Raw genomic sequence first — 60,948 nt, forward strand, 5'->3', positions numbered from 1 at the left:
TACTTAAACTTGTAAATGGAGTCCCTTATTTCAGAGATTTCTTAATTAAAGCTGAATCAAATACTTATGAAAGCAATAAATCCTCAAAAGCACGTAAAACAGAACGCTGTTGAGAGCTCTGCATTGACAGTTTAAATGAGATCTAAAATTATATTCTGTCCGTAGAATCTTTTAAGCGAATAACATCAGATTTTAAGACAAAGTTAACCATGGTTTCTCGATAATGTAAAGAAATAAGTAGTAAAATCATTAATTAAGTAATATATTTATCAGATTAAATTGTAACAAAATTGTTCCATATAATATATCTGAAGGAAAAATTATACTAACCTACCCTGTTCGTATTATATTATAGGTCAGTTATGAAGAGTTTAGTTTGCAAAGTGTTTACGTAAAAACACAAATTTCTTAGCAACACAAAAATATGTAATTACAAATTTGAACATTAATAACTTTGGCGTAAAAGTTTACAGTTTCTGAAGTTGCCTTGTTATGTCACTGTATAACTGACGGCTCTTTATAACACACTTTAAATCTTTTGATCAAATTCATTTCATCCGTTTAAAATAGTTTCTATTTTAAATTTAGTGGAGCTTCGGTGAAAAAGCACTAGTGCGAAAGTCATACAAACGTCTTATAGCAACCCACAATATTAAATATGATATCTCAAAATCCCAGACGGATAATTCCACTTACTAAGCCAACTTAGATAAAATAAAACACATTATTATTTTGATAGTAATGAAATAAGCGAACATTTCAACATTATTCTTATATCTACCGCAGCTTCAGTCTATCAGTCAGTCTCTCTGACTATCTGCCTTTCCGCACAATATCTCGAGAATGAACAGCACTACACTTGAAATGTTATAAGGACTTGTATTAAAAGACCATCGAGTTCGATGATGCCGCATATCACTTCAAGAGTTTAACTAAACGTTACCAAATATTTACTGTGGGTAACCATCATAGCAACGCTGGAAAGTCATACAGTAAACTAATTTGTACAGAGACTGAGTATATCCATATTAGGTTAAAACCTGTAATATTTCTATATTCATCTCGATATTTTCTTTAGGGTCCTTTGATACTCGTATATAGAGTGGAGAGGGTTAGATGATAATTCATGATGTTTTATCGTAATAGAGTTGAGATATAAACTTGCAATCGTGTTAATTTAGACTAGGGCTTCTGGCAAAGCGATTATTCTGTCGCCTTGTTTTCAATTTCTCAAAATTTATATTCTATAAACGAATTAAGCTATAAGCTTTAAATGTTCATGTAACTCTATATATATATTTACGAATTGTCATATTTGAGAACGGTCATGTCTCTCTATGGAATTCGACTCATCTTTTCAATAGCCTGACTCTTCACAGGATATTTCAGGAACACTCTTATTTATATACTCTAATCATGAAACTTCATTTCTACACATACAAATATGAGTTTAATGAAGTATGTGAATGTCGTTTCATGGACTTTCCTAACATATATTTAAGTAAAACACAGAGTAAAATAGCAGATTTTCTTTTTTGCCTGCATGGGCGCTATATAAATATGGATTTTTCTCAGATTGTTATTTTTGAAGAATATCTCTAGAATAAAATGGGTTATATGCAAGTAATTTTGCATGCAACACCAGCGAAGCCTTTTATACGATAGTTAGTATTGTTTACACCTACAATGCATGTATTATACATTTCATAATCCATAGGTCTACAAATATGTGATTTAGAAAGTCACAATGTTGTTTTTGAATCTTCTTAAATACTTTGGTCATCGTTTCCGTGTATTTTTAATTCGTCATCTATTCATAAACGCACAATATTATAACATACACATGTGTAATTGTAATATGTATATATTCTAATTTCTACAAACAATATGTTTTAACAAGCTATTACCTTTTTTACTGAAATAACATATTTATTGATCTCAAGTCAAGTATAAATCAACTTAATTAATGGTTAATCCAGCTGCAACCATGATTGTCACCGTTCAGAGAACGTTAATCTTTCGCTTTACCTCCATAAGTAACAGGAAAAGTGAAGAGACAAACCATGAAGGTTGGCAGGAAAGTTGGGACGAGTTTACCGAAAGTCGTTGGATCTTTCATCACATTAGAGTCCTGAATTCCTTAATGAACCGCAGCCGGGGAGAGATTAACTTCTACCTGTGTTAGTTCCTGACGGGGCACGGCTACTTTAGGAAGTACCTCCACCGGATGGGAAGGTCAGTTCCTCTCGGTGGGCGTACTGCCTGGAGGACGATGATGACATTCATCATTCGTTCTTCGAGTTCGGGCGTTTCACTGAACTTAAGAGAAAGCTGTCTCCACTATAGGTGATGTCCGAACAGAAACCAAGGTTTGGATAATGCTGTGAAGCGAGGACACATTGAAGGTCTTTTCTGCGTAAGTCTTCGTTGTCCTTTTCGTGAAACGAGAAGGCAGTTGCTTGACTGCCCCTAAGCTCTCGGAAAAATAGCACGGCTCTTTTAGGGTACAACACAAGTGGCCAAGTATGAAGTAATCCTGAAAAATGTTCCCAGCCCGGTTCCGGCGCCCCGTAGAGGGTTTAGTGGGTATCCCTTGTGATGAACGGGGCGAGTCCCAAATTCTGCCATAAATGCATTCCTCTTTCGTAAAAAAAGAAAAAGGTGAGCTAATACGCACCTCAATGGATTATCCAAGCGCAATCAATTACTCATTTTAATGACTTACCGGAACTTTCCCATACATACAGAATTACGAGGTTGTGTAAATTTACGAACCAATAAATATTAGAGTACACGTTTTATATTATCCTATACACATTGCCTTTGTAGATACGATAAATTATGGAAATAATAATGATTAAATGCATTATTTTATGATTATTTATTAATTAAAGTGGTATTGTATATAAGTTAGAGCATTTAATTTTAAGAATTTTAAGAAGAGTATATGAAAAAAGGTAAAACTTTATTTCATTTTGCAGTTAATGTCTTTGGCAGGCTATACATATATGAAAACTAATTATTGTTTTCCCAACTATTCATGTGCGCTTAACTATATGAAAATGGTAACATTTTCCATTTTCAAAAAAGCCAAGTACATTCATTATTGATATTACGTCACTGATCCTCTTTACAAGACGTATCAAAATTAATTCATATTTAAAACTTCGTAAAATCTCTTAACATTTTATTGACACATACTTAACCTATTCTTATAATGTAATCAAAGATACGAAAGATATGTATCAACGAATTTTTCAGCATTCCTATCTTAATTTTTAAATGTGTTTTTGTTAAAACAGGATTAGTAACGTCATAATGCGTCTATATAAGCTGTCATAGAATTTAATTAAAAAGATAAACCAGAGAGACTGTTCTTCGTTATTGTACGGCAAACCATTAACACGTGGAGTAGCTCTATTCATCCCGGTTGTTTTCGTTTTATCTCTTTATAAGAGAATGTACAAATGTACGATATAAACCAGATATAGAAACTATACTTATACTTAATTGTGCTTGATTAATTGAATTCCTAATTGCAATTAAAAACGATAGTATGATGATTGAATTATTGTTTATACAGGAAACGAAAAGTTCGAAATTCTGTTTAAAATCATTTATAATAACTTAAAATAGTAACTTACTTAATAAGTTAAGTAGCTGTATAAAGTGTATACATAGTAGGATTTTTTTTAATATCATATTATTATGAATTCGATCCAAATTTATACCATTTCACCCTTGCAATTTAATTTTGTTACATAATTCAGTAAATTTTAAAATTTAAAAATCTTACCGGTACTGTGTAGGTTATGCAATATGACTACCTCATTATAGTCAATTTCAATAGCTGACCGGCTTTTAAAAGTTGAGAACATGAATTAAAAACAATTTCCCCTCCAGGTATTGTCAATTAGGTTTGGATTATTAATATGGGTTCAAATATTATTGTTATATAGTAAAATATGTACATTGTTTTGTTTCTGAGTAATTCTTAATGAAAGATGAAATTAAAGAATTATATCAATAAACAAATCATGTATAAAGCATATAACCTTTTGTTTAATTATTGTTTATACGGTGAAATAATTTCAAAGATATTAAAAGAAATAATAATTTTAAAATATTAACATATCTTAAAACATGGCGAGTCAGAAAATATTTTTCAAGGATATTTTAAGTATTTAACTTGAAGCCATGTTTTAAAAACATTCTTCAATATTAGTTAATCCTATACTAAAATTCCATCACTAATACTCTAATAGTTCACTATATTTAAGAATATAATATGACAGGAGGATAAGGGCACATTTCATAAATGTTGTTATTTCCATAACATTTTTAGTACAACTCGCTTCTTTATATAGTTTCATATTTTGCTATTTTTTATATTTTACTATGAATATTAAAACCAGAGTGTTTTACTCTCGGGAATAAGTCGACAGAATTTATTATTTTCCCCCTATATGTACCAAATTTGTTGTAATATGTACCAAACATATTTAAAAAAAAAAAAAAAAAAAAAAAAAAAAAAAAAGTATGCATAGTTGTAAAACCAATCACTAAGTCATATGTTACTTATGTTCACTATTTGAAGTCTGGATAGTTTAGTAGTAGAGTACCGCCTTAAAAACGCTGAAGTTCTGAGTTCAAATCCCAGGCCTGGAGCGTCTTTCACATTAAAGAAAATCTTTGTCTTTAAATCATCCATTCACTCATAAGTTCAACCTCAGTTGTTCCACATTACAAATATAAACAACCCATATTATTCCCTAAAATGTCTTTCTGTTATATTCTAATAACTAAACCAGGTATGTGTACTCGACACCAATAGCAACTTAACTGGCTTCACTAACGTTGCATGCAAAATTTTAATCTATAAGGCTCAATACATTCTTTAGATTTCGTACAGTCTGACAGACAGACATACAATAATACAGAAATGTAATGTTCACACCCTGTTAGCGGACAAAATAGGAATTATTTCATCATTCTGAGTTATAGACATCAATGCCACTCACAAAAGCTCCATGATTTTACATATACCAACATAGAGTTCATTCTTTTCTTTGTAAAAATAAAGTTTGATGCAAAATTAAAAGTAGATGGATGAAACTTTTCTCAATACATCTTTCCACATAATTCATTCATATTTTTGTTTAGTAGGTGGAGTTTTATAGCAGTGTTCCCATACGAAGTGAGGTTACTACAATTTAAGGACGCGCTGAAGTCAAATATTGTCAGCAAATTTTATTATTGACTGTATAGCTGAATTTTAATTGTAAATTACAGTATCTTTCTACTCTATGAATAAAGATTTACTTAATGATCAAATAGGTTGATGTTGATCAAAATATAAATAAAAAACATTGAAGAAACATGAACTCTTAATTTTCCCACTTTAGCTTATCTAATACAACCGTTAAATCAAAAGTGGTATATATTTATAGGAAATATGTGTCAAATATTTTCGATTTCCAAAATTTCAACTAATCATTTTCCATTTAAAAAAAACCTAAAAATGTTTTACAAGTTTGTTTAAAGTGGTAATGTTGAGATATCTATTTTATATATTCATTACATTCTATAAACTGTAAAGATTTCCGAAGTAATTATTTTACGCTTTATTTATATAGGACGAATGTGATTATTTAGTTAAAAAATTTTTGTTTAAAACTTCTTTTTCATTACATTTTTATAAATCTTTAAAGGTTCCTAACATTTGTAAAAGATTCTCACAACTTTAAAATGTTATAAATTTTGTTATTGTTTTAAAACTATTACTTTTAGCTTAATAGGTATATTTTAGTACATCGTTTATATATTTTGTGATGGGTCGAGTTTTTGATTCTAAAATACATAATAATCGGCACAACTTCATTTGATAGTGGTTTTATTAGAACTAAGGTACAATAAATTATCATGTACCGAGATTGCTTTAGTTTTATCCCTTAATAATTTTACTTATTTCCTTTGAATTTATAGGAATTATGCTACATAAAATAATCTGTAGCAATTATTTTAACGAGTACTTATGATTATTTGGTATCACTAAAAGTACCTACCTATATCTGGATGAATTTAAAGTGTTTATTTGCCTTCTTAGCTAAAATACTCAGTTCAGACACGGTGATACCATCATAAAACATTATTTTATTTTGAACCTTATCAACTTTACTTACAGCTTTATTGTAGAATTTACTATTATTGTGTAGCTTTTAAGATTCATTTCCTATGTTTAAACTGCATAGTATTTTAAAACCAGAATAAAAAAACTTATAATTTTAAATATTTTTAAAGTTTTCTTGTATTTTTTAATTCTGTTTATATTTTAAAGTGGTTTTAATTCTAGCTAAAGCTAATTTCATACCTGGAAAATAATAGTTTTCCATTACTACAAATATTGCTAAGCTGGTAATAAACGGTAGCATTTATTAACCCCAACACTGTGTGAAGTTTTTCAAATAATATAGCTTAGTATAAACTATTGTTTTCAAAATAGAATAACTGTAAAAAACAGGAATTTTTGGACATTTACCATCGTTTAGTGATACAAGAAATCAGTAACGTGACTTTAAGATCTGCACTCTGATCTCTTTTTCAGGTTAACTAACCGTACACAAAACCACAATATAGGATGAAAACAATCAACTCATATACATGAGTTTTGACACGCATCAAGATTTAAATTAACTTCTAACGCTCCATAACCTACCATCCTTCTCGTGCCTATAAATAGTTCTCGTGATTCACCTTGCACGAGTTGCCTAAAAAGCTTTTAAAAATTCTATACCACTGGCAGTTTAATCTAATTCTTTTATAAACCATTCTAGGGGTTTCATAGAGCAGTTACAATCCCTGACATTGACTGAAACTAACAAGCGTCAAACAAGAGTAAGATAAAGTTTATATTATATACGATATATGTTTATTTTAAATTTAATATTTTCAATATTTGCTCTTATGGAGTAATCATACCAAAGTTTATAAGAACCGCAACCGAGACCATTAGTCGTAAAAGTATTTTTAAGTTGCAGCTTTTAATACAGAACTATAGCATATTATTGCTATAATACATTTTAATAATCTCCAATATTAATATGGAATAATGAAGAACTTACTATAATTTTTATTTTATTGTTAGTTCTATAGCTATTCTGATAGTATTGATGATTTTAATACTCTCCTTTTGAAATGTATAATAAGTTATAATTATTATCTTTATTAAATTCTTCATTTCATGACAAAATTTAATCCGTTTTGTCTTTAATACATTCATAGTGTGTAATAAATGACGATATTTGACTGTACTGAACGTGTTGAAAAAAAAAAAACACGTAATAGTACTCGTGAATAAAACGAGAAAGTCTTTATGGAGTTAGTGAATAAATGACGTCGACTAAGCTTCTTGAAAGCGGATTAGTTGTTGAGTTGCTGAGCGTAATAGAGAGACATCACTGCTACTATCCTTACTGGATATTACACAATGGTGATTCCTTATGGATGGATAATTTACAATACACCACGCACACTTTCTGTTCAAAACAGTTAAATTAATAAATCAATAGTTATCTAACAATACCATACACACTTTTTATTTTATTTTGTAACGTTTTGCTTAAAATATAAGCCTGTATCCGAGGATGGACGAATTTTGTCGTGTTCGTTAAGTCCAGTGACGACTTACCGTTTCGGTTCTGACAATGAACAGTTTACCTGTGTTTTTGAGAGTGTTACATTATATAATTTAATTATTTTCTCAAATAACTGTGATTACAAAATTTTAGTATACTACAATAAACCCTATCTCTCTACTCTATTATGTCCATTAATTTTTTATATGCCTAATTGCATAATTCAAACTAATCTCTGATCATTGTATTTTAAATGCTCCCCAATATTGTGATTTATTAAAACCTTTTCATTTTGTTACGTAACAAAATTATAATATAATATATTATAATTTATGATATATTTCAAAATTTTATGATATTTTTAATACAACAGCACACCTGTGTACTAAAAGACTAACACAGGTATGCTATATAAATATATTTTTATTTTTATTAACATCCTTTGATTTCAAAGTTACAGATAAAATCTGTACGTAAAGTGTAGTACTTGCGACTAGACAATTAATATAGTGAGAAACCAAAACCCTAGCAGAAAGCTATGTTATCTGCTGAAAACGCAACACGTTTTAACACAAGTGAAAACAACCGTGAAATAACCAAATAACTTTATTAAATCAATGAAAGTCTGGTATTAATCCCACTAATGGTGACCATGTTTAAGCCGTGTCCAATCTGTCAGATTGCTTTGAGGTCTAGAATGTGCTTGACGCTGTCACAGATTAAAAGGAGACTTGTAACACCACGAGTAGAGTATATCCACCAGTCGTCTCATCCCACACAACACTTACTTTCATTACTTAACTTTTAATTGCAGAGATTGCGAGATTATATATGTAGTATAATAGTAATGATTAAGTCTTAAAATGATCTACGAGCTTTTGATTAAATACAGGATTATGAATAGTACGAAATAGTTTTTCAGTAAAACTGTAAAGTATTATTCTAAAAATAAACATTGATCTTTAAAGCATCTTAAATCTATAGACTTGAACAAGAATTTAGACATTCAAAAGTATTTTAGCACAAAAAACCAGTTTAATAAAAACCCCTTATAATGAATAAAAATAAAATTCTATTGGAGACTAGCTGTTGCACTCATGGCTTTTCACTCAATTTTAATCATCAATGTTACCGTAATATATCATAGAAATTTACTTTGCGTCTAATGTATTGGCCGTGGCATGTTTCAGTTAGGTTTATTACAACGATGAATAAAAAAACTTATATTTATATAAAAAAAGTCTCGGAAACCTACTTTTTAATGCGTCCAATTCGGGTTTATGTGATTGAATAAATCACCAAATATTTTACATATTTTCATTGGCACTACTAAGTTTCCCTGTGCCAGTAAAAAAATAATAAAATAGAGTTAATTTATTCACCAATCATATTAATAATTTATTCACATAAATTTGGCTCCGCTTAGTTAGAACTTAGACGAACTTAGAATATAATATATATTATATTTTAGGACTGAGAAATTTGCTAACTTTAAGTACCATCGTATTGCTCTGGAATAAAGAAGAAATACTTACTAAGATCATGCAAAATTTGAAAAATAATTCTTTCATAGTATTCAGTGTACATTAATCAAAAATAATGACAAGGAGGCCAACCAGTTTCAAGTAATTTACTGTTTTTATGTTTCCCTAACGCAATCTAAAATAATATTAAGTAATATTAAGATAGTAATTTTGCCTTAAATATTTTCATTAAATCATTGGTCCAGCACTGTGTACATTGTTTACAATTCAATGGAAACAAAAGATTGTCCCTTTTGACAAACTTTTGTTAAATATTTCAAAAGCACTTTCTGAAATTTAAATGTTAACTAAGGATATTCAACACTTTCATTGTTTTTTTCCAAAGTATTCTGTGAAATGCTTTGATATTTATCTTCATATAACAACCCTCGAACTATGCAGACAAACAGAGATATACGAAAATTTTTAGTACTTTATTCTACTTCTTCGAGAGATAGGCTTTGCTATTTCTCATATAATTAAATGCACTATAACTAAAATTGTAAATTAATATCTACAATATAAAAGCTTGATTAAATAGTACTTATAAAATACATGATTTCTTTCAAATCTATACTAACCTAATAGTTTAAAATTTATATTGGTTTTATGATTTTCTCAGATAGTTTACTCATATTTATAAACAATATTATTAATACATGAAACCATATCTTACGGCTTTTACGCCTGAAAAGAGGACAGATTAAAATCCCAGAACGTCATATTTCATAAAGCAACGATGTAAAGAATAAAGTCTAATTTAACTTTTAAAGATAGATGGGAGTAATCATTATGTGTACATTATTTACACTCTGAACAGATGAATATTTAAAAACTAAAATTACTAGTTTATTGTTGTTGATATTATGGTAAATAAACTCGTTTTGATGTAAGAAAATATACAGAATGTGTGTACTAACTAGTCATATAATTATTAAGTATTTAGTTTCTTTGTACATATATATATATATATATATATATATATATATATATATATATATATATATATATATATATAAATCTATATATAAATATATATAGATCTGATATTCCCGACATACTGAATGGCAGACTCCGCTACAACAGCACCGCCGCCAGCCGCTCCCACACCGAAGAAGGCGAAGGCCGCGGCCGCCAGCAAGAAGCCCCGCGTCAAGCCTGCTCACCCTCCGACGTCGGACATGGTGAACGCGGCCATCAAGAACCTGAAAGAGCGCGGCGGTTCGTCGCTGTAGGCCATCAAAAAGTACATCGCGGCCAACTACAAGGTTGACGCCGAGAAGCTGGCCCCTTTCATCAGGAAGTACCTCAAGTCGGCCGTAGCGTCCGGCGCTCTCACCCAGCCGAAAGGCAAGGGCGCCACCGGCTCGTTCAAACTGTCGGTGAAATCCTCCGGAGAAGGAGCCAAGTCCGCCGGCAGCGAGACGGTCAAGAAGGCCGCCAAGAAAGCACCGGCCAAGCCGAAAGGCGGCGAGAAGAAGCCGAAGGCGGCCAAAAAGCCTGCCGCAGCCAAGAAACCGGCCGCCGCCGCGACCAAGAAGGCCGCTAAGCCCAAGACTCCCAGCAAGGCTAAGAAGGTCGCCAAACCGCCGACCAAAAAGCTCAAGTCACCCAAACCGAAGAAAGTAGCCGTGAAGAATATATTATATAACCCGGCATGTGAGAGATCCGGGTTCGACTCCCGGCGGAGCAAGTACTTTTTGTGATTCAATGTTTATTAAAATTAAATAAGGCTATTGCCATTTGTACAATTTAACGTAAATAAAAGTCGTTTGACAGGTGTTTCTTCTTCCGATCATATGTTAGTTTGCTTATTTAAACGCATATGTGACAGATATGGCCAAAATACAAAATAATTGCATCGGAAAAAGTAAGCGCTCTCTGTGGTGTAATCGTAGCACATTCACCCGGCAAGTGAGAGATCCGGATTCGACTCCCGGCGGAGCAAGTACTTTTTGTGATTCAATGTTTATTGAAATTATATATATATATATATATATATATATATATATATATACACTTATTTATGTGTATAGTGAATTCGCTTTTTAAATTGATCCTCTATATATAGTAACATACTTTTGGGGGAGTTCGATAACTTTCTATGCACAAAAAAATATTTATTTATTGATTTAAAATTATATATATAGCTAGCGAGTTCAGTTGTTAATAATTTAACTATACAATGATTAGTTATTAGTCAGGAGATAACAATATAAATTAATAATTTATTGTGTATTATGTTGCGTATAACCTTTCCTTACACTTTTATTATCGTTCGTAGCTGGCTTTCGATTAAATGTCTATGTTATTGTTGTTTATGGAAATAATATTATTTTTTTAAATGTATGATCAATTCCTTCGTTAAAAATTCCTTTAGACTACAATATTGCAATGTTTAAACTTTATGCCATTATTGAATTAAAATATCTTTTGCCAAGGAGCTCAAACATGTGGTAAACTAAACAATACAGGAATTGTCTAAATTACATTTCTGTTAAAGTGAAAAATTAAATCATTAGGTTTAATTTAGTAACTTATAGACATTTACTATCTTTTCAGAGTAGCTTTTTAATGCGGTGTTGTAATTTTGCGAGCTCTATATTCAACTAAGCATAAAGAAAATTATAGTTGTAATTTGTTTTTAGAGTTTGTTAACAAAGTTATTTTAACATATCTTAGTAACTTTATGTTATAACTGACTCTAGGTTTGGTTCTTGGAATTAGGAGACCAACCAGACTCTTTCCAAAAGTCCTATTTTAGGATTTTAAGATGATTCATAAATTGGCATGTCTCAAAACATATCCAGTTCAGTGAAGGTAAATATCTCAGAGGCCGATTAATGTTGTTAATGATCAACTTATTGGATAACTATCTTATCATATAAAGGTGCGTTAAACATAATCTCTTCACATTAAATCTCTATTCACTTTGAAACATCTACTTAACAGCAAAACATAGTTTGAAATTATTTCAGATGTCCAACACTGAGCACATTGAGTGCAATGTTTGAATAGAGTTATTTCGTCTATTATGACAACACTGTAGCAGGAAGCAGTCCAATTAAAAATATTGAAGGCACTTCACTCACTCATAAGTGGAATACTCAATATAAATGTGCTAATAAGTGAATATTCCAATATTTGAAAAGCATGTAGGGGCAAAAGCTTTTTATGAAGTGAAGGGTTCCCAATACACAGACGCTGCTCATGACACCTGCAACACTGAAGTAATTTTAAACAATGTGAGTAGTAAAAATGAATAGGGGGGGTGACAACATTCAAAACAATTCAACTTGAAGGTTTGACAGTCCAGTCTAGTGAACCGATGTTTAGATTCCACATGTGATCTGATATAAAGATACTCTATAACATGTTGCGTATAACTAAAACTCGATGACATGTAACTTGTAATTATCTTTCACAACAACTTTCAGGTTTTATAAAGAGTAAAAATCATATGTTTTCTCGGTTAAGTATCAACCTTAACATTTGTCTGGTCCATGTTTTCAACACGACATCAATTGGATTAAATGAGTCATCAAGGTACAAGATACTCCAGTTATGGTAAGATTTTCACATGTTCTATTCATAAGTGAGATTAGGTATTGTCCCTTACATTGTGCACTGCAGGTTGAACTATGAGTCAAAGAGCTTGACAGATCTTTTTACGCTCGATATCACTAGAAGGAACTGACCTATTATTACGTTAGTAAACATTTTTAAACTGGTCTTACGGTTTACCACTATGGTAACAAGAAAACTTACTGAAGAACAATATTATTCAAAATTAATATGATAAAATTAAATTCTAAAATATAATATGGTAACATACATATTCTAATTAAATTATCTATGTCCATGAAATTGTACATGAAAAATAAGTAAACATTGGTGTTGAGTCTCTAGTATTTAGTCCGAACCAATTCTCAGTGTTTTCGCCATTTTATAGTTTATGTAAGAGATACCATACGATAATTGAATGGTAACAGTGTAAGGTAACATGGTAATAGTATAAGAGATTTTTATATATACCTGCAGGCTATATATTCTTGCTGAAGGCAACCAAGAAACACAAAAAGGATATACAATAAGGCAGTAAACTGATTGAAACTACAATGGTTTCAATACAAAAAAGCACACACCTTATTTAGTTTTTACAATTTAAATGAAAATATTCATTTTAATGAAATCAATACCGAAGAAAGCAAGACGTCCTCTAAACTTGGAATCCATTCACCATAAACAATGTATAATGTTCTACGCTTGATAATTTAATGAAAGAAAAGCGATATATTTTATTTTATCAAATAAATTTCACCTACTTATCACAACTTCTTAAGAACTATTAGAGGTTCACAAGATGTGATCGAAATAGACTCGTTAATCCCAGGCAGAGATAACGAGGTGGAAGATGATGAAGTGGTGTAGGAACAGGTTTGAAGGGCTGAAAGAAGTTTCAGAAGAGAAAAAGACTGTAAAACCTTGTATAAAGGAGTTTACTCAACATTTTGATATAACCTAATAAAATGTGTTCGGATTAAATTTGCAGTAATATTATATTTAGTGTTTTTTAACAAACTGAAAATATATTTATGATAACAGCGTTGTCAGTCAAGTACTTGAAAGAAAACTTCATAAAAAGAGAAATATTGTTTATTTCAAATTATCGTTATTCTAATAAATAGTTTCAATATATTCTTGACTGAAAAATTTAACAAATAAAAATAAATAATTATGACAGAATTTTTATTGTCTCAAAAAAAAAATTATCGTTCCGCTAATACTTTAGTGGACTGACTCAGATTAAGAAAAAGCACACGAGAGTAAATTACAATGGTTATAAATATGTGTTGACATATTTTCTAGATTGTGGCATCATGGTAAACTCAACGTTGATATCTGAAGTAAAATTTACTAAATCCAGAGTTACTCATACACATTCAAAGCCTAAGAAATTGCATCTGAAGCCACAGGTAACTGATATTCGCGCATAAATGAGAAGCTAGAATGACAGAAAGTAAGTTAAAGTCGCATAGTTGTAAATAAAGATAAGCAGAGATGTAGACACAACAAGGTGAGAGGGCGCAAGCAATAGTTTTTGAACTCCCATTTTTGATATAGCGGGAATTATCAGTTGTTGTCCACTGAAGAAGTCACCTTGATAGGTGATTTGTTATTAAAATAGAAGCAAAAATGTAGATGGTTAATAATTATAGTTATAAAAACCCTTGTGTCAAGAAAAGTAAATTTCGTAATAAGTCCTTACTAACAGGAAAGCTGTACATGTATGTAGAACAACAACCCTTAGAAAAGTAATTCTCTTAGTGGTCTGAGTACAGTTTGTATAAGAGAAATTTTAACAAACACCATCTATTCCTGGTGAAGAAGTCTGCTGCCAGAATCCGCTAAGCTCCGGCTTATGAGTTCTCTTGTTCTATCTGTATTTTATTACTGCTATCCTGCATACGGCAACAGTATCTTTAGAGGAGACATAGATCGGATTCAAATACTGTAAAACTCTGCAGTTCGATTCATTTTCAATTTGAGGCGCTTTGATCATGTGTGAGATGCTGTCAGTTTATCCCCCATGGAAAATGTATGCAGGATCCTGACATGTGGCATGATCCACAAGGTGCTTGCGCTGGGTGAGCCGTGGTACCTGATCGAGAAGCTCCAATTTCGGGAGGAGGTCTCTCAACGCAGTGTCCGCCATGGTGACCTGCTTCACTTTCCCAGAGTCAAGCATGAGTTTGGGAGGAGGAGCTTTTCTTACTTTGGCCCAAAGTTGTACAATGACCTCCCCCAGAACCTTTAACTGACTTCTGTTACTGTTTTTAAAAGTAAATTAAGAAAAATGATTGTACAGTAATTTATTTGTCTTGTTTGGGTGTTTTCTTTAGTCTATAGGTTTTAGTTTTTATTTTTATTTCCCAATATTGTAAATAGTGTAAGATATGACAAGAGTTGTTCTGTAAAGCAGTTGTTATACTGAGAAACGCTTGCAATAAAGGCATTTTTATTTATTTATTTATTCCAGTGAACGGCATTTCGTTGCAAGCCTGCCGATGTTTTCTGTTCTGCGAATTGTGTTTGATTACGGAATGCCCATTGTTTTCACTGATATACCAACAGAACCATCATGCACGCTAAGATACATCTCGGCATACAAGTGTGTCTGTTTATTCTCTTCATCAAATTCTCAGATGAAGTTTTATCTGTAACTGATGAAGTGACAATTAATACCCAGAATCACATGGTTATAAAGTTAAGTTTTGAGTTTATTATGGCTAGAAAAGAAGAGATATTCCTTTGTAATTGACGCTTTGAAAGTTTAATTGTGTAATTTGGATCGAAGTCATCGTTGAAAGCTTAGAACATAATGCATGAGGCCAGTAATTTAATCTATCAGTAATGGTAAGTGTAATATTATAATATTAGTCTTATCCCAAAGTACATATTTAGCCAAATGGTTTTGGCTGTCATGGTCCAGCAGCTTTGAGAAAATAATACTTATGGGTTGGAAATTGCGTCTCCAGCTCTACATGGAATGTTATAAACACGTGTTCACGTCCACCTAGTTTCTCTCGAGTTAGACGTCTACAAAAAAAGCTATATACAATTTAATTCACTAACGAGTTAACAAATTAAACATGTAACACTATCTTTATAAAAATAATATTAGATAATTAGTACTTTCCATCAATAATTAGTACTTTTCTTTACATAGTACCAAAATCAATAATTTACCCATTAAAACGATAACAAACTAACTTATTTTTTACATCATTCTACAATATGATAAATAATTAAAATATATGTATATAAAAATGCATTTGCATGAAATAAACTAAAAATCCTTGAAGACAGCAATTACCAAATGAGCTGGTAAATTTAAGTCGATATATTCGAAAGCAAACAAATTACAATTATCCCTATTAAACATAGCTTACTGAATTAATTGGCACATAATGTTGGACACAAATTCCAAGTGTAACCTACTGACAATTGGAGTGGAATATTCAAGACAAGGGAGTGAATGTAAATACACAGCCTGAGTAATGGATTACTCTCCCACGGGTTATCAATCTCTGGCATGCTTCGCGATAAATATCCCTTGCCAACTGGGAAACAATTGCTACGATATTGATTTATATGTTTGTAAATGTTCACTCCTTTTGTTATTTAATCTTTTGTATTTTATATATTTACTTCTTACTATGAATGGTGAAAATTGTGTGTAATATATTACATGTCCAACATTTTCATATTTGCTCTATAATAGTTACGTAAACGTACAACTAAATAGTACAGTTTAGGACATAATTGGAAATAGAATTATGAGCAATCCACATGCCACAGCATTGCTAAAGATTATTATCTATTATTATGTATTGTATATTGTTAAGGATTGAATGATTACCATTATAATCATTCAAACACGGGAAACACCAAGAAGGTATTTCAAGGTTTCCTTTTACCAAAATTAAATTACAAAATTTTATAATCTAAAGTGAAAGGATAGCTGTTTAGTATTTCAATAGACTGTATAGCAATAAGTTATAAATACGTGTTGGGTGAGTAGGGTGTAAATTGTATTCTTGAAAGTTGTAACGCTGTAACAGAACGAGAAACTATATATTTCTACTTCATTTTAATGGGAAATGGCAAAAATACGTACCTTTTAACTTTTAAATACGTGACGGAAAATACATTTTCATAAAATTAAACGGTAAAATTTATGTATATGCCTTATTATACATATTTAACAACAGAAGCTTCCTACTTCGTCAGTGTAATTAAACATTTGTTACAGTTAAGTATACAAACTAAATGTACAGTTGTTTATATGGGAAATATCGTACCTGTATGAACGTAAAATATCTTAAAATTGAATAGTGAGCTACAGATTTGAAACTTTCGTGGTTTCATTTGTTAACAGGCAAGATTCTAAATATTTTTTATAGATGCTTCATTATTTACAGAGACAAGATCGAACTGAATGATTCGATATAACGATCAATATATTTAGAGGATAATTAAAATTTAATTCTCATAATATTTGTTGGAAAATGAGTAAAAATAAGCATTGCATATTTAAAATAAATGTTTAGCGCACTTAATGTAAGACTCGTTGTATAGCTGTAAATGGAATGCAATATTATAAGCAGACAATAAAATCTAGATTTTACTGAGGAACCAACGGAAGATACTTAAACATAAATGAAACGAATATCCTTTGATGGTATCCTGGTTAGAGGAGTGATATGCCAAGATGATACATGCACGATTACCGAATTCTAGTTTGTTTATGTTTACACGAATTATATAAAGTGCCATACATAACTTTATAAATACCTCAATTCGTTTCCGAGATAAAAATACATTTTGCTGCAGGTACTACTGTATCAGTTCTGTAACAGTTGAAGTTCGTGCAGTTGTTAGATAACGAGGTGACACTCGAGGCTCCCTGTATTGTGTCTCTATTGTAACAACAATACAAGGTGAAGTATGGACATATCCCCCAATTTGAGACGCTTCGGTTTTTCCACAAAGGGAATGAAACATTGTAATGGGGAGCAACTATATATCTTGATGCTTTACAGTGTTAAAATACATAGGTAAGTTGACAAAATAATAACCCGTAGTACTTTGCAGTATAGGAAAGTTTAGTGTGATAGGATAAGTTAGGTCATTAAACTGAGAGTTTATTTAGTAAGTGGAGGCAAAAAAGACTAAGATGAATTTTTTGAAACTATAAATATAGGTGATTTAGAATTCAGGTGCATCAATAAATGACTGACTTACACTACATCTAAATGTTTATCATGCACATCATATCAGACATTGAGTGAGAGTAGTAAACCTGCATAAAGCGGTCTTTAAACAATATTCACAAATAATTCGTAGTTAGGTAGAGGACAATTTAAATAGCAAAAATATTAAACTACAATACTTATTGCAAAATTTTTTTTTGCCTTTCACAAGTTTTTCTTTCATTTTCACTTTACAAATTAGTATTCACCAGAGTATTCCCAAAATTCCAAGTAGCATCTATTTCTTAAAGAAAAAAAAAAACTAGTAATAACTGTCTTGGCAAGCTACAATAATGGAAATATCAATTCAATTTGTATCCGATTGGTGTTTTATTTGAACAGATACACAATAATAAACAAAATACGCTCTAAATTAAAGTTATATTCGTATCTAGGTAACAACGAACTTGAATGGGGGGCAATAACTATAACAATCGCCCTTATATGACCACCTACGCTCGAAAGCGCAAAATAGTTCTTCGCCTATTGTTATTAAAACCATGAAACTGTATAGTTTTCATTATTCAAGCAACTACCAACAAAGCTTTGCAGTTTGGTTCCACGACTATCTTTATATGAACTGCACATTTCTAAATCAACGTGTGTGAAGAGTGCTTAAGGGGTTTTAATACTATCGTACAGGTATATTTCCAATTTATGAATGTAATAGTCATTGAATTCGAGCGGCGAAGAATGATCATAACAGTTCCTTATTGAGACTATGAAAGGCTCGTCATATTATGATATTCATAACGTTTTGCAGATATATTACTTATTGTTTCGGTAATTAGGTCTCTTTACATTTTAGTCATATAGAAGCATAAAGACGAGTGGTATGTTTTATTCCCCATTACATGAAAATATAATACTATAAAGTCATCTAAATTTTTTGGAGATTGTTTGCTTAGTTTGTCTTTTTTTACGAGATATGACTATGTTTAGCGTTATAAAAGTAGCGATAAGTTAGAAATGTTGCATTCCTATTCTGTTTCCATATTATTTATTTTCAATTTGTTTATGACAGACCGTAGTAATATAGTATTTATAAGACCCGATTCAACGTCTTAAATTTGTTTTTTAACCTTATTTATTCAAGCAGATTTTCTTCCATCATAAAAAAGAGTACGTGACTTTCTTTTTGACAAATTTAAGTGCTGTGATTGAAAACGGACATACTGAATTATATTTTATCAACGAACTGTTAGCATCTCTCACTACACAGACAGATTTAAAAAGGAGATTTTGTGTAGGACTTTTCTTGCATGGTTAGGTAAATGAACCGAGATAAGCTATTTATGTGGGACGTAAATTTATGGAACATTTCTGAGATCCTACTAAATTTGTCTGCTTTAAAGTTTTACAGAAAGATATTTCCTAACATAATATATCACAAACCAGCAAAGATGTACAAAATGAATAAGTAAAATGTTATGAGAAAGAGCACAAGGTATTTTGGTCTTACACGTTACTATTCTGTTAAGCCTTTTACATTAAATAATTAATTGTAAAAACTGGTCACTGAGCAGTGTAAGCTTTCCGAATTTTTACCTTAATGTACATCTTTCCCCTTTATTTTTATTTAAAAGGTCATCGTATAGGCCAGTTTCCAATGAGGACGGACAGAGTATAGCTAAAAGGGATATCAGATTTGAAATAAAGATCACTTAATGTGGCAAACATAAATTCTTTGTATAACGTATAAGGCCAGTGGTAGTATGTTTGGGTTAATACTTAACATTTTCTTATTTTCCCTTTAGATTTTGTAAGACTACGTAAAAAGCTTAAAGACTATAATATTTACTTTTCAAAAACATTCCGTGATATTTATCATGGAGATTAGACAAACAGTTTATGTCTTTAAAAAGGTCCGTACATTAAAATTTCATCGTAAGGTCACCAATTATGTCAGTAGAAGATCTTGATATATATTTAAAGTGGGCATGCCCGTAACACCATATTACTTCAGGAAATCCGTTGGTAAATGGCGGATATAAGTTATTACTAATATTATATATAAGGATATGGTCTTTAGGAAGTTATTACGGGAATATTATGTGAGTTTAAGTCAGTTAATATTTAAAATAGTTAATGAAAAAGTATTGTAAATATATCAAGCTTACTGTCACACCTTTGTGTTGATATTTAAATATTGCGCTAAAAAATACAAATCTGAATATTATTAATTACCAATCAGTCTAGAAAAAAAACATTGTATTATTTGTATATGGATAAAGTATATTGATTGTATTATTTATTAGTATATTTATTGACAGAGTGTAAGTTTAAGGGCAACTGAAAAAACCTAAACGTTTTATAAAAACAATGAAAACATTAAATAGTGATTGTTACTGGCACATTTTGCATTAGATGGAAACGTAGATGTGTCCTAATTCGATTAAAGAATGAAGGGTCTCTGATGTGCTGGCATTTTTAGGAGATCTGAAATATTGAAGAAGTTGTAATTAGTTTGGATGTAAAGAGAGAACGCAGGACCGCGAAATATTACACCTGTAATGCCGATGTCGCTATCTCTTGGAAAATAATGTTGTAGAAATTTATCAGATATCTCAACATTGTATTGCCATCTTATTATTCTTTAATATTTGACTTTCAGTAGTGTAAATTATTAGCTTTTAACTATAAATACTATAAAGAGCTAAAAATTTGTTATATTTTAAGTAGTTTATTTCATAGTTTATGTAGTAATTTTTAGTACAGAGTAGTATTTCACTGCCCATAGGATATATAAAAAGTACTTAACATTACATAGCTTAAGAATCAAATTTAATGGTAATAGAACATGATTATTTAGCACAGTAATGAAGTTAAGGATATTCCATATATAGATATCTGCAAAATCTCTGTTACACTAGTCGAAGGTACCTGTATTTCTTGGTATGATAATGACACAAGAATAATTCAGAACCCTAACTTTTAAAGATATTAAGCGTTAGTTACACTGTTATTGTAGTTATAATATGTTTCGTTAAGACCAAATTTAGCCAGGATGGATCTTAATTAAGTAAATATAAAATAAATTTAATAATATTAATACGACTAATTAAAAAACATTCATTTAATCCTTTTTATGTACAATGATACTGCAGGACTTTAATAATTATTTGAAAGCGTCTTAAAAGGCAGATTGTATCAAACACAACACGCCTACATTATGAATTGGAGAAGCATTTATTACACAAAGAAATGAGTTCCGTCTTTCATTTCAGTTATTCTTTTACAATTATTGACAGAAAGATCGGAAATCAAGGAAATGGTTGTAATGAAACGCTTCAGCAATATCTGAGATGAACAAGATTATTCGATAATTTGCAAGATATTGGATTTTTATCATCTCTATCTAAAACCGGTTTGTCAGGTATATATTTTGTTATGTTGTATATTATGTACAAAACAGACTGCTGAGGTTTTTTAAATATATATTTTTATTCTTTTCTTTGTAAAAATAAAGATAATAAACCTTTGCCGTAAAAAATACAATCTTAGGTGCTCTTAAACGTTTAAAAAAGCCTTGCTATATTTTTTACACAATATGTATTAAAACAAAATGTGATTTACATGGTTTAATTATATAAATTTCCCCACAAATAGGTGTAGAATTATGTGGGATTTTTACATTGAAAGTATGGCTGTCAATTATATCTCCGTTGGGTAAATTGCGATGTGCTTTTTGTGTTTCAGATAACATAAAAAATGGCTTTAACAATATGTGTTACCTCTCAGTAAGTGAAAAAGCAGCTTAACAGGGCAGCTTACCAAACTTAACTTGCAATGAAGTATTTTGTGTTGTTTCAACCAATTTTTTTCTGGTTTGAATCCATAAAATATTGATTTATCTTATAAATCATTCTAAATATACTATATAAATGAAACTAAGTTGGCTTTTAATAAAAAAAGTTGTTTATCAGACTGCCTATAATATTGTTCTCTCACAAAATCACTATTAATTATTATTGTCTTCCTATTCACACATGAGTCTATTTTAACACTGGCACAGTCAATAATGTCCATTGATTATTAAACAAATTTCAGCTGTTCAGTGTATTACCACTAATTTTGTCACTTAAAAAATTCACTTCTAAGGTTAAACTCAAATAGTTGCGTCATTACAGCTCTTATAAAAAGAAATTGGAGCTTCTAGAAAATTAAAATTCCATAACCTACTAGACAAGAGGAGTAGGGTCACATAGAAAAAGAGGAGTAGGGTCACATTGTCCACCCACCGCTCATATAAGGGGGTGTGGATGGGGCAGTTCAACAGACCTGACCCAACCCACTGCGCGCTCTCTCTATAACGGAACTATTAATCTATTATCCCTTTTGTTATTTTTAGAGACCCCCTAATGCTCAAATCAACTTGTATCGGAGGTTAACCGTTTATCTGGTATGTGTTCAGCCACATTCACACTTAGTCAGCCAACACTTTAAGAAATTAGTTCTAGTTATAAAATTAGGGGACATTTAAAATTAATAGATATAGCAGTGTAGACAGACAGATCTTATTATATTACACTAAAATTCTTCAATCACAATTATTTGAAAAAATATTAAATTATATAAATAACACTCTCAAACACAGGCGAACTGTTCAGCGTTCAGAACTGAAAGAGTAAGTCGTCACTGGACATAACGAATTCGACATAATGTGTGTACATCGGAATACAGCCATATTTTAAGTAAAACTAAACAAAAGTAAAAAGTTTTTATTGTATTTTTATATAACTAATTTTTTTACTACTTGAACTGTTTGAACAGAACGTGTACGTGGTGTATTGTAATGTATCCATCCATACGGAATCACCATTGTGTGATACCCAGTAAGGATAGTAGCAGTGGTGTCTCTCTATTACGCTCAGCAAACTAAACAACTAATCCGCTTTCAAGAAGCTTAGTCGACGTCATTTATTCACTAACTCCATAAAAGACTTTCTCATTTTATTCAAGAATACTATTATGTGTTTTTTTCCAATGCGTTCAGTGCAGTCACATATTGTCATTAAAGACAAAAACCGTTAAAATTTTGTCAATAAATGAAAATTTTTTGTCCATTAATAATAAAAATATTATTATTCATTTGAAAAGCAACATATTAACATCATTAATAGTATCTTCTATGCTGTATAACTAACCTTAAAATAAAATCATTATTAGTAAGTTCTACAATAACTTTCAGTTTTCAATATTCTATAATAATATTCTATATTGTTTAAAATGTATAAAACTAATTACATAATATAGTTCATTATTTTATTGCTAGATAATATTCAAAAAGCTAAGATGTAGAATTACATTTACGACTAATGGCCTCGGTTGCGTTTCTGTAAAATTTTAGATATTATTACTTCATAATGGCATTTAGTGTGAAAATTAAATATCTACATCGTTATTAGACTTTTCTAAGTGATACATTCATTTCGAGAGCTGATATATTAACTTGATCTGGTCTTCATTTGACGCTTATCGGTTTCAGTCAACTTCAGGGATTGTAACTGACCGATTAAATCCCTAAACTGGCTTGTGAAAGAATCAAATATCCATACCAATGGTATAGACTATCTAAGATGTCTTTAAACAATACTGTGCAATATAAGTCACGAGAACTATTTTTAGGCCCGAGAGGGATGCTAGGTTTTGGAGTTTTAAGTACATATATATATATATTCTTTAAATTTGTATAAGTGGCAATAGCATAATTTAATTTTAATAAATAACGAATCGCAAAAATACTTGCTCCGTCGGGACTTAAATATATATATATATATATATATATATATACATAAATGTTTAATTTATATATATATTTGTCTATATATATATATATATATATATATTATATATATTATATATCAATGTTTTGGAACTATTTATTCCCGTTATCAATATTGAGCAATGAATCTTCCTTTATTTTCCTGCCTTTTAAAATACTGGTGACCAAGGTGGTTCCGAACGTTACTGTGTTGATTAATCCTAAGTAGTTTATTTTTTTTCTTTAATAATTTGTATATGCCTTAAGAAAAAGTATGACACAATAGAATAGGCAAGTGTTAAGATAAAAAATTTAGGCTAGTAGGACAGTAGGATTTACATTCCTTTTAGCACGACGTGTCTATTATTTAAATATATCCTCTTTTTTAGGTGGGAACGTAATTAATGTAGTCCTCTACAATACTTTGCTTTTATTTATCTTATTTCTTCTCTCTTGTCTGTGTGCTAATTATATTCCCACCTAACAAAGAGGATGAATTTCAATTGTTGAAACGTTATTTTCTACACTTTTTAACACATAGTAATGGAAACTTTCCAATATCATATTATCCTTTCACGATTTCTATCGTCAAAGATAACATTAAACAAAAATGTATGCTGATGATTCTTTAACTCATTCCTGATTGAAATAATACTGGGCAACGTGGACTGGTTTCTAAAGTTAATTTTATTCTAAATATAATAGTTTGGGAATACATTCTATGCAGCGTAATTCATTGAACAGAGCATATACGTATTTATTTAAGGACAGATAACAATTAAGAAGGCAACATCTTGGCAGACGTAAATGATGACAGGTTTACTTCATTTTAAGTTTTGAATAAAAGTGTCCAATCGTAATTTATCGTAATAATGTAGAAACATTTCCTTAGGTAAAAAAATAAGGGTATAAATAAATAATGATTCGGGCATTGTTTTTCCTAAAGTCTTGGTGAGTATAATTTATAATTATTGTTTAAATTGCTTTTAAAAATCTGTAATTTATCAATATGATAAAAAATCCTCAGTAAAACGTCGATAAAAATCATGGTAATAATGATCTGATCTATTTTGTAACTTATGTTTTTTTTACTTAATAGATCTATGTTAAAGGATACCAAGAGCTAGAAACCCTATAATAACCCTTAAGCTTAGAACATATAAATACAGGTGTGAATTGAAATTAAAACCCTTACATCTGTTATATCACATATGACATTTGTGATAAGTTTTATAGTAGCTTCCGTTTATTTGAAAGCTACTGATCAACTCAAAGTTTAACACTTGAAACTAGACTTGTAAAATAATACAATTTAACCAAAAACAACCATGCCCTGGTTTAAAAGTTATACCATTTGTTGAAAATTGTTGTAGGTTCATAATTTGGAGAGAACTGAGTGTTCTAAACCGTAAAATAAACACATAACGTGATGAAATCAAAGAACTTCTTGTATTAATCCCACTAATGGTGACCATATTTAAACCATCTCCAATCTGCCAGATTGCTTAGAGGTTTGCAATGTGCCTGATGTTTTGCAAGATTAACGGAAGGCTTTTGACATGCAATTAGTGCGTATACAGGACTCGTATCATCCCACCCAACACTGTCCTTTAATAACTTAACTTTTACGTTCAGAGCTTTCATGTATAAAAAAAGCAAAAACCCAGTGGTATGGTGTTATATTCCTTAAAGAATATGACATTTTTATTACGCCTTCTAGTTTACAACGGCTTAGTCTATAATAAGACCTGTTTTCAGTCGGTATTAAAATATGCAATTAGGTTTTAGTTCAGTTAAATTGTAAAGATAAATTCTGGCACTAATCATAGAAATTTTTTGAACTTTTATAAACACTCACTTCATGAAGTTTTTTATTCTATAAGAACTTGGCACCAATTTTATATAGAGATCCGTAGCCAATTTAGTTTATCACTCATAATATAATTTTACAGAGCCCTTTTTTATTTTTCAAACTTAGATTTACATATAACTTCAGTTAGCATAATTAAGTTAAGGAAGTTTAAAGACATACTGTCATATCCGGATTTTGGCATGCTGCAGCATTTATGGCTCGAGTGAATTATATTTTCGACACCACAAGTGAGTTTACCTTGTTGCTCTGATTAAACAAATTTTCAATGGGCCAGGAAGTGTCAAAAAGTCTTTGGTTGAAAGTGGTGTCCCTCCAGCCCTTGAAATGTTGTTCCAGTCTTGGATATTTCTAGTGAAATAGTAGTCGACTGGTTTTGAGTCGATAAAAAATATATACATACATAATTATATACGTTTTCTTCTATCAAAAAGTATCTACATCCAGCAGTTTAAATTAACTTGGGGGTTTTATGTATTTACATATTAGTTTGGTCGAGCAAGAAAATGAATACACAAGTCGATCTCAACAACATACTTTGGTGAAAACATGTCAGATTTTTATTGTTTTTATCTACTTTAGGTCTAAAATATTTGTAGTGCTATTATAGTGTTTGGCTCAAGCCGATGAAAACATATACATACATTTGTTAAACTGAGAAACTACTATATTCAAAAAGGATCAATTCACCACGGAAATATCCTTCGAAAGTTCAATATTTAAACTTTAGGCTTTGTATTATATACATTTCAATATTATTCTCACTGTAGCCCGGGAGAGAATAGCTCATAGTTTCTTTTTCTCTGTTTAGATATTACTGGTACAATTTGGATTAAAATTTATGAGGTAGGTTTTATTTGCTATCGGGGTTACGCTATTAGTCCCGCATTGTGTACTTAATTATAACATTTAAATAAAAAAGTTTTTCTCCCTCTATGACAAACATGAGCTGAAAATGTTCAGTCAACCTTTTATATCTCTTAGTAAGATTATTTTAATCAGCTTAGGTTAACAATCGCTCAAGTAGCTGGAAAAATTTCATTTCTGCCTGTATGTCTTTCCACCCAATACCTATAGAACTAGCTAAGCTATAGACGTAGCATTTGAAATTTAAATTATAAGAAATATAGAGTTTGGTTAAGTTTTATGCAATTCTATTTAATTTAGCTGAGTGTTAGTGAACATTGTTACATTTTTCTTATGATAACTTGAAAATTTACCTAATAACTAAATTTTGAAAAACAAACTGAAAACAATATAATGACATAACACTCGTAGCCTCATGAAATAACATAAAGCCTTGAAGTTTTGAATGAAACCTCAACGAAATTTGGTGTGGTGTAATGGTAGGTGGCAATTAGACAGAACAAAATGTCAGAAATTCCCTCATCTTAATATGTAACAGTATATATAAGGGATAACTGTATAAAGTATTGATAAGTGATTGGTATACAGTGTGTGTTCAAAATCCTATGCACATTTAAGAGATCTTGTAAGCAGTAAGATATACAGCAAAGATTAAGTGGACAAAGTTTTGTTTTCTAATTACAACACCAAAAAAATCTAAGTGGCTAAATAAATTATTGGTTGCGCCGTTCACTCGCTGAACTCAAAAACGTGAAATCTGGATGAAAAGTTTTCTAGTTTCTAAATATTATATTTGGAAATTTTATAAGACCTTCAAATAGTACGGTAGGGTTCAAATCCTGTTACTACGCACACCTTTTTCTATATTTATCTTTCTCGTATCTCTTATAATTTCCACGATCCGTTCAGTGAGCATAAATAGAGCATACACTTTATACTCGTATAAGGATTTTTTTTAAGTAAGAAGGTATTTGGGAGTGCCAAGCATGATAAGATATGATAACTAGTTTATTTTTTTAACAAAAGAACAGTGTACATCGATGCCGCCGTAGCTAACGCTTAGACTTAAAAGAGAAAAAGAAGTTATTTGTTAACTCCATTCAGGATTAATTGTTTCTAGTCATCAATATATTAAACAGCTAATTATCTAAACCGGTCTTACTACAGCTGATATATTTCTATAAAGAACTGCAAAAAAGTTTATTATTATATACATTTTGTATAGTTTTTCCTTTAGTGTTGTATTAGTGCCTGCTAAGTTATTGATTTAATTTCCAACATTATTACTATTTATATCCATATATAAGTAAGTACGTGGTAAATTAAAAAAAGGGCTGTATAAAATGTGTGTTTGTGGTGTTTAAAATTATATTTTCTGTCTTGTTTCATAAAAGAAAAGTTCTACATTACATTACTGGTTCTACGTTAGAGAACCGTTTTCAACCATTTATAGATTGGTATATACAAATTTAGTTTTTTTTAGAGAGCGTATGTGAAGTTTTCTGGCTTCCACAACTCTCATACACTTCAATTATGGAACTTTAAAGATATATCAATGTAGGGTTTAAATAGTCATTAATAAATTTAAACTCATGAAAAACACACTCCGTGTAAATCTACGTGGAACTCGTAACCCTTTGACAATTATTTTCAAAGTCAAGGTCAAAATAAACAGTGACAGGCTGTTTACTACAAAGTATTACTCACATGACACATCGCGTGTAAATGTGAAGCTAGTATGACAGGAAGTAAGTTAAAGTGGCGTTGTAAACAGAGATCGGAAGTGCTGTAGACACAACGGGCGCGAGAGGGTGCAAGCAACAGTTGTTGCGCTCCCAGTATTGATTTACAGCAGGAATCTAGGCGCAACAGTTGTTCACTGCTTTATTACTTTACGCCACCTTAAAAAGCAATTGCTTATAAAATCATTATTAAATCTTTTCATAGTTAAATATAGTTATAAAAAGCCCTTACAGTCGAGACTTTTTCAGTGCATGCTTACAGGAAAACTCTAATATTATTGATTGTATGAAATAATCCAATACGATATTGTAAAACTAGAAATCCATCAAAATAATTCGTGACAAATGGTCAGAGAAGTGATAATTATAGAGTAGTTTAACAAACATCGCAATAAATGCTCTCGTTGAAGTTCACAATATATCGCACCTGTTCTGAGAATCATGTAAGGTTACGGGATGCAAACAATTCTCAATATAATACCAACATACAAGCGTATGCAGGCGTTTCTGTTTCTTCTACTAATCAAAATCAAAGGCTTCCAGAAACCTATATCATTCAATAAATATATTAATGCATTTTTGTGTACAATGTACTAAAAGATTGGAGGATACTAAAAAAGTCTTGAGATGTCTGTTACTAAATATGTCGTTAAATCGAGGTAAGGATAGTCAGAAGCAGACAAATAAAATTAAGCTTTTTAAGCGTAGCTTTTTGAACTAATTTGGAAGGGAACGTTAAACAAAATTCTGAAGTGTAACCCATTGACAACTGGAGCGGAACATTCAAAACAAGGGAGTGAATGTAAATACACTGCTTGAGTAATGAGTAATGAGTAATGATTACTCTCCCTAGGGCTACCAATCAATGCCAGACTCCACAAAAAATATTCCATGCCAACTGGGAAACAATAACAAAAACATTGATTTGTATATTTGTAACAGTTTACGCTTTTTGTAACCTAATTGTTTGTACATTTTTTTACTACTAAAGGTGAGAATTGTGCATAATATATTGAACTTTCTATTATTCTCTACTCGCAATCAAGTCGGTCGATAACCTCTAACACAATAGAATCGATATGATATCAAAGGTATTCAAACTCTTTTTGCAATATGCAATAGAAAGCGTTGATCTTATTATGCAAAGAACATACCATTTAAAATAAGTAATAAATTTCAAACTCGTGATAGTTGGGAAGGATAAAAAGATATAGATGAAATATAAAGCGATGTAAAATAGCTGCAATCATAATATTATAACGTTTTCAGCATTGTAAAGGAATTTAAAGAATATTTCTGGTTGTTTTTAAATTTTTAGGATAAAAATATGGGTATGGCCAATTACACCCTAGCTAATTACGTATATTCTAATTATAACTTACACTACTTTTTAAATCGTAATAAACATATTTTATGGAGTAGTCCACTTTTCAGTGAATTTTCTACGATGACTAATACGTATACTGTAGTTTAAAAAAGATTTCTTTTTAATGTAATCAAAGGCTCTCTCTAAGGTGTATGGCATATATTTATTGAGCCTATATAAACATATTCCATCTGAAAATATTATTAGAAGAAATTGTGAACTACGTTTTAGATTTTTACATATTTTAATGTCTACGCAAGCGAGATAAATGGGTATAAATATAAATGTATATATATATATATATATATATATATATATATATAAAATACATAAATGTATTTATATATAATTATATGTACTTGCCTAACTATTGAGGGTACGTATATGACCTCCTAAATACTTTTACGATCAGGGAAATAGGTGTCTACCTCCACAGCGTGTTGTAGTCCTGTTTCCTTACGTTCCAAACAACCACTTTCTTCTAAGATCCTGTTCCTCAATTCTTCCGAATCCGTGGTTTTCTTTTATACACCCTATCTTTAAGATAACCCCAGAAAAAGAAATCCTGAGGAGTTAAGTCGGGGGAAGGAGCGGGCCATTCAATGGCACCTCTCCTTCCGATCCATCTTTGAGGAAACATAACATTTAAGTAATCCCTTACAATATTCCTGTAGTGCGCGGGTGCTCCGTCTTGTTGAAACCAGATTTGAGCCAAGTTTTCACCAACAATATTTCGAAGAGCTGGTATTATACGGTTTCTGAGCATGTCAATGTAGGAAACTCCGTCTAAAGTTCCCCATAAAAAAAGGCCCCACAATTCTTCCACGTAATATGCCGGCCCAGACATTCAACTTTTGTGGGTGTTGCGTGTGACTTTCTATCATCCAGTGCTTATTACTATCAGTCCAGTAACGACAGTTGTGTATGTTTACATTGCCATTTAACATGAATGTAGCCTCGTCTGAAAATACAATGTCATTTAGAAGGATTTTATTTGTATCTAACTTGGTCATCATAATTTCACAAAACTCAAGACGCCTGTCAAAATCGTCTTCGTTTAGATCTTGATGCAATGTAAATTTGTATGGCTTGAAACCATTTTTATGAAAAACGTTTTGAACAGAGCTTTTGGACATATCATGATTGCCTGCAACCGATCTGAGCGTTTCATGAGGATTCTCAATGAATGACTGAAAAACTTCCACACTAGAATCCTGATCGGTTGCACTTGGTGGACGACCACTTCTAGGAAGATCAGAGACAGTTCCATGAGTTACAAAACGGTCTATTGTACTCGTAACTGTTGATTTTGATATTAGGTTTCGGTTTGGAAATTAGTCATTGGTGTTGAACTTCACTGTGAGACCGTGTTAATTCCCCCCAACCACGCATCATTAATATGGTAACTCTCTCACGTTCACTAAGTGCCATAACAAAGAAAAGATAAAACTAAGTTGAAACAAATTAAGAGTAAAAAACTGTTATGGTCTGTCTTTACTAACGAGTAGAATGCCACTAATAACATCTAACTAAAGCAAGAATGGTTACTGCCTGCGGGAATACCCCTCAGAAATAATTAAAATTATTATTCTGCAACAACAATTAATTATTAAACACAGTGTAATTATTTTACAGCTGTTCTAGGCTAGAATAATATTAGCAAGAACAGTGCTGCCACCAGCCACAAATTTTAGGTCATTTGAGAAATAACACATCTCCAGGAGATGAGGTGTTTCTCAAAAGAATGAATATTTTAACATCTGCTATCACTATGGTTACGTAGTGGAGATGTGGTGTTTACTTAGTACTGGATTCGCCTTGCCTTCAACTACACTTTGGCATGCCTAACTCATTATTAGTAAAAAATGGACATGAGGTGTTTCTCAAATAACTGATTCAATTGTAAACGGTTTTGGGTTAGTAAAGTTAAAATCAAAAAGCTCATCAGTGTATTTTTTTACATTAACCTAAGTTGCAAACTCTAGCCATCTTTGAACGGCTGTCATTTTTGACTCGGTTATCCGTTTGAGGTCAGGTTTGTGGCTCTGTACTCTACTAATACCTTTGATTTGATATGCATATCAACCTATGCTTACATTTAAGATTTTCTTCTGACTCCTAGCGGGCCGCCCCCCTGAGGAAGTAGCGGATCACTGAATATGTGATAAAATAGATTTTTATGTCCAGTAACTTTGTGTTAGGTTTTGTAGCTCTATGTTAAATATTTTGAAAAATATTTAACCGACCCGGACTTTTTGGACACCTATATATATATAAGTTTATTAGTTAGTGCATTTACTAAATTTCATATTATAGCCAAATAAAAATAAAGACTTTTTAAACTTATTAAAAACAAGTTTTTGGCATTGGTATTGGTTATCTTTTAAATATTCGATTTTATGACAATATAATTATAGTTCTCTACGAATATTAACATTGATTACAACGTTGGGTTTCTAAATATAATAGCTTTGGTTATTTCCCATTTTAAAGTAGTAAGTCTGTACCTTAAATAATTTTGTCTCTATTTATGTCCCCAGTGGTAAAATATATGGTTAGGAAATGAATTTTACTACAAAGTATCTTTATTAAAGAAATGTACTATATAGTTTTAATTTAGCAACGTTCTAGATCATTAGATAAAGTGATAATAGAAAATAAACCCCAATAATTAAGTAAAGGTTGAGCAAACTATTTTAGTATTTTATAATACCTTGTTTCCTACTGTAGTAGCAAATTCCTGTTCTTTTAATGTACAATTTAACTCTGATAAGTAATAATTTATAAATGTCTTTATAGTATCCATGGCAAAGAGTGATTATCACCTGTATCAGGTTTTGTTCCCTGTAAACATATGAGATGACAAAAATAATGGAATATGTTATCATTTTAATTTTTAACATATGGATGAGTAAACAATCCTTCAACCTATTTCATACATGTGCTTAGCATATAAGTGAAAATGTTATTGTTTAATATAGTCGATTTGTATCGGTATCATGTAAATTTACAGTTTTCACAGAGATTAGTGATTGGAACCGGTCATTTCAGCTTACTAGTGTTGTGTTAGGTGTCGCGAGAGGTAGTTCTAGATGGGATCGAAGGATTGCGCTATTTACAACTGTTTCAAGAAGACTTGTATGTTTTAATAACCTAACATCGTTGTCAGTATCAGTTTAACACGAGGAATTTATATGAAGCGGTGGTATAAACTAAATTGTAAAACTACACAATAATCTTTGCCATACATTTGCCCCAAAATGGAGGTAATCCATTGTTATTTATTATAACTTTTCAGCACAAAAAACTAATAAACTTCTTTAAATGAAAATAGCAATAGGAATTTGTGTAAGTTTACAAATATTTAAACTTAATGCCAAACACTTCAAATATAATGCGTTTATTGAATTAGCAATAAAACTTTAACGTTTAAATTTTAACCATTAACGAAAAAATTACAGAGGATTGCTTTAGGAGATAGATGTTATTACACCTCCTCCGCTTACGGTGGTGCAATTGATTTTTGGGTTTATAAAATACATTTGTATGTTAGACTTTAATTCTTATCACTCCTAGTGAAATTGCAGACATTTAAAGTATAAAATTCAGGAGATTTTGTTATCGGGCTCAAATAAAACACGGCTGAAGAAAATGTTATGTAATAAAGTACGTACACGAATGATAACTCCATGAAGTAAATTTTTTCATTTACAAGAAAGTGTATTTCGTTAAGGAGAATATTAAACATCCTTATTATGCCTTAATTATACATAATTAAAAAATAATTTCTTTAAATCATAACTCATGTAGATATTCTTGGAATTTCTTATTTTTTTCTTATGCAATTTTTATTTGGGCAAGGTTACAACATTGCTTAGCTTTTCCATTCGAAGATGGGGACAAACGGAAATACAAACGGAAATCCGGAACTTATAATAATTAATTTATAAATCCACGATGAGTGATAAAAAAATTATGAGTCAAGGCCATTCGAAGATGGGGACAAAGGGAAATCCGAAAAAACGTTGTAACCAACGGCTTTAAAATGAGGCATGAGCGTGGTAATCACGGTCCTTACTTAATTGTAGTATAATGTAAATTTGCAATAATAATATGTGAGAGACTGTTATTCTGCGTAATAGACAAAGATTCTTTAGGTTAGATAAATATATGAACCTAAAGTGTTACATTTAAATTTGGGGAATGGGAGGTTTCACAAATGATAGGCTTGCCCCTGTGTCACAAACCCTAGGAACGGCCCTGAAAGAAGTTAAAATGGCTTCCAAAACTAAAATTGATTGCACTCTCTTACAAGTCCTTTTTCTTAAATAATTATTTAGATGTCTCAAAAGTTCACTTTATCAAAATTGTTTCCTGTTAACTATTAGGTTAACGGTTAATGTCTATTTAATGAATATTACATTAAATCATCATGAATTTTTGTTGAAACATTTATGATAAATAATTAGGCACTTGTATTTATTAACGAGAGTGTTTAAGATATGTAAAATATAACAAAGTTTGTGTACATTGTTGTAAGATTGTAAATCCTAATTAAGTGGAAAGACTACGGTTTAACCTACATAGTGTGGGAACTCGGATTCCCTTTCTGGGAAGCCGTGTTGATCACTAGAGGCCTCAAGTGGCTGGTATGTAAACAGTAGCTAACCGGTTTGGCAATTGCGGGCATGTTGCCTTGAAATATCCACACAAGGCTGGGTAGACATGTACTTCTACTTCCCGCCCCCGTACCAGACATTTTATAGAAAAGATTAACATTTAAACTTGATGTTTTTCACTGCCTTTTAATTAAGACCTGCACAGTTTGTAAATTTGTATACTAAATGAATTCACGATATAGTTTATGCATATATTGTACCTTAGTGGCATCGTGTCAAGTTAAAATTATTAGGACACAAAAAATTGTATAAATGAATAATCAGAAAGTAGATATAATTTTGAATTCGGCAACAAAAATCGTAGCTACACTATTCAAATTTAATTAAAAGATCGGGGATTTCCATCCATTAATTAAAAGACGGAATAAATGTTTTTTCTAAATCCCGTACGAGCAGTATGAGGGAAATGGGTATGTTGAATTCAAATTGTAAAAGATATATTTGAACCTCGAACACAAGACAAGGTAGGAGTACTCTACACCAAAGGCTCGCGTAATAGGCTTCATCAAGGTTACATGCACATTTTAAGATCTACATTTCATTTCATTCTTGAGATGTCCTACATACAGACAGAGATGTAGAAGAGATATTTAACCCCCCCCCCCCACAGATGAGACATTGGTGAGCTTCCTGAGTGAGGATTCAACGACCGTCAGCAAAATTACACGTAGTGACATACACCGTCATAAAACTAATTGTTTTTTTATGTAGAAATGTACTTTCTCACAATGCTACAGGTGAAATATTCCCAAGATATTCTACAAATAATTAGGCTACAAGTGTAACATGTTAAGAAGTCATATGATTACAGTTATGTTTTATACTGGCCATCTTGAATTAATTCCCTCCTCATAATACAATTGACACAATTATAGACAACTACAATTATTGAAAAGTGTAAATTCCCTTAACCTGGCTGTCGTTGTCAAAATGAGCAGAGGTAATACTCTATTTAGATTCAACTTTATGTTTCTATGTCAAAGACTATATTTCCAGTGTGGTAAAGGTAATTCTGTTGTTCTAAAAAATGTTATTTTGTACCTGGAATTTCTCTTTTCATAAAATTTCACTATTATTTTATTAGTTAATGATGAACAATAAAGTACAAGATTTTTTTTATTGTTTTTTACAATAGTATAATGAATACATACAATGATAAATAATTGGACCAACCCTCCGCTACCCCTCAGCCATGTGTTATTTACAAGACCAAGACTACTCCTTGACGTACAATTTTGAAGTACCCAACTGCGGAGAGTATGTAATCAATAGTAAGTAACATTAATTGACAACAAGGATTTAGGGCTCCTCGTACCCAGTGAGCAAGCCTGAAGATCGGTTACTCTACGTAGAATTTCCTTACCGCTGATATCCAATTGCGTTGGTTTCAGCAGTACGTAAGACACAGGATTTCGTGTTCACGAAGAATTTCTTTACCGCTGTTGTCCGATTGCTTTGGTTTCAGCAGTACGTAAGACAGAGGATTTACTTTCCCCGAAGAATTTCCCTACCGCTGTTGTCCATTTGCGTTGGTTTCAGCAGTACGTAAGACAGATGATTTCTTTTCCACGAAGAATTTCCTTACCGCTGTTGTTTAATTGCGTTGGTTTCAGCAGTAAGACTAAAGATTTGTTATCTTGAGGAGATTTTCATTGAATATGGGTGCCACTTGTTGAATGAATTCACTGATGCATCCCTTTATAACCATGGTAACAAACAATCACTTTTAGTCATCTTGAACCAGAGGTGGCATCGTCTTCTTGGTTCATTGATCAGCTTCTAATAGCATTTCTTGAATTGACATTACTTATGGAGAGCGATTCAAAATAAATTGGTACAGCTTGGATTGTGAGTTTGTTTAAATCGGACCTAAATTTCATAGCATGTTTGTGCTCCAATTTGGAATTTAGAATGAATTTTAAATATTTATTACCATGGAAACAATTTTCCTTGATTGTTTGTATTTATGTTTAAATTTAAATTTAGAATTTATTCAGCTGCCTATTCAGGTGAGTGCTCAGAATATACTGGAGTAGAGGCAACTTCTAAAGGAGCTCAACAAAAACATTGAGTGTCATTAGCAATAATTATACCATCGCGTCGTTATGAATGTCTTTCTTTTGGTGGGTGGATATTTATCAAATATGCTATCGCCTTTTGTTCAATGTAACCTTCATGCGACCGTTATCAAGAATACGAATAGTGTATTCGTTTGACTGGGTGTCAATAGTGAGAATGTCTTATCAAATATAAGCATACAATGAAAATAACAATAACAAGAAACATTCGTAACAAACTGTGATTAACTGTAAAATAAAATAAGACGAAAGGACAATAATGACGTAGCCAGCGAGGGCATCCAAGGGGTCCGGACCCACTAAATTTTTAATTCTTTCAATTAATATTTAGTAAGCGATTATTATTTTTTAAATAGTTCAATATTACTGACGTGTACTCTGAAAGATCATTCTCAACAAAAAAGATAAAAAAATCACTAATTTTTTAAGGAACAAAATGGGGACTTACTCTGTCCTCTATGGGAATATATCAGTTGTCTGGATCCTCCCAAAGTGTTTCTTGGCTATATTCTTAAAGGACGAGTTCTTTTATTATAGTTAAGCTCCAAAATACTTAATTGAATAAAACAAAATTATAGAGTGTTATACGACAACTTAATCAGATCTAGAAGTTCCCAACTGAACTGATTTTAATCATATTAACAATTAATTATTATTGATACTATTGTATTACATTGCCTACTACTGTGCTTATAATTTACTAGCCACACACACGCGCGCGCGCGCATGATAAATGACGTAATAATATATGAAACCGCTATAACATTTTTATACTTTTTAGCGGTTTTTTGCCTAATTAAAACCATTACTTGTAAATTAATAAACGTTTACAATATGATAGGCAAAAACTAAGACAGAATGTAATGTACATGAGTGATCCGTATGCATGAAACTATCAATGTTGTTAGTCAAACAAGTATATACATTTGTAACTGAAATTCAAGTTACTTGAAATTGTAATTTTTAAGATAATTTGAAATCGGTTGTATTGGTTGTACTTGAATCAAAATGTAAATTTGTAAATCGTATGCATGTTTTATATGTAAACAGACAACAGCGTTAAACCCCATGTAGAAAGTCTTCCCCAGAAGGAAATTTACATGAATAATAATTTTATTACATATATTATAGCCTAATACGGGTAAAAGTATAGACATATTATTTCACCAGCAGTTACCAGAGGCTTCACACGCAATTTCTTAACCTTTGCAAGTGTATGAGCTCTGCTGGTTCGAATGAATTACATTCGATGTTGAGTTTGTCTTGTTGCCACAATTAATAAAATGTGTATATTTATGTCCTGATATCTACGTATCTTATATAATAAAGTAGCCGACCACCACCCATAATTGTACAGTTCCAACAAAGAATAATAAAAGATATGTGGTTAAAGAAATTCAAGGAAACACGAAACCTGAGTGCCAAGCAAATTAACTCCGCATATCCAGACCAACGAGTATACATCAGTGACCACCTTTCTCCGGAAAACAAGCAATTTCTAACAAAGCTAAAGGCAAAATGCAGTGAAGTGGGCTACAAGTTCGCATGGACCAGAGATGGTAAATTCTTTGTGAGAAAGGATGAAGGGGACAAATGTAAAAAAATTGATACTGTTGAGGACATTGAGAAGTTAAAATAAACTACTAGGCCTGTCAATTTACAATTTTCATGTAAGTTTATTTTATGTTATGAAAAGATATTTTCTGTTTTAAATAACTAGATCCCTAGAATAACATTTTCTAAATAATATAAATGACATCAGAGAATTTGCAAGTAAGCCTTGATTCCTTTTTCTCTTCTACTGTTAGTGATGGTTATATCAATCTGATCCATGTCAATATAAGAAGTCTTAGAAGAAATTTCAATAGTTTTCTAGCAGAGATTCATTGTGTCAAAAATAATGTTCATTTCATTGTATTGAGTGAGGTGTGGATTGGGTCCGATGAGCTAAATTTGTACAACATCCCAAGGTATAAAATCCTAGCAACTTGTAATGAAGACTACAGGGCAGGAGGGGTTGTATGCCATGTGAAGGATGATGTACAAGCGGATAAAGTAAACTTAAGCATGGTAACTGCTGATGTACTTATCATTGATATTAAGAGTGTGAGTTTGTATTTTAGATTGGTATGCGTTTATAGGTTGCAAAGTTTTCCAGAAAATGATTTTATTAATGAATTGTCAAATATCCTACCAAAGATTAGTAAAAATGTAATCTTGACAGGTGATTTAAATATTAATTTACTAAATGATTGTGTAACTACACAGAATTACCTTAGTTTGATGGATGGTTGCGGCTTTCAGTCTATGGTCAATACTCCCACAAGAATTACACACAGTTCACAATCTTGTATCGATCACATTTTTATTAAACACAGAAAATTAAATTCATTTAAAAGTGCTGTATTCGATATTGATCTGACAGATCACTGTGCCATAGGTTTGAAATGGGCAATAAACTGTAAGGCAAATAAAATTAAGGAAGACCGATTAAACACACAGGTTAGTCTAGATTATAACATGATTAGAGATAAGCTCGAAAAAACCAATTGGGAACTTTGCTACAAATGCACTGATGTGAATTATTGTTATGACATTTTCAACCAAATTTTGACTGACATAGTAAATAGTAGTAGCAAATCTAATAATACAAATTCCAAGGTGATAAAGGCAAAGTCAATTAGTCCGTGGATGACAGCTAGGTTATTAAGCAAATTGGAAAAAAGGAAAAAACTATACAGAACTTACAGAAAGAGGCCTTATGATAATGTATTTAAAAACTATTACATTCGATTCTGTAATAACCTAAAACTTGAAATTGACACCGAGAAAACACAATATTATTCCAGGAAACTGAGCGACTGTAACGGTGATTCGCAACAACAATGGAAAATAATAAACAATTTAACGGGTAGGAATTTAAAAAAAGGTGTGAATCAGATAACTCTAGATAACGGAGTTGTGGTATCGGACGCACACGTTGTAGCAGATGAGATAAACAAATATTTTATCTCTGTTCACTCAGCTGACTATCACGGTCAAGAACAAACAACAACAAACTGTGCAAGCTGCTTGCCGGCCGCGCCGCTACCTGCGCTAGTCTCGCGTCGCCAGCCCATTACGTCAATTCCTTTTTTATGTTTCCAACTACAGAAACAGAAGTTGAAAATATTATCAATCAGCTAAAGAATAAACTATCAACTGGATTCGACGGCTTTAGTACCAAACTTATAAAAGAAATTAAAATATTTATTACACCAGTATTAACCTATCTTATAAATTGCAGCATGACTACCGGAATTTTTCCAAAGAAACTGAAACAGAGTATTGTTGTGCCGCTGTTAAAAAAAGGAAACTCCACACAATTAAGCAACCTTAGACCAATCAGCCTACTTTCAATTTTCTCTAAAATATTCGAAAAAATAGTCAATATACGTTTAGTTAAATTCCTTAATAGAAACAATTTTACTAATATTAACCAATACGGGTTCAGGAAAGGGAAATCTACCGAAGACGCGCTAATAAACTTCACTAATAACATATATTTAAATTTAAACGAAAGCAATAAAGTTACAGGACTATTCATTGATTTTCGTAAAGCTTTCGACTTAGTTAACCACAGAATTTTATTAAGTAAACTAGAATCAATAGGAATCAGAGGAATAGCTTTAAATTGGTTTATGACCTATTTAACAGGCAGAAACCAGCAGGTAAAAATTGAGAGCTGTCTTAGTCCCCCTCTAACCATAAATTCAGGCGTCCCTCAAGGTTCAATTTTATCGGCAACTTTGTTTCTTATTTTTATTAACGACCTACTTGAACAGACTTTTCGTGGCAAAATTAGTGCATTTGCAGATGACATTCCGATTTTGTATGCGGAAAAAGAAATCGAAATTCTGCATCAAAGGATTACAACGGACATATCCTTAATGCAAAGATGGTGCTGTAACAATAAAATGCAAATAAATGTAAACAAAACAAAATATATAAATTACGGCTTTATAGACTTTCTTTTTGAAATTCCGCTTACATATCACCTACAGGATTGTACACAAACTAGTCTGTGTACCTGCCAAGCTATAGAACAGGTTAGTCATTTTAAGTATTTAGGAATCACTATTGATGAAAAATTGAATTGGGGAAAACATATTCAGGAGCTGAACAGCAAAATTCGATCTACAGTAAGAACATTCTACTTTTTAAAACAATTCTGTGATAAATTTTTATTGCGAAACCTCTACTATTCTTTAGTCCAGTCAAGACTTCAGTACGGAATAATCTGTTGGGGAGGTGCGTACAGAAGTCTAATAGATAATCTTAGAGTGTCACAAAATCATATAGTGCGTATAATGCTAGGAAAAAAACTCAGAGATAGCTCGTTCCCCCTATTTCAACAAATTAGAACCCTACCCATTCAACATTTATATGTGTACAAAGTGCTGAAACTGTTTTATAGAAGAAGTGGCAATGAAGGTACAACTTTCCTTGTATATGGAACAAGAAACGTAAATAAAAGAATTTTTAGAGTACCAAAAGTAAAAAAAGGAAATATTTAGACTATGCTTTCAGTAAGTAGGTCCAAAATTCTTTAATAAATTACCTATTAATATTAGATCAATAGATAAATTAAACCTTTTCAGCAATAGTGTATTTGACTGGTTAATTGAGATAGATGATGTTAGATTTTTTAATAGAGTCATTAGCTAAAGTTAAAAGTTACTGTTTATTTTATATAAAAATTAATTTGGTTTCATGTACCAAATTGTATATAGATGGTTATTGCATATAATGTATAATGTACTGTGTGTTATTGAATGCATGTACATGCATTGTGTAATAATGAATGTGCCTAAATAGCGCATTGATTTTTCTTTGACAGAAGTTATTTATATGTTTATAATGTTGATTTGTTTTTAATGTACTATGTTTGCTGCTATGTTTTTAATTTGTTTTTGTTTCTTTAAATTCGAATTGTATAAAGAGGATACTAATTGTTATGTTGTTTTTACTGTTAATATTAGATAAATGTTATTCTGCCATTATATGGATAAGTAGTTACTAGTTATTTTTATGTTGGTTATATTTTTTGTATTCTTATTTTTAATTCATTTGTAGTTTCAGGCACCTCGGAGAGTGGCCAGCATGTAATTTAATGCAAGCTGAACTCTAAAAGTAATATTAAGTTTATTTTATTTTGTTAATCCTAATCACACTACTGGTCATGTGATTAGGCTATTCCTAAGATTTTATTTTGGTAATGTTTTTTGTAATTTTTTGAAGGAATAAATCATTATTCTCATTATTCTCAAGTATTTAAAGTAATTTTTTTTCTATTTTTACTCGCTATATACGTATCAAAACATATAGGGACAGTTTAACAAATTTTTATTAAGTATTCAAATTCATCGTCTGATTTTTCAATTAATGTTGAATTAAACGAGGAATGTTGAAGATTGGGCTTGTATTAGCTACTTGTTACCTTATTTACATTCTGACACATAAACCAATATTTACTTACCAACTTTTATTAAATATTGGTTTATGTGTTTGAATTTAAATAAGTTTGACGAGGAATGTTTATAGTTACACTATCCTGTTGGCAGAAGCGATTGGGCACACTACTGGTAAAACAACATAATTTTTTTTATTTTTACAAAGGAATTTTATAAATTCAATCTTTCAAGTGAGGAATTGAAGTGAGGTCGAGTTTAAATTATATGTTAATTATAATTGTTCTTAAACTGTTGGTGTGAATTACTATAAACATGCGTACCTATCTAAAACTGTAATGTCATAAACTGATAATATTTACTCAGTTAATTGCAGAGAAATTATCATATAGTGGGTTTGTAGAAACTTAGAATAGAAAATATTCTAATAGGAGTTTGCCTTTATCTATTGTAGAATAATTTACCTATAATAGAAATAAAATCATTTGATTGGTTGGATCGAACGGTTACTGGACTTGAACAAGAACACTGAATAAAAATATAAACTCACATCTAATTGGAATTGTAATTAATAGAACTATTATAAATTAAATAGTTCTCACAGTATCAGGGGGATATTGTGAGAACGAATATAGCTACATACATGAACTGCGTGTCTCTGCAAGGATAAACCTTAGAGAAGACTTTTACGTAAAATGTGGTATATTTAATACAACTACTCCAAATAACAGCAATAAAAAATATAATATCAGATAGTGACAACTAGTTCGTGATCAATATTTACTCTAGTCCCACTAATATAAATGCGAAAGTTTGAATGTTTGGATATTTGGATGGTAGCAGGTTTGTCCTCGAATCACGCTGAAACTGCTGTACGGATTGTGCTGAAACTTGGTACAGGTATAGCTTTTGTTCCGAATTAACATTTAGAGTGATTTTTACCACCCATACCACATTTATTTAACAAAATAAAGACGAATTAAAATTTAAAAACTTGTTTGTTTACATTCGAAAATTATGATAAGAACGAAACGTATTTTAACAGCTGTTGACAGCTATAGTTCGACAAACTTTCTGAATTTACATTTGAATCTATTTAAATTTGAATTTTGTCAATAATAAGTGAACAGTGCTTGATCAGTAGTACAGGGTTAGCCAGTGAAACGGGAAGATTTAAATAAGTAACTAATTCTTTAAGAAAATTTATTTTATTATTTAATGGTTATAAATATGAAGAAAAAAGGTAGCCATTTACTGTACAATAAGTGAAAAAATTATTTTTCGAATATAACACTTGTCATATGTCCTCCATTGGAATCTATGCACTGCTGTAGCCGGGCCTGGAAATGTCTCATGACATTTTGCAGCATATAGACTGGTATTTCTTCGATTTCGTCCCGAATTCGTTTTTTTAGGGCAGGGATAGGTCTAGGTAGATCGTTCTGAAAAACTCTTGTTTTTAAGTAACCACATAGAAAAAAGTCACAGGCTGTCAAATCTGGAGAGAGAGGATATCCCCGTTTCGGGAAATGGCGCCACCTGGAAACAAAGCATTCATAGCAACTCTGTGGCTTGTTGCCCCATCTTGTTGGAACATTGTGTGTTCATTGTTGGAAAACGGGAGAGTTGTGGCGTAAGAAAGCACAATCTATATTTTGTATGGGTGAAAATTTAAATCTTGATGAAGAATCCTTCTCACCGAAGTGTTACTTATTCCAAGGCGTAAAGCATGTTGTTTGGCAGATCGGCATGGACTTCTGAGCATTGCCTGTTGAACAGTAGCGATATTTTGAGGGGTTCGAACGGTTTTTGCACTCCCACCTCGTTTTATAAACGTTGATCCGGTTTGTTCAAGGTTGTTTATCCACGAACGAATTGCGTTATCCGAAGGAACAGGCCTGTTGCGCGGTATGTTGAAATGGCGTCGAAAAGCACGTCGCGTTTTCACCAAACTCTCACCATTCGTATAAATAAACTTTAACCGCGTCGCCGCGATGTTCACACGTCCAACGATCCATCTCAACTAAATGGCGGAACACGCAGGTAGAAAGGAGCCGGCCACTATTACCACCACCACTCACATTCCAACTGTCAAGGCCATCTCCAATCTTCCCGTTTCACTGGCTAACCCTGTATAATGGTGGTAGTGACGAATTAAAATCATCTAATGCATTAAAAACTGTTATAAAACTAATCTTAATGAACAAAGTTATTAACATTTTCACGTAAGTTACTGGCGGTCTTCCTTGATATTATCTTACATTTTGACAATGGCTTACAGAAAAACAGAGAAATGAATACTAACATACCTTAACGATTCATTCTTTCCTTAGCTACAGTCCAAAAAACAAGTGTAACGTAAAACTTTAATAACGATTATTTTGGAAAGTTGCATAACTTTAATAAGGATATCCCCCTAATACCAGAAGTACATAAGGAATAGGTAGGACTTCCCCCTAGGTCGTAATAGGCTTTTCAGTCCTAGCAAACCCAACTATGTCACATGATTTTGACCAAAGTAGATTTCCGAGAACTAGACAATCGAACGTATATAAAATTTGATCGAGGCAATATAGCAAGCTAAACTGTGAAATAGTAAGTAAGTGAATTTAAATGGTCTTAATTAGGCACTATTTAACCGAAGTAGGCATCTAGGTCCTACGTAAGTATATATATATATATATATATATATATATATATATATATATATATATATATATATATATATATATATTTCTTCTTCGTCAGAACAACAAGGCAAACTCCACTATTTAAGTGGAAATATCTTAGACCTGAAATATATGGCAAGGACTGGAAATATACATACGCTTTTTGACCGAAGTAAGTTTCCGAGACCTGCGTGATCTGAGATTTGTGTTTTCTTGTTCGGGATGACAAGGCAGATTCAGCTGTGACGTTATGTATATAATTAATTTGAACCAGAAGTGCTCCTACACGTGCCAAATATTATATAATAAGTAAGTTAAACTGTGATACTATTTAACACGAACTATAATATCTACCTGACGTATGCCTACTTACGTTTTAAAATGTTTATAGGACTAGCATCGTATTACATCATAATTGCTTTTACTAAGCAATATAAGGACTTTGGTTCTAATATTGCGTAATAGCTAGTACAGTTATAAGAATCCCTTACATATTTGAGACTTTTTCAATGCATGCTTACAGGAAAACTCTAATATTACAGATTGTACGAAATATTCCAATGCGATATTCTAAAACTAGAAACCCTTGAAAATAATTCGTAACAAATGGTCAAAAAAGTGATTTAGAGTAGTTTAACAAACATCGCAATACACACTCTCGTTGAAGTTGACAATATATCGTACCTGTTCTGCGAATCATGTAGGGTTACATTTTTACAAAAGAGTGGAGGATACTAAAAAAGTCTTGAGATATCTGTCAATAAATATTTCATTAAATCGAGGTAAGTATAGTCGAAAGCAGACAAATAAAATTAAGCGTAGCTTATTGAATTAATTTGAAAGAGAACGTTAAACAAAATTCCCAAGTGTAACCCCTTGACAACTGGAGCGGAAAATGCAAGACAAGGGAGTGAATGTAAATACACTGCTTGATTAATGGATTACTCTCCCTGGGGCTACCAATCAATGCCAGACTCCACGATAAATATTCCATGCCAAATGGGAAACAATAGCAAAAACATTGATTTATATATTTGTGAATAAGGGTTATTGGTCATAAAATAAACACAATGTTCATAATTGTATTTAGCTAATTTCAAATGATTTGCATAGTTTTATTTATTTTTATTTCATTCCTCAAGTATAGATTTGAAATGAAGAGACATCGAGTTTGCTTTATTGTGCTGTGGTTAACTTTTGGCATGTGTTGTTATAAAACAATTCAGAGAATATAAACAATTAAATTTTTACCCCCCGAACAGTTTGCATCTACTTTCTTTAAAAATGTTCTTCGTGTTAGTTAATCTCTTTATAAAATATATGACAAATCTAAAAAAAATTCTAGAATATAAAAACAAATTGTTTTAGTTTTTACGTTATTTGTTTTACGTTATTTACACTACAGTGGAAAATAGGCTAATCCTTGTCGTAATATACTCGAAACAGTATAAAGGAAAAATACAGTAATAGCAATATTCTTTTGTAAATGAAATATCAACATTTACCAAAAACAAAAATAATAATGAAATAAATGATCACAATGAAAACTTTAAAGAACAAAATATTATAAAGGTTTTAATTACAGCTGCGGGAATGAATATAAAAGTATCTAGTTAATACATTAGTAGGAATAATCATACGAAGTGTGTTGCCAGTATCTGTCTGTAATTTAAGGATATGTAGCACTGCGTGCAATAACTTTTATTGTCACTGCAATAAAATGTAGTATAAATTTACTAAAATAATACCTGATTTAACGTTGTTAAAATAACCCATGTCCTAAAAACATTAGGTTAAAATAATTATACAAAAATAAAGTTAAAAGCAAATATTTTAAAATGGTTTTACTAACGATTAAAATAAGTATTTAGCTTTTAAAATGCTTAATATAAGACTTTTAAAATTATATATTCCACAACTAATGACTACATTTATCAATTTTTCATAGTTATCTTTTTGGGGTAACATCATTGAATATGGAGAGTGAAAATGTGATTACTTTATTCTCTATCATCTATCATATAATATATGATAGCATGAACAAACCGTCTTTCCCTATATAAACAGGCACGAATTCCTTCACTTCTAGTATATTTTATATATAAATATACATACTAACATATCTGTATATGTAGGCATATATCTATTGGAAATAACAAATATCCAAGAGATGACTTGAAAACAGCCGAGGTATAGGTGTTGAATACAACATTGTGATACTCGTGGTCATCCGAAAACGAGTTTGTAATCGTTCTTGGCTATATTTTGTTCGGTTTCAACAATACAAGTACAAGTAATAAAAAATAACAAATATCCAAGAGATGACTTGAAAACAGCCGAGTTAAAGTAGTTGAATACAACATTGTGATACTCGTGGTCATCCGAAAACGAGTTTGTAATCGTTCTTGGCTATATTTTGTTCGGTTTCAACAATACAAGTACAAGTAATAAAAAATAACAAATATCCAAGAGATGACTTGAAAACAGCCGAGTTAAAGTAGTTGAATACAACATTGTGATACTCGTGGTCATCCGAAAACGAGTTTGTAATCGTTCTTGGCTATATTTTGTTCGGTTTCAACAATACAAGTACAAGTAATAAAAAATAACAAATATCCAAGAGATGACTTGAAAACAGCCGAGTTAAAGTAGTTGAATACAACATTGTGATACTCGTGGTCATCCGAAAACGAGTTTGTAATCGTTCTTGGCTATATTTTGTTCGGTTTCAACAATACAAGTACAAGTAATAAAAAATAACAAATATCCAAGAGATGACTTGAAAACAGCCGAGTTAAAGTAGTTTAATACAACATTGTGATACTCGTGGTCATCCGAAAAACGAGTTTGTAATCGTTCTTGGCTATATTTTGTTCGGTTTCAACAATACAAGTACAAGTAATAAAAAATAACAAATATCCAAGAGATGACTTGAAAACAGCCGAGTTAAAGTTGTTGAATACAACATTGTGATACTCGTGGTCATCCGAAAACGAGTTTGTAATCGTTCTTGGCTATATTTTGTTCGGTTTCAACAATACAAGTACAAGTAATAAAAAATAACAAATATCCAAGAGATGACTTGAAAACAGCCGAGTTAAAGTAGTTGAATACAACATTGTGATACTCGTGGTCATCCGAAAACGAGTTTGTAATCGTTCTTGGCTATATTTTGTTCGGTTTCAACAATACAAGTACAAGTAATAAAAAATAACAAATATCCAAGAGATGACTTGAAAACAGCCGAGTTAAAGTTGTTGAATACAACATTGTGATACTCGTGGTCATCCGAAAACGAGTTTGTAATCGTTCTTGGCTATATTTTGTTCGGTTTCAACAATACAAGTACAAGTAATAAAAAATAACAAATATCCAAGAGATGACTTGAAAACAGCCGAGTTAAAGTTGTTGAATACAACATTGTGATACTCGTGGTCATCCGAAAACGAGTTTGTAATCGTTCTTGGCTATGTTTTGTTTGGTTTCAACAATACAAGTACAAGTAATAAACACATGCCCTAATTTGAGACACTCTGTCTGTTCCAAAATTAGGATAAAATATCGTTGTCGGAAAAAACAGGGTGTCTTGCTCCTTCATACTCTTTATATACATTAACTATTAAGTGGCAAGTCCAGACACTAATATACCCGTACCGTAGTACTTTTGGTTTATTATGAATGGTTATAGGAATTGTTTTTCGACAAGTGAGGGTCATTAGGCGTTGTTAACAAAATGTATTAAATAATGTTTTACTAGTAGTGGCTAAATGATAATTATGAATATGTAAAAAGTGTACATCTAGATCATTAATGCATCTTGTATATCAATACAGAACTTGTATCATATTTAGATTAAATTTTAAGTTTTATCGAAGACGTAATGTCACAGATTTTGGTGAAACATAATACGCCCTCAAAAAACATTCTTTAAATTTTATTAACAAATAGTTGGATACAGGAAAATTCAAAGTTAACTAGTAATTTTTTTTTACTTTTTAAAGTTTTTTCTTTATTCCATGCCTTTAAAAAGAAGCTATTTACGTAGGACAATTTATCATTATTTCTGAGTCTAAGTGTATGTGTAACAGTTAAAGATTAAACGTTTTTAATAACTAAGAATGGAACCGTCAAATATTAAGCGGTTGTTGCTGGCTAATTTTTACATTAGAATCTAAAGTATGCTTGCGCTAATTGAATTAAGGAAAGAAGAGCCTGCGACATGACGGCATTGTCAGGAAACCTGAAATATTAAAGCAATTTTAATTAGTACGGATCGATAGAGAGAACTCAGGACGCAAAATATTACACCTCTCATGCTGACTCTTAGAAAATAATTATGCTAAAGATCGTCAGATATCTCAATATCGTAATGCCCCTCAGTTTTCTTTAATGAATGAGGTTCAGTATTGTAAATCATTAAAAATTTAGTCACAAAATATCAATTTGGTTTTTTGTTCATAGCTTATGTGCATCATTTTAGGTAACAATAGCTTAAAGTACTCCTGTTTCTCTGCGGTGAAACAGCGTAAAGTCACATGGCGTGACATGTTAGAGACATTTGTTTATTTTTAGGAAATAATACGTTAATTGTGTATCTATTTTAAATCTATATTGGCCTTTTATATATTAATGAGCTGGGCTTTCAGCTACAGAAGAAGTTTGTGAACGTGTGATTATTACGATTTATGTTACACCTATTAGAATTATTACAGTTGTTAGTGCTTGTGTTCACAGTTGTGAGATGGGGTTTTCGTTTGGTTGCTATTGAATTACAAGTGGATGTAGTTTGTCGATGTAAGTTTTGGTTAATTTATGTGTAAGTTAGTCTGCAGTGTGGAAGGCGGCCGACAATATAATTGAATTCAGTGTATCAAATTATTGGTTAGAAACACTGTCCCTGTAATATCGACTTTACTTGTGGTGGCTGCTTAGTATACTGAATATACTGTATAATCATCAGTAATTTTGCTAGTTAAGTGTGCTCACTCAACCAGATCATTAGTTAGTGTAAGCGGGCAACACCACAACCGAATCTTAGAGTGTTTCACTATTGGCTAGAAATACCTAACTATCCAATATTGTGGTAATGACCACTTATTTTTCTGCAGGCTAATTTTGTTGCTGCTCGAAGGTTTTCTTCTTACTAAATCGTGGTTTGGTGCAAGCAATGTGGACTTTCTTTTGTTCAGTTCTCCTTAAAGTATTTTAATTTAATATTAGTTCATTTAGCTCATAAATTGATTGGTATACGTCTTTACTATATTATAACTATCAGTAATAATGCTAGGTCTACATAAAATGGTTTTTATATTTGTAGATTGGTTCGTATTGTTCTTAAGCTATTATCTGGTCCTGTTAAACAGATAATAGAAATTTTCCTGGAATTATGTTTTCTCTATAGGCCAGATCAGTCTCTAGATATTATACTAGCAGGGATACAGATAGACAGAAATAAAAAATTTTCAGTCCCTCAAAGTATAACAAAATTTGAATTAGAACATGATATATTTCCTTTTTAAACTTCAGCATTTAAAATATTTGAGCACAAACTAATGTAAGAAACATGCAACTTATCACACTTTATATACGCCTGAGGCTTGTTATAGGCACATCAAATTACAAATTTCAGAAGGATTTAACTAACAATGCATTGATGAGATATAAAATTGGTACAAATTGTCTCAAAGACTTGCTTACTTGCATCCATTTCTAATATTTGTATTAATTGAAACTTTGGGTTGAAAAATCTATGATCGTACATCAGAGATGTTTTGCAGTTTGCTGAACAATTAGTATGCAAAATCTAAAGTACAACGTTAGTCTTAAAAGTATAAATTAGAGTTAATGGTTTGAATAACAAACAGTGAATGGTTAGTTTTTGTATATTATGTTTTTATGTTATCAGAATTTACTGTTCCTCTTCTAGATTTCATTTGCGAATAAATTTTAACTAATTTTATACAAATTCAGTGGGAAATAGCTACACCTTAATTAAACCCCCTGATGTTTTAACCCCCCGGTAACATTAACACCCCCCCAGGGAATTTCCTGGCTTGACTAGATAATCTCCTGACGATATTAAACCAACTGTTCAACTTAAAATACTGCCTTAACGTCGGTTTTTATTATGTTTATACTAACCAATTCAAGATAGCTGACCAGTGCAGACTTTTATTACAAGCTCAGTCCTGGCTAAACCAAAGCTCGCAGCTAAAATCTGACGACGGAATCGCAGCTAAATTTCCGACAAGAAAGGTCCAGTCACTTTTTGTCGTATTTCTAACGGTTAAGCCACAAAATGGCCTTTAAGTCAAAACTTTGATTAAAACTGGAAAATTCAATAAAATAGGTCTAATTTAAACTCCCAGACCCCTAATATAATTATATAATTAACCTCTCACCGAATACCGCTTATCCCCGAATTCGGCAAACACCCAAAAGGGGGCTTGGGGGCGTAGCCTCCAGCGAGCCGTAGGCGAGTACTTCTTATAACTTCCCAGCTTTCTTGTATACACTATGAGTACGAGTGTACTATACTCTTAGTATTTCCGTTTATGTTTTGATATACAATATTACATCATCTTACAATGTGTCATGTCAAAAGTATTTAAAACTGTACCTAATTTATTTTAAATACTTGTATCTGGCTTAAGAAGAATAAGAGATAATACATACATTTGCTTTCACTATTGTGTGTATCAGGGATCATAATATTATTCTTGACCTCACTCCTCCTAAAATTCGTATCCCGGAATGAAAACCCTTAAATTGTCACCATTGCTATTCTCTACAAAATATTCTAATTCGTAACTAAAAAGAAACAAACACGTGCTCGTAAAATATAATTTTTTGCGTTGTACGAAGAAATTCTATATTTATAAGTTAAAATTTGATAAGTAACAATAACAAGTATAAGCGTCAAACTGAAATGTTTTATAGAAATCTTAAGAGTATTAAGATTAAAGAATTGATGTAATGATTCATCAAATTTAAAGAAAATAATTTTTTTCATCGTCCCATACGTGTCTTTTTCAATATTTAAATTTCTCAATTCTTAAATTAAAATATGAAATTAATAAGAAACTACATGAAAATAACCTTCTCAGGATGTATTTTCTGTAATACATCAAGATTTATTTTATGAATTTAGTATAAGTTCGAGTTAAATTAATTTATAAACCTATATTATTTTATCTTAGTAGGCAATTCTAACTAAATAAAGTTCCTATACAAAATAATCATAGTTGTAAAAAAGGACTAGCTACAGCATACGAGAGCCTCTTTATCGTTATCTGAAAGTAAAGAATGGAACGTCACAATATGTTACTCCCCTCACAGGAGAAACCTTCCGAGACAGGTCGATCGCTCTTCTAAACTGTCTTCTTTGAGAATTTCGTTAAACATTCTACCTGATAATGAACGTGGTTATTGCTCCACTAGCTGGATTTACTTCTAAATTATTTTAACCCTAGATATTCTTAGTTTGTACGTAAATAGATAGATATACTTAAATTACCCCCAGCTGTATTTACGTGACTTTTTAATATGGTTAAATAATGAAATTAACACACTTATTAACTATATCCATATTAGACCACGAGATCAGCGTGTCATTTAGCTCTAAACAGTGTAGTGTAAGATAATTATATTCCATAACTAACAATACTTACTCTCTTGAAATATCCACCTAAACTTTTGGCAGTAGATCCTGAAAAGTAAAATATACGAGTAACAAGCTTTACTGAGGTTGTATGCAAAATTTTTAGTTGTGATATTTTCATTGGGCTACATGTGTTACTATGTCATATCTATAAAAATTCATCGGATTGTGCTCAGTTTCTTTATAAAGTTACTTATTCAGCAATTTTCTCGTGGTCATCATGGTTACCAACAAGACTAATGTACAAATGTACACTACCGCTTAGCCAAATCCAATGAGTCGCAATAACCGATCAATGTAGAGATGAGCTGTATTCAACATTGTGATTCTATTAGTGGTGTAGGGCGAAGATGTAGATAGTGGATGCAAAGTGCAATATTTGCACTCTGGAATGGTAGGCCACTTTAACGCTAAGGCTAAACAATATACAATATATTCTTTACACGATAGCCATTCAATAGCCGGCTGTGATACATTATTTTCTAATACATTTTATCTTACTAAGTATTAGGCCATGTGAAGTAAAATATTATGTATTTTGCAATCCATCCATAACATTAGAATGGTGTTCGTTTGTGTCAGACATCATAGTTGTATTTTATCTTAGAAATACGGTGTTAACTGTCTTTCCTTAGATAAATTATTTGTATAATGAAGGCAAACATAAATAGACCAACAAGTCCTCTTTATTAATGTATAAATAATTGGTTCAATTTCAAAATAATTGCATATTATGTTTAATATTTAGATTAACACTTTTGGCTTTTTTAAGTGTTCGAAATTAGTATTGTTAAATTTATTATGCCATTAGATTATATATTTTTAATTACTAATGTGCTAAGGGCGTTTACTACTTGTAACGTTTTCATTATGAAATAAACAGACGTTTCGTTGCTTTAAATGTCACAACATTATGTTGTGAAAATAATTAAACATTATAAATGGACTATGCAGTAAAAGTATATTTAATAATGCTCTTTACCAACTGTGTCAAAGAGCACTAAATTTGAGTGAGAAAACTAAAAATCATCAGTAAAGGCAACGTTGTGGCCAGTCTGGCATGACGTCATACTTAACGCCACACCTGGCCACGCCGCATCGCTACTGGAGCGTCATTTAATGTCAAGGGGAGTTATTTCAACCGTGTATATTCCTGTGTTAAATTAAATTTAACACGTTGCATAGTTCTTAACGTTACTTAGCATGAATTTGGCCAACGTTGAAAACGTAATATTTGACAGAGATACAAATTATTTTTTCCGGGAACTGCACTTTAACTATAGGATCGGTATGAAATGTTACGACCCGTTTGAGCACGTTTTGAAAAAAAAATTCAGAGTAATGAAAAATATTTAAAATGAAACTAGAATTACAGAGAATGATGGAATTAAAACTTTTACTCACCACATGTATCTAAAGAGCACTGTACTTCCATGTATCAAAGTGTTTACGCTTATTAAAAGAGCTATAGATCATCATCAGACGAGATAAAAGGTATATACCAACAATAAATTCTGTATGTTGAGATGACTATATAACACTATGATTGCGAATTACGAGAGGAATGATTATAAAAAAACTAAACATCTCTGAAGTCTGACGATCTTTGATAGATGATATTATTCAACATACGAGTATATCATTTAAGAGTGTCAATTACAAAGTGCTCACATCCTCGCATATGCTTTTTCGCATACCTGGTGAAGGGTTAAAACAAACTCTCTTACGACGGAGTTCACCTATCCTTTAGTTCGTTAGCATACCAATATTGGGGAAAACCAACCTTGAGAGTTTAGTAAATGTATCAAGCTTTTTAGTAAACTAAATCGTTGTAAAAGTTCATGTTTCGAATAAGCAGTAATAGTAGTTACATTTGTTATGTAGTAAAATCATATGGGGATAAGTGTACTGTAAGATATTAGAGAATATTTTTTTGTCGAGGGATGATCTGGAATAACTGTAGTCTTTAACCAAGCACTATTATTTATACATTGTGTTCAATAAGATAATCTGTCGCCATCTCAGTCAGTCATTATGAGAAATCTTCGTAAAGAATAAACTCATGAGGGTATTTACACCGAAAAGAAGGCAAAGGTTTTGTATTTTTATATTTAAAATATATAGAGTTTTTTAAGTATATCTAAAAAAGTATAACCTCTATGTCATTAACATAATTATATTTTTAATGTGCTATGAAAAGTACTCTGATATACACGAAACTAGAGACAGATATAATTATTTAATTTCATGACTTAAAATATTATAACTACAGATTTTGTAGTTTTCCCCTCTTAGAGAGATATTCATTTTCGGTAAAAAAATATAAATTGAAAAAACTTTGAATATTATTCAAATTAAATAAATAGAACATTTTCTCTGTAAATTATAATATTTTGAGCATGAACTTACAAGTGTGACCTAATGAGGTAAATGAATTGTTTATGTACTGAAATCAAGGCTGTACGCAATAGAATTTTAAATGATTTTTATTAAAACAACCAAGACCATGCAATGCCGAAACAAAAAAATTTAATTTTTAATTAGGTCGATGCATATGATTTTTTAAACAAAACTGCGAATAGTATTTGTAAAGGAATCATGCCATGTTTGGACTTTTTAATTTTATCCTATGAATTTGTTTAAAATTTTGTTTTTCTGTGTTAAACGAACGGTTTGTTGTAAACTGTGATATTAATGCATAGGTTGAAGAAATCAAAGGAAGACGTGTATTAATCCCACTAATTGTGACCATGCTTAAGCAGTGTCCTATCTGCCAGATTGCTTTGAGGTCTGCAATGTTCCTGAAGTTTACCAGGTTAAAGGGAGACTTGTAACAATTAGCAGAGCATATCCGAGGGTCATCCCATCCCACACAACACTGATTTTAATAAATTAAATTTTATATTTTAAGCTATCAGTATTGATTATCAGTATTTATTTTATGTTTTACAATTGACATCAGCTTAATTTGTAATGCGGCCAGTCTCCTACAAACTTATTTAGGTGTACTAGAAGGTATTTTTAATGTAATTATTGTTTAAAAAGATCTGTTACATATGTACATTCACCACATGACTTAAGGAATTAGGAATAAAGAAAAGTTTTTGAAGAAACTGCAACGTTGACAACTACATTTAACCATTGTAATCAAATGTATAAGAATTGAAAATTAGTATTTTCATAAATCTTCAGTATTGATACTGTACAACGCCGTAAACATAAAAACACTGAATTGAAAATCACCTGAAATTATGCTTCCTGAGGATGATTACGATATTTAAAATACATGAGCAGAAGTGCTTGCTCCCTATGAGACTTTACAATACAGTTTTACCACTTATATGAATAGTTATTAATGTATTATATGTGTTCGTACAGTCAACATTGCCTTAAAATTGCAGAACAGTGAAAAAACAATTTCTTATGCAAAGGTAAATTGATGCAAAATACCCATCAATTGAAGGATCAGAGCGATATACTAAACATGCTTCAGGATGTTTAATATCAATAGATTGTAGTACTCTCCAGATTCAGACGCAAACCAAAAACGTAAGTCTAAGGAGAATCAAAATTAAAAACACAGATACTAATTAGAGTAGAAATAAAACGAATTGTGCAATGTATAGCTTAATTAAAACTGGAAATATAACACAAACAAAATAAATAGTAATTAAACCTAATGCATTATATTTAGACAATTAATTTAAAATCTGAGTTTGTTAAACAATTACGTAGAACTATTACGATATTACTTTCAAGATTAAGCCAGGCATTTCGAGGGAAAACGGAGAACACGAACTAGAGAGAGAGAGAGAGCTAGAGAGAGAGAGAGAGAGAGAGAGAGAGAGAGAGAGAGAGAGAGAGAGAGAGAGAGAGAGAGAGAGAGAGAGAGAGAGAGAGAGAGAGAGAGAGTGAGAGAGAGAGAGAGAGAGAGAGAGAGAGAGAGAGAGAGAGAGAGAGAGAGAGAGAGAGAGAGAGAGAGAGAGAGAGAGAGAGAGAGAGAGAGAGAGAGAGAGAGAGAGAGAGAGAGAGAGAGCGGTAATTATAAGATTATCTCTCAAAATAATCATATTGCAGCTGTAATTATCCTATAAAAATAATTTGTTGAATTTTCATAACAATCAAATTACTAAAACTAAACAAAAAAGGAGAATCGTACAACTTATTCATCTAGGATCAACAACTATGAGGAAAATTTTATAAACTATTTACAACTTACGTTACAGGACCCAACAAGCTCAATTTACTATCTATCCGTTTTTCAGTATGTTATTGAAATTGTGTTCTGCCACATGGACCGGTTACCACATTTTTATTTTAGTCCAAATGCAAGAGTCTAGTGGCTAGTGGTACAGCTTACCAAAAATGGAGTATAACAATTTTGTGGATTTTAGTATACAAAAAAGGTGACTTTAGAACTAACAGCCGCATGAAGGTTGCTTGTAAAGAAAAGAGCACGTAGTCTAAGGAACGTAAAGGTTAACCTTGCTTGATACATTCACCTTGTGATCATCTTTAAAACATTCAATTCCTAGCTTTACTGATACCTTTTCTGTAAAAAAGTTACTTTAAGTTTAGTCAATTATAGGTCTTTATTAGATGTATCTAACAATGTAATTCAATCTTTAAGTACAAGATTTCTTTTGCATAACAAATAAAAATAGTGACCTAAAATATGTGCAGTTTTGATATACATCTAGAATTCTTTGATTTCGGGTAAATCTCGTGTATCGTGGAATGAGTATGGTTGACTTTTAGGGCTTATATCCCCTTTATATATATATATATATATATATATATATATATATATATATATATATATATATATATATATATATATATACATTAAAGGCAATAGTACAGGACGTGGCTGCATTATTTAGCAATATTAAGCACTTACAGTTGTGGAAAAAATATTTTTTTTTTTTAGTTATAAATTGTGTAAATAAAGGATTAAATAATGGTGCAAACGTATTTTAATGTGTCAAAAAATTAACGATGATTTTTTTGGAAAATCACAGTTTTGTAGTGAAACAGAAATACTTACATATGTTATTTTACTTATATTGGTTTCTTTACTTGCATCCGCTGATTTAAAAGGAACGGATTAACTCTAAGTATAGCACCTACGACTATAGTTTTAAATAATGTATGGAGGTGTCCAAAACCACAAAACCATGCCTTTGCGGTAAGTTATGTTATCTGCTGAGAATGTTTGTTTCAGAGAACTGAGTGATCTAAAGAGTAACAAAAACACATAACTTGACGAAATTAAAAAAACGTATATGGTATTAATCCCACTAATGGTGACCGTGTTTAAGCCGTCACCAATCTGCAGATTGCTTTGAGGTCTGCAATGTGCCTGGCGTTTGCCCGGATTAAAGGGAAACCTGTGACACCTCAATTAGAGCGTATCCAGGAGTCATCTCATTCCACACGACTCCTACTTCAATAACATCTCTTACTTCCACAGCTTCCATGTGTAAAGAATTAAGGACATAAATGTGTACATTTTCAACTTTAAATCTACTCGGGTTGTAATACGACCATTTTTTATTCAAGGATTGTATATGATTGTTTTTTAAATAATCATTGTTTTACAAGGTGTTATACGTATAAAAATCACTACTTGACATTATACATTCTCAAAATATGTGTTTGGAAAAGTGTCTACCAAAGATTATATTATCAGCAATGTATTATCAGAGGAAATAAGTTGATAAGAACCTTAATTCCCTTACAGTCGTCGAGATAAAAACATTATCAAAAATTTTCTTAAAATATTTAACAAAAGAAACAGACATTATTATAACTGATGTGTAGCAAATTTCAAATTACTAATAACATTTTTGTAAAAGTGATTCCAGAACCGCAGAATGATCTGCTGTACAGAGAGAGGTAGGGAGGCGGAGAGGGAGATTGTTTTAAAACCACAATTAAAACGGGTCAAGGTAGCCTAAAAAATGGTATCTATTACACTTGAATTAACTTAAATAAGGAACATCCCAACGGTAAAATGCCCTCGTTCTCAAAACGAGATACACCGATCAGGATCTATTCACGCAGGGTTCATATTTAAGAATGCAATGTATGTCGTAATAGGTATCGCTAAATATGCATTTATAGTTTTCCAACCTATAACTTACTTCGTTTTTTAGATGTCCTGCCGACAGTTATACAGAAAGACAATCGTAAAAAAAATAATTTGACAAGAATATGACTTGACTCATAAGTTGAAATGAAATTACATGCTAGATTCAAGTCATAGCCACATGAAATATCTCTATCCATATTTTCCAGCATAGTTCTTTCTCATTAAAAAAATTCCATTGTGCTTCATTTCAATTTAGATAACAGTTTACACACTAAATCAATATAAAATGATTTTGTCTGTTTTGGGATAGTAGATAACATTTTTATCAGACATAGAATCTCTTAAGGGTGTATTGAGTTTGTTTACAAATCCATTTATCCTGCTATTTTCTTGTTGCCATCTTGGCCACCCATAAGACCAATGTAAAAATATTTGCTGACGCTCATCAAAATTTTACGAAGTACGATGCATCATAATAAAATTCAGTGCTCTTCATATGGAAATAAAGTTATTCTTGGTCAATTTTAAGTTGTTAAATCGGTTCGTTTTTGAGAAATGATGCAAATGACGCCTAAACAGAGAGACATACATTTATCAAATTATTCCACCCCCACACGCGGTAGGCTTCGATAAAGCTTAGGCAATTAACATAAAGTTTTATTTACCACTTCATCGTACTTTAAAATATAGTTTTTAGAATTTCAGACCAATTGTAATAACTAAATGTTCATCCATATTCCGTGTTTACAATATTGCCGGGGTCTTCAATTTGAAAATAACAATAATCGGGGGTTGTCACTATTTTCTCTGACACGAATTTTAATACACTGGTTACGCGCTTTTTTACAGAACCTTATGAACGTGTGGTGTATAATCCTAAGAAATAAGTTTATTTATTTGTTCATTATTAGGATTAAATATTTTATTTATAAAACTAAGTATGATATATTAGTAAATTATAGCAATTAATGGTAAATGAGTATTTTTGGTAACGAAAAGTCATGTTTATACATGACATATTTTGCAGTGTTACTCTGCATGGTTAATCTGTAATTAATAAATGTCTTTACAATCCTCTTCTTCGAAGTTTTCTAACTAACGGTTAATGTAAATTTTCTCGATCGAAATTACTTTTTATTTAGTGATGAAACTAAATACTTTTTATTCGTTGTAAATAATAATGTGTTTGTGTGTACAGCAATGCTAAATTACGGCAATGAACATTATGATTTAAATTATGACTATAAAACTTTAATGGTTTTTTTCGAAATTTGACTTTATGTGTGCTGGTCTAAGGAATTAGATAGTTTAGGTGCTCTAAATTATACCGTTTTTATGTATATAAAAAGGTACGTAGTGCAAATTTTCTGAAATAATCACGGTTATTTCGTTTCAAAATAGCCCATAAACAATCATAGTACAATCATGGTATATAATATAAACTTATTTACTCAACATCACTTTGTACTCAGTATAATCTATAATCAGATAAAGTTCTAAATGACTGACTTCATAATAATCTTAACTGCTCAACTAAATTAAGTAAAGTGAAAATATCTTATTTATCAGGCGAAGTCCTCTCTAATACTTAACCGGAGGATGCTTAAAGGTGACTTCTGAACCACAACCAACGGCAGGGCACGAAGCAACAGCCATGCCAGATGTTGCGACACGTACGTTTAACATACAGTATAAAACTGTATATCTGTCAAGTAGAGACTTAATGATCCCAGAGCACGAAGGGCAGTTGAAATGGTCGTGAAATGACTTCACGTCCCTATCATCCTTTGCAAACAAAGTTGTAGAATATATTACAAATTTTTTCATACCAATAAATTAAAATTGTTTCATTAAATTTTCTAATTAAATTTCGTTATTTTGTAACACAGCTCTATATACTATCAGGTTAAGTTAAATATGACGATTGTTAAAATTATATATACGGAATATATATTCATCCTAAGCCGGTTATAAGTCTTAAGCCCAATTCTCCCTGGCTCATGTACTCGTATATGATTATTTATATAGAATATTGTAAGTGTTGTTCGTTTTGGCTGCAGAAGGCACTGACTGTGCTGTTAGAGAGCGCTCTGCACATCCTCTTCAGAGTGGCAAGTAACTTCTAAATTCTTACATGTTAGTGGAAACGTGTAATACAATTTTGCATTGTTAAATTACATTTGTTATTTATTTTTCAATTTTTACCACTAACATGCTGGCTTAAGTTGCTGTTTCGCACTGACGAGGTTCAGGAGAGGAGCTATTGCCTCCTGCTGCTCTCTTATCATGGGTGGTCACAGACAGTTTCCAGGGTTTTCCTGCTCTGCTGGATAGCTGTCCTCCATGATGAGCTAAACACCCCTAGTCAACATTTGTGATACCCTGGTTTTTGTTATTTGTTTATTTATCTATTTTGTTATTGTAGCCAGTTATTATAGTCTATAACTTGTTATTTAGTTTTTCACTTTAGTTTAAATGCTATTTACTGTTATTTCTTGGTTTACATTAGGAGCCCGCCCTTAGCCGAAGGATACCGGCTGGAATTGGCAGGTATTGTTTTAAATTATGGCTGTTACAAATTTTGTATTTATTCAGGTTATTCTGAGACATACACGAAACATTTTGGGAAACCGTAGTAATGATTTGTTTTCTATTATCTGGCCACTTTTGTTATTTCGACAGAGAAATTCGTATCTTGGTTAAAGAAAAATTGTTTTTGTTCTACTCTGTGTTGGT

General features: G+C 31.4%; 1 protein-coding gene across 1 annotated transcript; it reads left to right on the forward strand.

The window, feature by feature from the left end:
• The first annotated feature begins 10,221 nt into the window (after positions 1-10,221).
• Positions 10,222-60,559, forward strand: LOC124366774 (histone H1-like). The gene is given in 3 exon segments (XM_046823374.1): positions 10,222-10,782; positions 60,273-60,327; positions 60,465-60,559. Coding segments are annotated over 3 exon segments (711 nt in total).
• The last annotated feature ends 389 nt before the right edge of the window (positions 60,560-60,948 follow it).

This window comes from Homalodisca vitripennis, chromosome 7, assembly GCF_021130785.1.
Source record: "Homalodisca vitripennis isolate AUS2020 chromosome 7, UT_GWSS_2.1, whole genome shotgun sequence".
Taxonomy (NCBI): Eukaryota; Metazoa; Arthropoda; class Insecta; order Hemiptera; family Cicadellidae; genus Homalodisca; species Homalodisca vitripennis.